The following is a 63438-nucleotide window of genomic DNA, read 5'->3' on the forward strand; positions in this document are numbered from 1 at the left end:
CTGTTTACATGCTCACTCTTTCCTGCTCTATGCCACATCCCTGCTGGTCTCCCTCCATCATACAGCCAGCCTGTAAACCAGTCTCACTGGTCGAGCTCTAACGAGACAGAGAGTCTCACTGGCCGAGCCCTAACAAGACAGACAGTCTCACTGGTCGAGCCCTAACAAGACAGAGAGTCTCACTGGCCGAGCTCTAATGAGACAGACAGTCTCACTGGCCGAGCCCTAATGAGACAGACAGTCTCACTGGCCGAGCCCTAACAAGACAGAGAGTCTCACTGGTCGAGCTCTAACAAGATAGAGAGTCTCACTGGCCAAGCCCTAATGAGACAGACAGTCTCACTGGCCGAGCTCTAACGAGACAGACAGTCTCACTGGCCGAGCCCTAACAAGACAGAGAGTCTCACTGGTCGAGCTCTAACAAGATAGAGAGTCTCACTGGCCGAGCCCTAACAAGACAGAGAGTCTCACTGGCTGAGCTCTAATGAGACAGGAAGCCTCACTGACCGAGCCCTAACGAGACAGAGCCTGACTGGCCGTACCCTAACGAGACAGTCTCATTGGCCGATCCAAAGGAGGCGGAGTCTCAGTGACCAGCCCAAAGTAGACGAAGCTACTCTGGCCAATTCTCCATGCTGCTTTAAGTACATAGACCTCTTAAGTCCACCATGGCTAACTGGCTGACCAAATCGGTTTTCACTATTGTGCAAAATGCCACGAAAATGTAAATATTACTATAAAAAAAACCTAATTTGTCTGGTTATTTAATAAACGTTTGTATAATTTATGAGCTTTCTAGCTCAGCGATTCCCAGCCTCGGGCCTGGGGAGCAGCTGTGCATGCAGTTCCATTCACAATTGCCTACCCAGAATGTTAACAAGCTGCTCATTTTTCTTAATTAGGTGCTTTTCATGTTTAGAGGGATTACTTATTCTCTTAAGCCACATTTTATGTCAGAAATCACAATGCATGCCACAAAGAATAAAATTTCCATGTTCACATTGTGTTAGGTTCCAAATAACTGCAGAAACAGGTAACCAAATTCACTGATCAAATTGAAGACTGAGGTTAATCAACAGGCTCCTATTTGATGAGAGTATAGACCAGTGGTGTCAAACTCGTGCCATGGAGGGCCGTGTGTATGCAGGTTTTCATTCCAACCAATTAATGCTGCCTTAATTGAGTCCAATTACTCATTCAGCCATATGCGTTTAACTGCATTGAAGCACAGAATATAAGAAAATTTTTATTTAGACAATGCGGGTCACCATAGACGTCGGGTCACTATTGTGCACAAACCTGCATCCCTAATTCAGCAAATAATTTAACTAATTATATAATCAAGATCTGAGGCTGGAATGAAAACCTGCATACACACAGCCCTCCATGGCACGAGTTTGACACCACTGGTATAGACACTTGGCTACACCTAACCATTCCTGTAGATAATGAGTAAGACAAAGACAACATAATGAGCCAAACCTGCATTGTGTTAATTTTAAGGAAACAAGCGTGAATCCGCAGTGGCTGCAACTACACACGTGCATGCATCCATGCACACACCCTCACACAAACACATGACCTCTTCTTTGGATCATGACCAACCTTTCCACAAAATCTTGTGCAAATCTGTGAATCCGTTCGGGAGTTATGCACCTTTTTGTGATAGGCCACGACCATCGCCACGCCTCCTCTTGGTCAATCGGCCTGAAAGTTGCTCAGCTGTACCTTCAGAAAACGAAAACTGTGGCCGCTACGGGGTGGGACACTTTTTGTGGACCGGCCAACCAACCGACCGACTGACAGACAGAGTTATAGAGCTGCCGGTCACAGCTAATAAAAATGATGAACTTGAACTCATGTTCAACAACCTCATGAGGAGCTTATTGATTCCTCTCAGTCTTTAATTTGATCAGTTACAGTTGAGGCCAAAAGTTTACATACAGTGCCTTTGGACGGTATTCAGACCCCTTCACGTTTTCCACATTTTCTTATGTTACAGCCTTGTTATGAAATGGATTAAATTCATTTTTATCCTCATCAATCTATACACAGTGCCCCATAATGACAAAGCGAAAACATGTTTGGAAATTTTTGCAAATTTATTAAAAATTAAAAACGGAAATATCACATTTACATAAGTATTCAGACCTTTTGCTATGACGCTCAAAATTGAGCTCAGGTGCATCCTGTTTCTATTGATCATACTTGAGATGTTTCTACAACTTGATTGGAGTCCACCTGTGGTAAATTCAATTGATTGAAGCCACTATGTGGAGACATGAGTTCACAATAAAGCCAGTAGTGACGCTCTGGCCTCCACTTCATTCTGGTATGGCCTGACCCAAAATGTCCAACATAGCGCCATTTTTATATACAGAATCTGGTATACTGCCTGAATGGGGTACTCCTGTTGACACACACACACATTCACACCTTCCCCCCATACAATTGTTTTGGTTCAGTATCATAAAACATTTAGGAGGAAGTAGCTGTAAAAACTTTTATTTTTAAATGTTCTACCTCGGTGGTTACCGGAAGTCATTGTGCACATTGTGGCTTGCTGGCTGCTTTCGTACCGGTTCCAATTGCAGCTCGTTTCTCACTGCTGGAAGCTCGTCCAAATTTCTCCGGTTTGCGGAGAAGGGAGGTGGTGCTGAACGTTTTCCTTCTTTTCGTTCATTTACAAAACCTGCTACTTGCTAGAAGGTGGAAAAATGGTTCTAGATTTGGACCTGTTTCGCACGGATAAAGGTGGTGATCCTGAAAAAGTGAAGGAAACACAGGCGAAGAGATTCAAAGATGTGTCACTGGTGGATAAACTGGTGCAAGCAGATGCAGAATGGAGAAAATGTGAGTATCGTACGTGCATGAATTGTATGTAACCTTCACTATCGTCAGTACGAGGGGCCGTTTTGGCTTATTAAACATTAATATTTGCTTATCAGTCTTGTATGAAGTGACACCGGAGACATACCACAGACCAAGTGTAACAGTTTACCGGTTTCGTTTTTGCGAGATGAAATATCGATGAGTAACCATATGCCGAACTGAGAGGAGTAAGCTAGCTAAATGTAGGGCTCATGTTAGGTACATGGCCGTCGTGTTCACGTTTGGAAAAACACATTTAAGAACGATCATTACCAGCCATTGTCAGAAGTTTTGAGACGGAAAATTTTCACATTTTTATGGCATTAGCTGCTGTTAGCCTAGAAGAAATTGGGAGGTGGGCTGTTATTTAGCAGGAAGTACAGGCGCACACGCGGCCGTCTGATGCAATCCTGTTGCAAAGCAGCGAGCAGTGACGTATTAAGAGTGCTGTCGATCGCACCTGCAGTGGGGTGGACACCGCAGTGTGCATCCTGAGTCCTGAAGTGCCCGGCTCCCAGACATCGCTAACATGTCTTCTTGTTAAAGTTCGATCAAGTCAGTTTCTAATATTCAATATATCTCATATAAAGAAACGGTTTTAGTGCGTTTTCAAAGCGGATACTGTGTGTATATACATGCCCCCGCCAAGGTCTAACTATATATATATATATACACACACACACACACACACACACACACAAATGGAAAAACCAGCAAAAAGTGTCTTTATGTGTTGGATGACCACGAGCCACCAGAACATCTTCAGTGCGCCTTAGCATAGATCCTACCAGTCCCTATAACTGTACTGGAGGGATGAAACACCATTCTTCCACAAGGAAGGTATTCCCTCGTTTGTTGTTTTGATGATGGTGGTGGAGAGCGCTGTCTAATTTCTGTCACTGAAATGTTTTAGGTCAACGAAGAGGATCTCCAATTCAGCTGATGTGTGGAAATTAAATTCAGCCACATTACAATCAATTTTAGGATATGTAGACATGTATTGATCCAAATTGAATTTGATTCAATTTTATTTTGAGGACTTATGTTTTGTCAGAAGGCCTGGATTTACTCTCATATCTTCTAACTTCCAAATGTATATTTTTTTCTGCTCAAGTGTAAGTCAGCATGAAAAAATAGGATATATGACACAGATTTCACCTTTCAGTCTAACACGTCATTGAATATTGGTAAATTTATATATATATATATATATATATATGTCAATGGCATCTGCAATGAACTGAATGAACAATGCCCGACTGCTAGTGCAAATGAACTGCATCTTCATTTAGCTGTGATGTATGACCTTATTGCAGACCCTCTAAACCAGAGCAGTAAACATGATGTTCCCAGGTTAATGCCAGCTTTTTCCTATATCTGATAAAAAGAAGAATACAGACCTTCCTCTGATCAGGGTCTGTAAAATGCGTTGTCTCAGCAAGCAGGTGCACGTTTATTTTCTGAAATTTTCAGGGCTATTATTTCAGAGAACCTAGAGTAATATCGACAGAATAGTTTAACAAGCATGGCAGTTGCTATGTCGAGCTGTCATTTTGTGTGTACACGAGTAATGCTGTTTGATATGTTCTTTTTGATTGACGGGTTGCAGGTCGTTTTGTGGCCGACAACTTGAATAAAGCTAAGAACCTGTGCAGCAAGACCATTGGAGAAAAGATGAAGGTAAGGGGGTAACGATGCAATCGATTGGCCACTGGAGCTACCACCGGTGAGGATGAAATCAAGATAAAATTAGCTTCGCTTTATTAGCAGGAGAAATAATCTTTTGCTGTTGGTAGAATTGGTGTTTGTAAAGCTGATCCGTTTGGTGAAAAAAATAGAGGTGTGTAGAGGAATAAGATTGCACAGCAACAAATTCTCGACAGAACCTATATATATATATATATATACACACATTTATATACATATATACATATGTGTGTGTGTGTGTGTGTGTTGATTTTGTAAAGTGATTTTTTTATTACTGTGAATACATTGTTGATTTTGTTAGGTGAAAACAAAAACAGATGTTGTTTGTTCTGGGCCAGAGAAGAATTTTCAGGCACCTTTCTTCATCGTTAATGACGTTCTTGGGTGTAACCTTTAGGTATTTAAACTGTGTTACTGTTTTATTAAATGTCTAATATCTTGATTCTGTGTTATTTTATTTCATCTGTACTCTCTTGGTGTAGAGCACTTTATGCGGCAGGCAAGGAAAGCAGTATCAGTAAATCAGTATTTTCTCGATGTCTGACTGGTCTGGTGTGTTTGTGCTCCTTGCTGTAGAAGAAGGAGCCAGTGGGGGATGATGACTCCGTCCCAGAACAGGCCCAGAACCTGGAGGAGCTGACGGCAGAGATTCTCTCGGTACGCCAGCGTGCGCGTGTGTGCGCGTGTGTGCGCGCGTGTGTGCGCGTGTGTGCACGTGTGTGCGCGCGCACATGTGTATGTGTTCATGTGACTCCATGTGCAGTGTGTTTAAGGTTAAATTAAACGATTCATTAGCTGTGACTTCATGTGCAGTGTGTTTAAGGTTAAATTAAATGATTCATTAGCTCTGACTCCATGTGCAGTGTGTTTAAGGATAGATTAAATGATTCATTGGCTCTGACTCCATGTGCAGTGTGTTTAAGAATAGATTAACAGGCTAATGTGGTGATGCTGTTTCGGTCTGCAGGGCCTGACAGTGACTCAGATTAAGCAGGTTCGGCTGCTGGTGGACGAGGCCGTGCAGAAAGGGGACAGTCTGCGGCTGAAGCTGGAGGAACAGAGGTTCGAGTACCTGCGCGAGATCGGCAACCTGCTACACCCCAGCGTGCCAATCAGCAACGACGAGGTGGGCTGTCAGCCAGCAACGGTTGCTGTAGTGCTGGGTATCTGCAGCATAAACGCATTAATGGGTCCCCATGTTACTATAGTGCTGTATATCTGCAGTAAAAACACACTAATGGGCTTCATATGGAATCTGGACGGTCAGCTCTAGCGCCACCTAGATGATGGGAGGCTCTCGGGCAGGCTGGGGAATGTGCTTATACCTCTACACTATCCAGACGGCCCGTCACCCCGCTTCTTGTCAGGGCAACCGTGTCTGCTCTGGTTCTGCGGTGTTTGTTTTCAGTTTTTTTTTTTTCTCCTTTTCCGCTGGGCCCGGCAGGACGAGGATAACCTGGTCGAGCGCACGTGGGGCGACTGCGCGGTGCAGAAGAAGTACTCCCACGTGGACCTGGTGGTGATGGTGGACGGGTACGAGGGCGAGAAGGGAGCCGTGGTGGCGGGGAGCCGGGGGTACTTCCTCAAGGTAGGGTCACACCCCTCACCAGATAAACGCACCCCGATTCGCCTTCCTCAAGGCAGGGTCACGCCCCTCACCAGATAAACGCACCCCGATTCGCCATCCTCAAGGTAGGGTCACACCCCTCACCAGATAAAATCAAAGGAAGAACGTTACAGACTTGAGCATGGTAGGTGTTCACTTGCAATGTTTTTAGTGACTGAACTTCACAAGGGGGTGTGGTCTCCCAACTGGAAGTTGTTTTTTATTTATTTTATTTTTTTGCTCGCTGATACTTTGGCACGTTGCTCAAACAACAATATGTCAGTTCTTTTGTATTACCAATTTAATGTGTAATCTTGCGGTTGTTCTTGGCATCATTGTTGTTTGCAGTTTTAGTTTGATTGCTTGAGGATGTTTTGTTCAATGACCAGACATCAAAGCATCTGAAAACTCTTCTGTGAAGAAATGATTGCAGAAAACTTCCTGAGAGTTTGTCTGCTTCAGCAGCACACAGTGCGACCAGCCAATAACATGTGAAGCGTGGGCTCTTTTGAAGCCTTTGGGGTTTGGTTATAAATGACCTCTGAACTTTGACCTCTGTGGTGTGCGCAGGGGCCGCTGGTTTTCCTGGAGCAGGCGCTGATCCAGTACGCCCTGCAGACGCTGTACACGAAGAAGTACACGCCGCTGTACACGCCCTTCTTCATGAGGAAGGAGGTGATGCAGGAGGTCGCTCAGCTCAGCCAGTTCGACGAAGAGCTTTACAAGGTGCGGGGCACGCCCTCAGGAAGGGGGGTCACCCCTCCCCTCTTTCCCCAGAACCCAAACCCCACCTCCCTACCTCACCCTCCCCTCTTTCCCCAGCACCCAAACCCCCCCGCCCTCACCCTCCCCTCTTTCCACCAAACCCCACCTCCCTACCTCACCCTCCCTTCTCTTCCAGACTAGGACTGCTTTGGTAACGGTAGATGACCTGACATGGTGCAGCCAGCCTAGCCCAACTTAACCTCAGCGTGTGTGTGTGTCCATGCGTGTGTCCACGGGTGTGTGTGTTAATCCAGGTTATTGGGAAGGGCAGTGAACGTTCAGATGACTCTTCGCTGGATGAGAAGTACCTGATCGCCACCTCGGAGCAGCCAATCGCTGCCTTCCTGCGAGAGGAGTGGCTGAAGCCGGAGGACCTCCCCCTGCGCTACGCCGGGCTCTCCACCTGCTTCCGACAGGAAGTGGGCTCACACGGCCGCGATACCCGCGGCATCTTCCGCGTGCACCAGTTTGAGAAGGTCTGTCTCTCTCTGTCTCTCCCTCTCCCTCTCTCTCCCTCTCTCCCTCAGGGGCGACATAGCTCAGGAGGTAAGACCGATTGTCTGGCAGTCAGAGGGTTGTCGGTTCAAACCCCACCCTGGGCGTGTCGAAGTGTCCTTGAGCAAGACACCTAACCCCTAACCCCTAACTGCTCTGGTGAATGAGAGGCATCAATTGTAAAGCGCTTTGGATAAAAGCGCTATATAAATGCAGTCCATTTACCATTTACCTCCCTCTCCCAATCTCTCTCTCCCTCTCTCTGCCTGTCTCTCTCCCCTTCCCTCTCTCTCTTTCTCCCCCTCTCCTCTCTCTCTCTCAGTTTGAGAGCGGCCATGTTAGATGGTTGAATATGCAGAGGTAAAGCAGTGCGGTTGTGTTTGGATACTGTCAGTCCTAAAGGAAATAAAAAGGGCCATAAAATCAATAGCATTGTTTGTTTGCTAATTCTAAGTTACTCAGAAGCTGCAGAGCTCATTGATTTAGGTTGATTTATTACATTAAGAAAACAGTTAGCTGAAAATAAAGGGTTAATAATAAAGTCAATTCTTTATTATTCTTGTCACTTGTGTCACTATAAATCTGTGTGTGTATGTATGTGCGTATTTGTATGTGTGTGTATGTGTGCGTGCGTGCCTGTGTTACCTGTGTACAGGTCCTACACAGTAAGCCGCACCTTTTTTCCTTTGCTTGCAGATCGAGCAGTTTGTGTTCTCCTCTCCTCATGACAACAAGTCCTGGGAGATGTTCGACGAGATGATCGGAACAGCGGAAGAGTTTTATCAGTCTCTCGGGATTCCCTACCGCATCGTCAACATCGTCTCAGGTTAGCGCCCCCTGCTGCCGACTCTCTCGCCCCGCGCCTCGCGCACCTTCCGTTCCCCGCGTGCGAGTCCCTCGTAGCGGTCTGGACCAGTCACGGGAGAGAATCCGTCGCCCCGGTAACGGGGAAGCAGTTTGTTAGGGTCCCTCTGCGGCGCAGCTACTGTGAGGCTCTCAGGTGTTACCGATGGCTTACAGGTGGAGGACAGGTGTTACTGGCACGGCACCAGGGAAAATTTGGTATTAGATTTAAGGTGCTATCCAGTAAAATCTAATTTGTTAAATTACAGTGGGGCACTGTGGAACACCCCTTTGGAGTGCACAGATGGAATTAAAGAGGCCTATGTGAGCCCTTAAGAGTCTGTCCTCCTCCTCCTCACTGCACATGTGCTCAAATGGGACATTAACATACTCTACATGGCGAAAAGTATGTGGACACCTGACATCCAACATCTCATCCAAAATTATGGGCATTCAAGTGGAGTTGGTCCACCCATTGCTGCTATAACAACCTCCACTCTTCTGGGAGGCTTCTGAGATGTGGGAGCATTGCTGCAGGGATTTGCTTCCGTTCAGCCAGAAGAACATTAGTGAGGTCGGGGAGTGTTTGGGCAGTTAGGCCTGGCTCATTGTTGGCTTTCCAATTAACCCCAATGGTGTTGGATGGGGTGGAGATCAGGGCTCTGTGCTGGCCAGTCAAGTTCTTTCACACCGATCTCTACAAAACCATTTCCATAGGGACCTCGCTGTGTGCCTGGGGGCATTGTCATGCAGGAAAGAGGAAAGAGCCTTCCCCAGACTTTTGGGGAAGCAAAGAATCATCTAGAATGTAGTTGCATGCTGCAGCATTAAGATTCGCCTTCACTGGAACTAAGGGGCCTAGCCCAAACCGTGAATAACAGCCCCAGACCAATGGGTGTCCAGATACTTTTGGCCATGTAGTGTAATTGTTGTGTTGGATCTGGCATTTTGAGGGTGGGTTTCCTGTTCCTCTGCGTGTGCACTTCCTGTGTTAAGCGCCCCGACTTCCTCCCAGGGGCTCTGAACCATGCAGCCAGTAAGAAGCTGGACCTGGAGGCCTGGTTCCCCGGCTCCTCGGCTTTCCGGGAGCTGGTGTCCTGCTCCAACTGCACGGACTACCAGGCCCGGCGTCTGCGCATCCGCTACGGCCAGACCAAGAAGATGATGGACAAGGTACGCCGAGCGCGGGCATCGTTATGAGCTCCACCAGGAGGGAAGTGGATCAACTTTTTCCAACGGCTTTTTATTTACTCTGTCTACACGTTCCTCTTTCTCACCCCTCTATAATATATGTATAATAACAGTAAAAGTAAACTTTGTAGAGCACTTTTCTTATATGGCGCACACAGCACTTTACGCTGTAAAAGTATGGATAAAATAAAGAAATTCAATGGGGAAAAAAGAAAATTAACGTGGAGTAAAACTATAATGCTGTTAACGTAGTTACGTAAGTATATCAAATTGGCATTTTGGAAAAATTACATTTATGTATGCTAAAGCCAACTGTTGTGATAAACTATTATGTGAGATGTATGTAGAATTACATGGTGTGTAAATCCCTCAAGTTGTATGCTTTCTCATCAGTTTGTGTGCAATGAGACGTCCTCTGTATTGACTGAGTCACAGCTCTAAATCAGGTTTAGCCCTGAAAAAGATTTTTTGGAACGTTCTGGAACTTCATCGCTTTCAGTCACCAGCAGTGATTGTTACATCAGCATTAGAATGTTCAGTTAAGAACATTCTAATCATATGTTTTTGATCTTACACCTTAAAGGGGTGTTTCACTTTGGTATAACAAGTCATTTTGTGGAGCTTGCCCCGTTGTATTTGCATGGCTGGATACTAGCAACATCAGCTGCCCTTGCCCCAGTTAGTTTGTGCTGTAAAACTATTTACTTCAGCAAGGTCCCAAATATGAATGGGAGTGAACTGGGAGCTGGACAACCAAGTGGAACGGCGATGCCGTTAACAGTCAACAGGGACAGTTGATGTTGCCTGTATTCGTGCTATGCAAATGCAATGAGGTTAGCCCCACAAAAGGATCTGTGCTATACCAAAGTGAAGTGACCTTTTTAAAGGGCTGAGTGGGTTTGTGTCCCTGGCAGCCCTGCAGGTGACCAGTGGGAGTGCAGGTTGTGCTGACTGAGTGTTGAAAGCTGGTGGTTTTACATGAGGAGCCTGTAGGGCCGGGTCGCCAGCAGAGGGCGCCGTGGTGCAAGGTGCATATTAACACATCTCTGATTAATCGTGCGATTTAATGGAAAAAGCAGCTTGGTCAGTGAAGTGAACTTGACGGTCACAGTCCCTCAGCAGAGCTCTGTTTGGCCGTATACTTTAAGATGGACCAATCGGCAAATTCCTCTGGGCTGAGGGGAACGGTAGACTCGCTAGGCTACCGCCGAACAACGTGACGAATGTGCTAATCTCTGCATACCATTCAGATTTCTGTCTTTGCCATTTTGGCCATAAAAATGATGTCATCAGAACAATGCTTCTACCCCACCATCGTCACCCCTCACTGGAGCCCCCTGGGAACAGTGTGCTCCTGGCCACACACCCTGGACAGGCCGGACTTCCGTTGCCAGGCGATGAAGTGGGGTGAATGCGGTTAATGTCCTGTTCGCTAAGATCTGCGTGTGTCCCCCCTCTGTCTCTCTCCTTCCTCGTCCTCTGCAGGCCGAGTTTGTGCACATGCTCAACGCCACCATGTGTGCCACCACTCGCGTCATCTGCGCCATCTTGGAGAACTACCAGACGGAGGAGGGCGTGGTCATCCCCGAGAAGCTGCGGGACTTCATGCCCCCCGGTGAGTCCTGGGGCCCCGCCGAACGGGCAGCGTAGCGCTTGGGGAGCTGGGCTTGTAACTCTGGGGCTGCTGTCCCGTTGAGCAAAGTAATTAACGTAAGGGCTTTAAATGGGGGAGAGGCAAAATGGCTTCAGTGACACTGTCCAGGTGTGTAAGGAAACGGCGTAATCACTGTCGCGCTTGAGAAGAGCGTCTGCTGAATGCCGTAATGTTCCGTCATGTAATGCTAAGGCTTGTGTTTGCTCTTGCTTCACTGAATAACGCCCCCCCCCCCACTCACCCACCCAGGGCTGAAGGAGCTGATCCCTTTCGTGAAGCCCGCCCCCATAGACCAGGAGCTGTCCAAGAAGCAGAAGAAACAACAGGAAGGAGGGAAGAAGAAGAAGGATGGCGATCGCACTGTCCAGCACGGAGTGGAGAGCATGTCGATCAACAATTCCTAGAGTCGCCGAATCACCAAATCAGCCCCCCCCACTCATTCTGTCCCCCTGCCCCCTCAGAGCTACTCTGTCATCAGACTTTACCTACAATCCCCCACCAAATCCTAGCCCAATGCTGCACTGTGCTTGGAATCCATTGCACAGCACCTCCCTGCTCTCAGTGCTGGTTGGACCGGCCTTTCACTGGGAAAAGAGAGGAAGAGAAAGGCCTGCTGGGAGATGTGGTTTTAAGGGCCATGGTAAAATTGGTTACTCTCTGGTCTGTTAGTCATTCATGGGAAAGGATCCCCCCCATGCTCTCAGCACATCCAGATCCCCTTATCCTGTGAGCCTGGTAAGGAGCGGTGTTCCTTGGACAGAATTTGGGAAGTCCAATGTTAATGTTAACCTCAATCTAAGGTTTGTGCTTTAAACCTTGGCAGCATCAAGCGGAGTACGTAAGTCCCTGCAAGTTAAAGATGCTAATAGACCAGAAGTGACAAACAGAATGGTAACTCGATTATGTGCATCGATGGCCTTATTTAAGTGCAGTAACGCGCCTCTGTGTGGGAATTAGCCAAGGACCCCCCCAGTTCTGCAGTTATTCTTGTTGTAAAACTTTACGTCAAATAGGTGAAAACAGGTGAAATCATGAAATTAGGAACAGAAATGCCAGCAGTCCCACATGATGCTATCCATCCCTCTCCTCTCTCTCCCTCCATCCCTCTCCTCTGTCCATAAAATCATCTGCTTCTCTTTAAGTTGTTGTTTGTGACTGTTTTGGCGCATACTTGTAATTAAATATAGCCGAATCACTTTGAAGGGCAGTAATGTTAATCATAATAAAATGTTCCAAGCTTAATGTTTCTTCTGGTTATTGTGATGTATAATTTTGGTGTTCTGAAACTAAAAATGGTATGATGTTTTTTTTCATTACCTTAATCAAAGGTAAATCAACTCCTAATTTCCAAGTATAACTATGTAGATTTTATAATTAAAGGCATGCTATGCAGGATTTTTTAGCTTTGCTGTGGTCCTGTTTACAGTCAAAGAAGTCTCCTCCTCAGTCTTCTACCCCTCCCACTCACTGCGAGTTGGCTACCCGACTAAGTCACTGATGCACAAATTCATTAGGAACTACCGGTAAGTGTCTCCCATCAATTATTCAGGACCCTGAGCTCGACATGTACAATTGAACAATTTGAAAACTGGGCATTCCAGTCAAAACCCGAACATCTGGCAACCCTAGCTGGATCGCTAGAGGTATGGTTACTTACAGGTCCAACAGAAAGCAAGCCAATTCCACATCGCTTTTCATACAAATTGGCGAAGTTAAGTTGATGCCCCAGAGGAAAAACAATTCCAAAAGTTAACTCTAGTCCTTGAGCAAGCCTTGTTGGCTTGTCATTTTGCTTTGCTGTATCTGGGCCATTCCAGTGGCTAGCTAGTTAGCTAGCTAGCAACAAACACACCACTCAGATCTGATCCCAAACCACAGGCTCTGCAGCCACACCTACCCCTCCGCACACAGAAAAGAGTCCCGAACACATTTTAGAATAACAAATACAGGTAAATGTGCATGAATTTGGCGAAAGTATGTGACAGATTGAGAGTGCATCATAGTGCATCAAGGCGGTTAGTTTTAAAATCCACAGCATTCCCCGTAACACCTCCTCCACAAGACCTCCCCCATAGTGCTTCCCCCAAAGCGCCTCCCCTTCTGCAGGCCCCCATTGCTGGCTTCATCACATTCAAAGGGAATAATTGAGATCCCACATGAAACCACATTGTCTGGATGTTCTGTGCACAGTTACAAACACAGTGGAAAGTGACGTAGACTAACTGGAGCGTTGCCATACAAGCACCTACTGACATGTCAGAAGATGTTCAGCAGGAACTGAGAGGCCTGCTGTGTGAGATCCTGTGTGAGATCCTGTGTGAAATACAGAGAAATAAATGCCCGCTGTATCGGCTCCTCCCTGACATCCAGCCAATGCAACAATCAGCATTGCAAAGGATGAGTCAGTGCTGAGGCCTAATGTTTTTGTCCTTCACTTGTTTCAGACAATTACACTTCCAAAATAATGAGGTTTGTACATTTTTGTTACTCTTAAGTTCATATAGATGGGGTTTGTCATATGAAAGTGGGGTTATCTGACATACGGTGAACAAGACCAGGAAACCTAGTATATGGCTGGACCTAACACACATGATCCGGCCGACCAATGGTGTAACTTCATCACTTAGTCCCTCAGTCACTCAGTCACAGACATTTGCTTTTGTAGGGCTGGCCCCACTGTTGCGGTCCAGCCAAAAAGGAGACGTACAGATGTACTTACAGTGCACAGTCACTAGGTGGCATTGTAAATGCAATCATATACAGAGACTGTTCTTAATTATTGCGCCCAATCACCAGTTCAGGTCTCACAAGCCCGGAGATTTGCTTTTAATTCCATTCCAGCTGCTCTTTGTGAGCTATACCTCGGGCCTTATTTACAAACACGTTCTCTCGTTCCAGCTTAAACGTTATCTGAAGATCATTTCCCAAATTGCGCTTATGCTTGACTAATAAAAATTACTGAGACCGGAAGAATGTCGCTTACATGGGATGAATGCGACCAACAACGGGCATTTTACATTACATTACATTTATCTGGCGGACGCTTTTATCGGACCTGTGTTTTGTAGTTGTTCCCATCACCTTCGGTATGCACTTATTGTAGGTTGCTTTGGATAAGGTACAATACTCATTATGTAACAGTTATTCATAGCCATGAACACGTTAAGTCCTGTTTACACAGTAAGCATAGGCTAGGTTAGAGAGTAATGTTAAATCAAACTAGGAGGCATGACAACAAGCTGCAACATCAAGATAATGATACAAGTGCAATATAAGTGCTGTATGGAGGTACATGTAACATGAAAGTGGTACAGGAGGTACATGTGCAAAGTTTTTTTTTTTTTTCCAGGGATTTAATTCCGGCATCTGGCACATAGACATGCATATTTAACTAGATAGGCTGGCACGCCTTCAACTAACCTAAGCTTGTGAAGTCCTGGAAGAAAGCCTGTACTGCGCATATTGAGAGTAAAACATTGAAGCTCCCATTAAAATGAGTGGGGAATATCAGACTTTTGAAGTCAAAATAAGACGTTCTCGATAGTATTTTGAAACTCGGTTGACGACCGTTACGTTTCATATGAAAAGCAGATTGATAATTAAGCAGATTAATATGCCTTATGCAATACAACAGGCACATTTTAATAAATATTTTCCCAAGACTTCTGGACTAAAACAGCCATTGTGTCAGAAACTGCTGTACAGAATAAAATTTATGATCACAAAAAATGGACCGATGAGGTTTTCTTTTCCTGAGGCTGGTTATTAAATCACCTTGGATTTCTACATTGAGGCAAGGAACATCAGGGTCTACCAGAAAAACAACTGTGGACCTGGTCACTCTTCGGAGGAGAATTCAAAACCTCCTCCAAGACGGTGTGATGTTAGACTGGCGCAGAAACAAAGACCTGGCGAGAGAGAAATGGGGGGTGGATCACTGGAAAGAACTGATCATATAGTCCACCCCCCTAGGAGGGGCACCCTCTCCTCACCCCATGCCCGAGCACACGTATTGGTGTTGTTGTTTTTTTAATGCTAACTTGTCTTAAAATAATTAGTGTCCTTGTCATTGTTGTTATGGATATATATATTCTTGATTTGTAGAACAGAGGTTTCCTTTCGAGTGTTTCTTATTTTGTAATCTTTGTAAATGTCTATGTTTAAATATGTTTTTCGGTCCTTTTTGATTTTTAAAAAGAATATGTTTTAAATGTGTAAAATGTTAAAACCATTAAAGATACATGTTTGGGTTTGGTTGTTAAAGTCATATCCCCAGTGAAAATGATGACTATGTACCCTATTTACCAATATACAACGGTTAATGCATAGGCTACCACCTGTAGCCAGCTGGGGACACCCAAGTGGGGCCCCATGCCATTGTGTGGTTTGCATGGTGGCAAGATCTGCCTCTTGGAGCTGTGGATGATGGGATCATGGCTGACACCTCATTAAATTGCAAATAAATGCCTTTTCTAAGATGACATGAATGTCTTATGAGGGCTGAGGTGGTGATGTATTGGTTATATTTGTATTTCACTCTACCTACTTCTGTCAGTTCAGTGTTTCTAGCCTTGCACCCCTATGAAATGAGTTCTGTTGGCTGCAGATAAATTGATAAAAGTTTATGTAATGATCCAAAAGACTACTTTCAGCTTTCGATGTTCCAGTGTTTGAAATGTTAATGGAATTTTTATTTTTATAATAGCATGATCTTAATGGCTCAATTTTTTGTGTCTCCTAATGTATTCATAACACACTCAAATCCAGGTTATTATGAATTGCTGGAATTTACTTTAGAGCTTAAGCCAAACAATGGCCTGCTATTTGCCATAACTATTGATGAGGAGAATTTATGTTACCAAATGTCATTGAAAATATTTGTTTTGACTCAATGGTCTCAAAGGGTATCCCATGTCTCCTTGGAAAATGGTACCAGTATTTTTCCTTCTTTGATTGTTAGGGAGAATCTTGAGGATTTCAGACATGTATAATTTGTTAGATTATAATTTGCGTTGGTGACGAGACAGGTTGTGAAAGAAAAATTTGCAAACTGTCCCTTAATACCTAAATTCCCCCCTATATCCAATATATGATTATTTATAGGCTGATTGATTTTACCAATAGCCACATGATTTTAAGTTATACACATGACATTACATAATCATATATTCAAGATTGGTTTTACAAATGAAATGCATTTATCTTGTACGTCTATATATAATATTTTGGTCATAAAGTACATAGCCATACCACGGTTATTATATGCTACTAGACCTGCAAAAATGTTTTGATAGGTTTGATCATATAGATTCACTCTGTATACTAATATTCTGGACAAAATTACTGAGTACAGCCATTTAACTATTGACCCTTATGTAATATGCATTACTGATTGTGACACTTCCCAGCTGTGTCTGCCAGTGCTGCTTGTTCTGCTGTGTTTCTTAATGCGTATCTGGTGGTTAGAGCAGAAGGTCATTGGCGTGATTGGGAGCACCTTTGGCCATTGCTCTTTTTGGGTTGACACAACGCTGCTTCACCATACTTTTCACACATCTAATCACCTACATTGCTGATGATGATGGAGGAAGAGTCAATGGTACTTGGCTCTGTTTGGGTACGTCCTTGCTTTGTCCACAGTCAGTACCTGGTTGATGTACAAGAGGGACTGTGACTTAGTCAAGGAAGAACCAATGGATATGGCTGTCTGGCAGGCTCCCTGAAAGCAGTGAGCAAGGCTCCAGCCAGAGTTGGTTGACCCTTAATCTCTACCCACCCACAAAAGGTCAGAGCACAACAACAAAATCCTCTCAGCACATCCCTGATGTGTGCTACAATGGGGTCGCACACTAGCCTATCTTAGGGGAGCAGTGTGAAAGATACAACCTCTGCCCCAAGGTGGATTCCTGGTGGAGGTCCTCCAAGTGTGGCCATGCCAAGCTGTTCTTGTGCCTGAATTACTTGTAACAGTGCTTTGGTGCTTACTGCCAGATGTTTAAAAAAAAGTAAGAATGCTGATTTTATGAAACTGAAATTGTTCACATGAAGGTTAAGAAGCAACATGTCTGCTTACCCTTTTACTGTTTAATATTTTAACTATTTTTATTGTTTTACCTGTTCATGGTAAGAGTTATGCTGTCTTAAAGAGTTAGCCTTGAATACAAATGTATTTAATTGCATATAATGTTCATGGAAGTTGTTATTATCACTTTTTCCAGGGGTTTTACAATTATTTTAATATTCTACTTGTTTCCAAACAGCTAAATTCATTGCACATATATACATATATATATATATATATATATATATATATATATATATACATAAAGCTGAATTTAAAATGTTTTTTAAATGTAATAAAAATAATACATATATAAAGGCAGACTTTTATAATTAACAGGGAAAACCAAATTGTACAAAAACTGAGAATGTGAACCTTTTATTTTGACTTCCAACATAAACATATTCACCAAACTCTGCATACTGAGTGTCTGGTGAAAGAGTTGGTGATATTTTGCCATATTCCTAATTTTTTGGTCTGTTTACTTTGTTACTATGGGCTAAATATACATTTACAATGTCTGCATGCAGTATTATTTTATTGTACTGAATTTATTGTTAAATAATTTACAACCACACCAGTTAAAACCTTGTTGCCTTCTATTGTCACATAGAATTCATTTTAAAAAGCATAGGATGGTTGTGAAATATATGTAAATGAACACATACAAAGCATAATTAGCATATCTAAATGCATATTTAGTTTTAACTATATTAGTAATACAGAATTCTCAGTTGAGTGTAAACAATAAACTGGCAAAACATCATGGTGATATTATACAAAATCATATTAGAGCACCATAACATGGAATGCAAGCATAGAACTACCCTAACTGGGAAACTCAAAAGGCTGGTTGAGATGCGTAATTTCATAAATGCAGGGTCCTTTGGAGGGGAAAAACTACATTCTGAAAGTCTACATTGAATATTTTAAAAAACCAGTTCATCATATTGGTGTGCTACCAGTTAATTGCAGGATTGTTCTGCCCGCCTCTTACCAGTTCTTACCATTTAAACACCAATGAAAAGAGTCCCTTGTATGGCAGCACCAATCAGAAGAGGACTCCGAGGGATCGCACCAGTCAGAAGAACCCTCCATGGCGTAGCACCAATCAGGATGCGGGATAGAGGTGTTAGGTCTTGTCTAGCTGTTCAGATTGAGAGAACTCAAGATGTCCTCCTCAGGTAGGCGCTCACATTGAGGAAAACATTCCTATGACTGTGTGACATTTTAAAGAATTCTTTTATTGCCGATACCTTGGCATCTTTGCTGACCAATTTGGACATTTATTTCCTTGCCGTTGTATATATAGAAAGCCCTGGTTTTTAGGCCCACTGGCAGGTTTATTGGTAGCTAGCTAACTAGCTAGCTAATCTGAAGAGCGCAAACGTGAGCTAGCGTTAGCTAACTGCTTTAATCCCTTTCCGTGAAAACGCTACCTTAGCATAGCGCACTAACGCTACCTGCTAACAGGCAGCTAACGCTATGTCTCGCAACTTTAGCTGCTGTGCCACATCTTACAGCTGTTTCTGTTTTACTGTAACTGCTTTAGTTGTCGTTAATGTGCTATTTAGTTAGTTAGCTAGTAGTTGCTGCCTAACTCACGGTACCGAGGACAAGGGTACGTTTTACACGGTGTTGAGATCCAAGGGCCGCTGTAGTACTACCAGCACGTTCACTAGCTAGCGCTATTTCTATACCCTGTTAGCCCATCATAGCGCTCGCAAAACTCAAGGATCCAACAAATGTTGATGGTTGGTAAAATGACGTGTTCTGATCTTTAGCTCGCGTTTTATGTGGATTTGCGCCAGATCTAACGCTCCTCCACGTAGCCGGGATTGCCAGGAAGCACTTTAGTTTGTGGGAGCCAGCATTTCGTTGTGTTTAATAGCGTTAGCTGATACAGCTAGCATTTAGCTAGCTATGCTAATTCCCTAACCTGCTCAGCTGAGCTCAAATTCACAGAATCTGTAGAAAATGGTTTCTAGCTAGTGAGCTAAAAAACGACATTACTAACCTACATTAGATAACTTGTTTACTCGCCAGCTATGCTCTACATGTTATATTTTGAGGGAATAACTTTTAAAAGTGTGTTGATGCTAACGCTTATTGAGAATGACAAAAAAGTTGCAATTAGCTTGCTATCTATTCCATGGTTGTAGTTCTGAAATGAAGAACAGGTAGCCAGGTGGCTAACTTAAGATGCTTTACAGTCACCGAATTTACCACAATAATTGGCACAGCATCTATTATGCTAGAGAAATATAATGGTTTTCTTCGCGGATTTAGATATAAATTAGTTATAGCTTATTGGGGAACAACCGAACGGTAACGGATAAGTTGCTTGTTTCCCTAGCTACTGACAGCCGAAGTAAACTTCCCCTCGACCTCTGTCTTGCATGTAAATTAGGCTTGAGTGGTCTGAAGTAGCTACACACACGCACACACACACACACACAAACACACACATATATACATACATATACATATATGAAAGTAGTAGAGGGTCTGTTTTTTAATGCCCTGTTTTGTTTAGAATTCATGTTTTTGTAGGAGACAGAGGAATACGGAGAATTAATATTAAAAGAAGTGATATTAAAAGAAGTGATTGGAGTAACAGGGATGAGTCTGCTGCTTCTGCCCTTAATGCACAACAAGGGCCTACATGCACCACCCTAACCTGAAAGCTTGGTGGTCCCAAGCTAATGAAACTAGTCACATGCTCATGTAGTTATGTGGGCGGGGTTATTTTTGAGGGGCTTAGCTTCTGGAAGCAGAAACTCCATTAACTTCTTACATTGACAGTCTAACATGAAGTGCTGTTTGGGCATTTTACAGCCGTTAGTTGGGCATGAAACTCTTCTGATTTATAAATCACCTCAAAAAATGTGCAATAGTGCTGGAAATTTTTGGGTAAATTGAAAAAAAAATGCAAGCGTACGTAACTTAATTTTGGAAGGCCTGTCCTGAAGACCATTGCATTAGGAATCACAGATATCCATTTTCTGCAGGTTCACCATTTTGTGAAGTTCAAGTTAGGTTAGTCCAGTTGTCAAGGCATTCCAGAAACCTCAGCTCCGCCCATCTTTCTGCTCCGTAGGCTCTGGCCCGCACTATCACTGTCGTGACAGGCGCTGAGGCTCATGGTTACTGTAGTATTGTACTGTGAAATGTCAAACTATCAAAAAGCGTGATATCTCCTAACCTAAACGAAGCTGAAATCTATGTAACCGGGGGCCATAACATCAATTTGTTAATGATCCCCAGGCTCCAGGGATTCTCTGTTGCTGTTTTATGACGTTTGTATATGTCTCCTAATGGATATAATGCAAATAGATTTTCTTTTAAGACAAATATACTTTCATGTATTGGAAAAACAAAAATCTGCTTGGTATGGGAGCACTCAAATGGGCAAGCACATGAAGCTTGAGGTTTTGTTATCCTTTTTTTAAAAGCATCTGCATCGAGAAACGCTTCTGGACCCCTTGGCCCCGCCCACGTTTCCGCTCTTTTGCTTCACCAGGTGTGATGTCACATCCTGTAGCAGGCGCATGTATGTTAATTCACCTCTGATCTCTATTGCTGTTTTATCCTCGCAAGCTTGCTAAGGTGATCTCTGCTCACTATTTTGTCCTTGTTTGTTTTTATTTGGCCTAAAGGCATGCTGACAATATCCCACTGAACAAATAAACAAGCACGGAACTGTCCAGACCCACGGTGCAACTCACTTCCGCAGACACATTTTAGCTGGCACCACCTGCGCATGCATCCTACTAAACGAAGCACATGCGTCCCACAAATGTCCCTCAAAGGTCGTGAGTGCGTGAGTGAGTGACCATAATTTGCCATGCGTAGCCCATGGCGCCAGTTCCTGTGCGCCGTGGGAAAAATGGCATTTCATCCATTTCAACATTATCTTTTCAAAACATGCAAAGTGAATTGTTTTAACTCGTATTAGTAGTGATTCCTATGTTGATTGCTGTTTCACTCATTTTTTATTTATTTCAAGAGCTTTGCACTGCAATGCTGTGGGGACAAACCTGCTGTTTTCTTGGCTATATGGAAAAAAAGGTGCTTAGAAGGAGTCGACTTAGCAGGTATACATTACATTACATTTATTTGGCAGATGCTTTTACCCAAAGTGACGTACAATAAGTGCATCCGATATGTTCTGGCAAGCCTGACCATCATCAGTTTCAGATTCTTCATCGCTGCTTTTCTCTGACAGTAGGTTTTCTAAAACAGAAGTATTCTTCTCCGAATCTGTTTCTTAATTTTTTTGATAGTTCTCCCCAGACAGTCAGCTGTCTAGCATTGCCCGACGCCACAAGGATCTTGAGGGTCGCTGAACCCGAAGCTCTTACTCGGGTGTCATTGTGATAAGCCCCTCAGGTACATTAAACAGCGGAAGTGTCTGGGTGGTGAAGGGAAGCATGTAGTCTTACCCAGTGTTACTGGAATGGGATTCATTTCGTGTTATCTCGGTTATCTGACTCCAAAATAATGTTTTAACCTTTCCTCCGTTCTACCAGTTGTGCATAGACGGACGAGGCTGCTGTCCGCCAGTAGTGTGGCTCTATAGGGATCGCTGTCTACCTTGGTAGACGCGGACGTCCATCTGGCTTGTGAAGCCTGCGTAAATGCAATTATGTGTCCTGCTGTGACACTAGTGTACGGTCGACTACGGGGTACAGAAATCTTGTGTTCTATGTTTGTGTTAAGACCTGAAAACTGCTGGGACTGCAGTGGTTAGAGTCAAAGTGGAATGCCGGTTTTAAAATGAATGTAGTTATGTGTACAGTGTTTTCAAACATATACAGTATACGATGGTGCGAAATATGTGCGTAGTTGAATGGCTAATACGCATATAATGCATTGGAGGCTGTGCTGACAGGTCTCCCCTAGCCATTGCACTTTCCCCCTTATATACCCAAAGTTTAAAGAAAAACGCCCAAGTCATCAAGTGAACACACAATCATGACAAAACAGTACATCAGCAACCCTAATCGTGCTGTCTCTGTAAGCACACCACACCGTATTGACCTGACCCATGGACGTCTTTAGTCAGCACCCCACCAGCAAAGACACCAACTTGTTCCCCGTGACATTAGCTTTCCATCAATGCCAAACATGATTACACTGTATTATGGAGGACCTAAGGTTTACATGATGCCGATCCAGTAGGATGCTGAGCCAGTAAACAGTCTGTTTTCCTTTGGGGGGGTCTGATGAGGGTCACGCTTCTGGAAATGTAGCTGTCAGAGGTTGCGTTTAACTTTAGCAGTGTTTCCCATACATTGGGAATTTATATAGGCGGCCCTCCCAAATAGATTTCCCCCCACCCAAAATAATTTTTTTGCATTTAGTTTTTTATTTCTGTAAGTGACGGCCACTAATTCCCGACCCCTCGTCCGCCGTATGTAGTTTACCACAATGCAGATATTTTTCTAAATGAAAACGCACGTGAGCAACAAAAATTCACTTTACTGTAGCACAGAATTATAGATTTTCAAGAGGATAATCTGCAGCTCCAGTTGTTATTTTGTGCACGAGATTGTTCCAGGAGTTTGTTGTTGCTGTTGATAGCTTGGTTGTCTCATCTGGTTATGGTGTTCGCTGGAAGGCGGTGGACGACTGAACGCGTTTGCGTTCCAAATTCAGTGTTCTTTTTCCCTGAAGACCGTTTTGCATTCCACGCCATTCAAAGGCGAGTTCAGACGTAAGATCCGTGACACAGTGAGTGAGTACCCCGCGTCTCTTCACCAAACTCGACTGATTTGCAGCATTCTGAAGCTGACCCATTCGCATCAAAGCGATGAGCTGTTGCTTACGGTTACGGTAGCAACAGCTCTGTCCACTTCCTCGTTCACAGTCACTTGTTTGCAATACTCATCTAACAGATGTCAAGGTCAGTGTAGGGAAAATGGATGAAAGTGGAGGCAGTAGTGCGATGCTCGCTGTAGCAGCAGTCCTGCTAATGAAAGCAAGGCTTAAGAGCTTAACATCCAGCGCTGGGAGGGAGTCATTTGTGCTTCAGCACCTGGTACATGGAGCGTACGCACGGTTGTGCGAGGACCTGGATTTACCATCGTTTCTTAATTTTTCCCATCTTTCCCCCGAGCAGTGTGCTCACTGAAGAGCTGGTGTCGCCGTTGATTGGGAATGAGGCTCAGACTACTGTAGACACTGTGCTCTAATTACCCCAGTGAATTTTTAAAAATGCATGTTGTCACCAGTGCAAACATCCCCCCACCCCACCTTTTACCTCTAATCAGTGAAATTAAGCCTTGGCCTCCAAACGTCTCTCTCTGTTCTCCTTTACCATGTAGTGTCTATAGGGTACGTTCTATCCAACCACGTACAAATGCTTTTTTTAAAAGCTTCCCCACACTGGCTTCCACTGTCTTTTAGAATTGATTTTAAAATCTGAGGCTCGGACTAGCCCTACGGTGCATGCTGATGTCATGAATGCACACGTCACCACCTTTCCTTAGATCCTCATCTGCAGTCCTACTCGCTGTCCCTCCCTGCCACACATTTTAAAATAGGGCATTTGAAATAATTGGCCATAACGGGAATGTGACTGAATTGTCTTTAGTCATGTTTAACAAAGCATTTTGAACTTGCTTTATAACCTTATGTTCTGTTTTAATGGCATTACTTCCTTACTCCATGTTTATCACTCAGGGGTGATTCGATTGAGGCTTTTAAATTCATAAAGGGGATCAACAAAGTGAACAACGAGATTCTTCAGGTTCTGTTAGAAGGACGAGGGCACAAACGGAAATGAGCAAAAGGAAAATTCCATACAGACATTAGGAAGAATTATTTCACACAGAAAGTAGTCTGTGTGTGGAATAGCCTGCCAGGCCACATTGTCGAGGCAGAAACTGGGGATTTTCAAGACCAGGCTTGATACAGTGTTAGATACTATCTAGTCTGTAGGTAATTGGAGGACTATTTTAGTTGGGAAAATGGCACGTATTGTTGGGCTGAATGGCCTGTTCTCGTCATTATGTTATGTTATATTGTACTTACTCTGTTTTATTTCTTTATTTATCTATACTTATTATGGTGTAAAGTCCATGCAAGACAAAAAAAAGTCAACTGTTCAACTGTTTAAGTTCTCCTATAATTTTTTTCTTGATCTTATTTTAACGCATTTCACTATTAGTTCAGTTCCACTTTCTATGTCTGGAAATCCCTGGTTTGGACAAACAGAAGTGCGGTTTTCCCTGACTGTGCGTAGGCCGTTATAAATCTCACACGTTGAGTGGTGCCCTTTCCACAGAGCCCCGTGTGGGTGCTGACGCTGATGTGTGTCAGTACTGACGCTGATGTGTGCGGGTACTGATGCTGATATTTGTGCGGGTATTGATGCTGATGTGTGCAGGTAGTGACACTCATGTGTGTCAGTACTCACGCTGATGTGTGTCGGTACTGACGCTGATGTGTGCGGGTACTCACACTGATGTGTGTCGGTACTGATGCTGATGTGTGCGGGTACTCACGCTGATGTGCGTCGGTACTGATGCTGATGTGTGTGGGTACTGACGCTGATGTGTGCGGGTACTGACGCTGATGTGTGTGTCTGTGCTGTAGGTTTCAGGTGAGGCCTCTTTCTGCAGGCCCAAAGTGAATGACGCTGTCCTGCCGCTCCTCTGACGGAACAGCATCCCGCTTGCCTCTCACCATGTCCTCCTCTTCCTGCTCCTCCTCCGGGGAGACCAGCCCTGAGGACACACCCCGTGGAGGCGGTACTATCCGGGTCTACCTCCCCAATAAGCAGCGTACTGTGGTAAGAGTCCCCCTTAACCAGCATGCTGTGGTAAGAGTCCCCCTTAACCAGCATGCTGTGGTAAGAGTCCCCAATAACCAGCATGCTGTGGTAAGAGTCCCCAATAACCAGCATGCTGTGGTAAGAGTCCCCCTTAACCAGCATGCTGGGTCAGGAGTCCCCATTAACCAGCATGCTGGGGTAAGAGTCCCCCATAACCAGCATGCTGTGGTAAGAGTCCCCAATAACCAGCATGCTGGGGAAAGAGTCCCCCATAACCAGCATGCTGGGGCAAGAGTCCCCAATAGGCCGCAGAATTTGTGTCGTCATTCCCTTCAAGCTCGTTAGCATTTTTGAGACTTCCGGTTCAAAAAATAGACACATGTCCCCATTATTGTCCCTATGAGACAAATGAATGCCGATTTCCAAATTCCTTTGAAATAAATTATGACATTTGGACGTTTTTTTGTATATGAAAAAATAATGCTTTTTAACCATTTTTTATAATCTAAAAAAATTCTGTGTCATTTTTGAAAGCCAATTGCTAACGGCTAAGTGGTTAGCCACCCAAGATGACCCGTCGCACAATTACAACATCACACACAGAGCTGTTTGGATACACGCTCGAAAACCGTTTTCTTCCCGTTGTTTCCCGTTAGTGTAATAAATTATACATTTTTCTATTTTTTACAGTTGTATATATCGTTGTAAACATCTTAATATAACTAGGCTCCTTCACTTCACAAGCGTTGCCAGGGAACCGCAAGAGCTATGACGTAAATAACATCCGCAAAAAAAATTGTTTCGGTTGAAAAACGACATCAGAATTCAGCGGATCCAGTGCCATTTAAGAGAGAAATATGTCCGGATAAAAACGTTCAAGTTTCAAATGCGGGGGGCGACATAGCTCAGGAGGTAAGAGCGGTTGTCTGGCAGTCGGAGGGTTGCTAGTTCAATCCCCGCCCTGGGTGTGTCGAAGTGTCCCTGAGCAAGACACCTAACCCCTAACTGCTCTGGTGAATGAGATGCATCAATTGTAAAGCGCTTTGGATAAAAGCGCTATATAAATGCAGTCCATTTAAATGCCAACTTAAATCAGACTGTGACAGGGACGGTTATGTGAAAATCCATTCATTTTTTCCATAGAGAAATTTCACTTTGAACCGGAATTCCATACATGGGCAAGGTTTTTGCTCTGCGTTACGTCAGACTTCTGAGGCCTATAACCAGCATGCTGTGGTCAGAGTCCCCAATAACCAGTATGCTGTGCTCAGAACTGCCAATAACCAGCTTTCTGTGTTCAGAACGGCCAATAAGCAGCATACTTTAAGCAGAATCATGTACAAATAAAAACATCATGTAATTTATAAAAGAGGTACAAAATAATAATTAATAGATATTTATTTTGTTGCTTATTTATTCCATACAGCACTCCATAAAATCTCAAAGACAATAAGCTGCTGAAACAACGATAGCCTAAATTAATATAATTTTTTCACATTTGGTCCTCCATCGCGCTGCAAAGGAATTGTGTATTTGAGAGTCATCGTGATATTGTGTCAAGAATTTCTGTCTCGTACAGAAAAATCCTGGCCGTACTGAATCGTGCAATGAATGACGTAATGTATTGGAGCAGGAGTTTTTATCCTGGCGTGTCAGATGTGAGTGGATTGTTTCGTGTGTGCAGGTGAACGTGCGGCCAGGGCAGACTGTTCATGACAGCCTGGACAAAGCGCTCAAAGTGCGGGGGCTGACCCAGGAGTGCTGTGCCGTTTTCCGTCTTCTGGAAGGGTGAGTTCAGTCGGCTCAATTCATAAAATTCATTTAATTTGAAATCATGAACTGAAAAATCCCGCCTCTTCCATACTGTCTTGTGAAATATAAGGGTGATGATAAACCGACGTCACTGGGACACCTGTGCCTTTCTGACTGACCTTTATTGATGTTTTTATTTTTTTTATTTTTTTTATTTTTGTTTTTATTGTGTGTCTGTTCATGAAATGCTGTACTTGGATGAAACGCAGGGGACAGTTTACAGTGATAAAGCAGGGACAGGAAGTGGCACAGATAATAGCTTACAGCTGTAAAGCCGGGGACCGGAAGTGACACAGATAATAGCTTATAACTGTAAAGCAGGGACAATTAGTACGTCTGTCAAAATGGATAAAACTGTGCTTCCCTAACATCAATTTACCTCGTAATTTAACGTTTGGACCTTTTTGGACGAGTGACAAATCTCCCTTGGACTCAAGCGAACCTCTAACTCATTACACTGGCTTGCTGGGGTAACTAAAAATAAAGCATTTAAACTATTGCTTTTGGTTCTGAAACATTTTTGCGGGAAACTCATTTATATTTCTGAAATCCAAATAAAATACACCCACACTTTTACATAGTTCCGCTTCCGGCATTTTTTTAACCAAGCTTAATGTTATCTGCCTTTCTTACGGCGTGATAGACCGAGTGTATAACGTTAGCGCAGACGCCTCGGAAATGAAGCAGCAGCATCTGCGTTGTGATTTGGTCCGGCAAGTATCGCTACCGATTGTATAGAAACCGCCGCGAGATAATGACTTCATCACAGCACCTTGGCCTATATTGATTTTCTTTAAGTCAAAACGGTTCACGTTCACCGCTGCGCCTGTTAACTGATAACTACTTCTTAACTAGGCTACTGTAGCTACCCTGCAATGTCGCATTTCTAAATTGATGTTAGCTAGCCCTATAGATAGTGTCACATCACAGTGTCAAATAACAAAAATTTCCTCACGTAAGACATTTAAAGGCATGTATGAAACTGCTGGTTAATACATAAAGAAAGGATATTCCTCCAGAAAGGATATGTTTATACTTGTCAAGTTCATTTTACAAGTTCTTGTAGATTTGGAACTTACTGTACATATTGTACATACATACATACTCACATATATGCATATTATTCCCATGGGGAAATTTCCCTAGCAGCATGTAACATTTATAAACAGTTATACCAAGAAACATACAATCATTAACACTGCAGACAAAGGCCTATTAAATATTGAATCATAAAAACCTATCCACACACATTTGCCCCATTAATTGCTGTATGCTTGTCCACGCAGGGCCAAGTTGCTTGAAACAATTTAGGAAACATTGGGTAGCATAGAATACAGCTTGTTTAATTTGTGTGAGCTGAGAGCGCCAGTATTATTTCTTGTAACTTGGTGCAATTTTTATATCAATATTTAACGGCAGGCCTAGATTTTAATGAATGACTGATAGACAGTGCTTTGTAGGCTGTGTGTGAGTGACGGCATTTTTGTGCATTCAAAACGTTTTTTTAGATAATCAGATAATAGCTCACAGCGGTAAAGCAGGGACAGAAAGTAGCACAGGGACAGGAAGTAGCACAGGCAATAGTTAAGGGTCAGTCGTGTGTTCTGGTGTGAATGATCATCTCTCCATTTCCTATCAGCCACGTCATGGTTATGTTGAGTCATTTTCTTTTGTTTGTTGTGGTGTGAAAATAATAAAAAAGCATGATTAGAAAAAGCTTGTGGATGTTGTGCAGTAGAGTTTGTTCTTTCAGTGGTTTCCTCCTCACTCTCTCTCTCTCTCTCCCTCCCTCCCTCAGGCGTAAAAAGCTAACGGAATGGAACACAGACATCACTCCGCTGGTCGGCGAGGAGCTTCTTGTGGAAGTGCTGGACGACGTCCCCCTGACCATGCACAACTTTGTGAGTCCGTCGAAAAGGTTCTGCTTGGAAAAACATGGCGGCCTGGAACATGGCTGCTTTTACAGTTTTGCTGTTAAATTTATGTAAAAAACAGGTGCATCTTAAGCACAGCACTAGAGAGACTATGTATTACATGGCATCCATTGATACTCAGATAGGTAAAAGACTTAAGGTGTGGTAAACAATGTTTGCAGCCGCCCCTAGATGGTGCAAATGTATTACTCCTCTAAATTAAGTACAATTTCTGGCAAAGTGCATTTTTCAGAATTCACCCGGAAGGCAGGTAGTGTGCAATGTTTCTCACCGTTCACCTGGATAAAAGCAGCGCCCCCTCCTGGTGAACATTTTTAAAAGTGTAAGCATGCAATGCAGCATTAAACTATGCTGGAGTCTTCATGCAGGGCTCAACATAATTTACAGAACTTAAGTAAAATGCCAAAATACTGCTAGTGCTGAGAAAGGTAAGTTGTTGTTAATTTGTTTTACGTGCTATACCCATATCTTAGGTTCGCAAGACTTTCTTCAAGCTGGCCTACTGTGACTTTTGCCACAAGTTTCTCTTCCATGGCTTCCGATGCCAAACATGTGGATACAAGTTTCACCAGCACTGTAGCAGCAAAGTGCCCACTGTGTGTGTAGATATGGACACCATGACCAAACTGTGAGTATATTTACACAGTGACCAAACAGTGAGTATATTTACACTGTTAGCATATTTACACAGTGACCAAACAGTGAGTACATTTACACAGTGACCAAACTGTGAGTATATTTACACAGTGACCAAACAGTGAGTACATTTACACAGTGACCAAACTGTGAGTATATTTACACAGTCAGCAAACTGAGTATATTTACACTGTGACCAGACTGTCAGTATGTTTACACAGTGACCAAACTGTGTGCATTTACACCATGTTCAAATTGTGAGTGTATTTACACAGTGAGCACAGTGACCAAACCACAACAGTCAGATATGTTCATGAGGTGACCAAAGCCTGGGCCTGGGAGGTCTTTCTGTTTGGGTTTTCTCTAGTCACAGTCTTTCTGTTTGGTTCTTCTCTAGTCATGGTCTTTCTGTTTGGTTCTTCTGTAGACATGGTCTTTCTCTTTGGTTTTTCTCTAGTTATGGTCTTTCTCTTTGGTTTTCCTATACGTAGTTCCTACCTAGCAGGCTTGATGAAGTGTCTTCATGGCTGTCATGCCAGAACACAAACAGAAGCTAGCTGTAACTAGCGATAGCAAATGAAAGGGTCGTTATTTAGACGTTTGCCTAATTGCTTAATTGTTTTTTTTTCAAATGGTCCAGCCCTGCTGGTGTTGATTGACGGGAAGTCTTACCATTTTGAAAAGTTTCATTATGGAATGGAAAAAGGGCATTCGGAAGTTAAAACAGCATTCCAAAATAAGTCATTCGGAAAAGCGTTATTATAACATGAAAAAAAGCAATTTGGAAATACAACGTTATTATGAAATAGAATATAATCATGTTATTGCGAAAGGGACAATCTTGAGGTACCAATTATTAAATTATTTTAATTTTAGTTATTGACAAATTAATTCATTTATTTATATAATTCCATATTTATTTATTCCATTTTTGTACATTAAGTCCTCCACAGCTTCTGAAGTCTTGTTTTTCCATTTTGTGATGGTTATGAATAAGTTCTGAAACCCCTGTAAATTTTTGTAAGTTTTTTATTTTCGTCTGCAGGTGTTTGCACAATCCAGTAGTGGACGATTACCCCCAGATTTCCATTCTGTTGCCTGACAGCTCGATATCCCCGAGTGACATGAGCTTCACCCCAGATCCCTCTGGGTAAGGGCATTGGTCTGTTTTGACTTCTGTTTTGAGCATGGTGCTGGTGCTGTCAGTTAGCCTGGTGTTAGTGTTTCAGTGGTGCGGATGCAGAATATTTCTCTTGAGGTTTTCTTCCTTGCTTTGGTTTCAGCAACGCAGCTCTCACACTCACTTAGCCACTCAGTAGCACACACTCACTCATTCATTGGGATGCACTCGCTCATTCACTAGTACACACTCACTCATTAATCTGTACTCATTCACTTTGCCCAGTATAGAGCACACTGACCGTGGCAGGCAGGAAGTGAGGAAACGTCCTGTGTGGGAGCTGGTTTTATAGGGGCCCGTTTGGGAGGCTCAGTGATGTGTGACCTCCACAGTGGGTTTTAACCCTTTAAGGTGTAAGATCACAGATATGCGATTGGAATGTTTTAAACTGAACATTGTAATTCTTACCAGCTGCAACAATCACTGCTGCTAATTGAAAACAATGGAGTTCTAGAACACTGACATTCCACAAACTTGCTCTTCAAAGGGTTAGCACTGTCTGTGTTAGACTGTGATGGGTGACCACTGCTCTTGGTTTTGATGCTGTCTGTTAGACTGGTGCCCTGTGGTGAGCTGTTCCTTGCCCCCCTCCACAGAATGGGGCTGCTGTCCCCCGCCTCTGCATTTATGTTCCCTATGCCTGGGGCTGACGGGTCCTCCCTCCAGAGAGGGCGCTCCACCTCCACCCCCAACGTCCACATGGTCAGTACTGTAGGGCCTACAGGGACCAGCATAATCGAGGTGAGATCCTTGATCCTTCAATATACTGGAATTTAGCTAATGTATATGCTAATGTAGCTAGCAGTTGATGTACATGTGTAAATGTGTATTTGACTGTGGCTAGGTAGCGAATGCATGTTTGACAAAGCTCTGGGCAAAAACTAAAAATGATGGTTTTAAATGAGGTCAGTATTCTGGAATGGCCCAACCAAACACTAGACTTGAATCCCATTGAAAATCTGTGGTCTGGCCTGAAAACTGCTCTCCACTTAACACTCTCTATCGAAATTGGCAGAGTTGGAGAAAATTTGCATGGAGGAATTGGCAAAATTTCCAAAATCAAAGTGTGCGAAAAAATAACATACACCCAAGAAGAAGACTCGGAGCTGTAATTGCTGCCAACATTATTTGCAAAGTCTTGACCCTTGGGGTTAATTATTCTTGCAAATTAACGTTTTATATTTGGAAAATGCTGTTATTTGAATAAAAAATATTTTTTCTCCATAAATGTCTTGTGTTGGCAAAGGGGAAAGTATTTTAATAGATGAATGTGAAAAACGCAAAATTTGAAAAAATTCAGTGGGTGAATCATTCTGAAGGCACTGTAGCTAATGTGAGCCTAGCTGGGCTGAACGGCTGTTTTTGTCATGTGAGCCTAGCTGGGCCGAATGGCTGTTTTTGTCATGTGAGCCTAGCTGGGCCGAATGGCTGTTTTTGTCATGTGAGCCTAGCTGGGCCGAATGGCTGTTTTTGTCATGTGAGCCTAGCTGGGCCGAATGGCTGTTTTTGTCATGTGAGCCTAGCTGGGCCGAATGGCTGTTTTTGTCATGTGAGCCTAGCTGGGCCGAATGGCTGTTTTTGTCATGTGAGCCTAGCTGGGCCGAATGGCTGTTTTTGTCATGTGTTCGCTGTTTCTGATGTTCTCTTTTTCCTCTCTTTTAGGAAGCATTAAAAATGAACAGCACAATTGGTGAGCTGACAGTCATTTCCATGTTACATGAGTGATTTAGATCAACAATGTACTGATGTCATTGATCATGCACATGAGGTCTGTCATATATTGTACTAAAACTGTAGTGTAGTTCCACCCAAGGTTAAGGAGTGTATGTTAGGGCTGCATGATGCATCGTTTTTTTTAATCATTATTGCAATATGAATTTCCATGGTCGCAAAGGGCTGCAATGTCAGAATTATAAATATTGGTATAACGTGGAAAGCCTTGTCGACATTCTACATATGACAATTAAATATATAAAATGCTAGGGAAAAAAAACGTACATGTATAATTCCATTTTAATCCAATGGTTCACTTCTGAAACTTACGCAGTTAAATCAGAGACTGAGGCCTCCTGTAACGAGTCTGTCCGATTGTCTGTAGGTCTGGACTCCTCCCCCAAACCCTCGACCAGCCCCCCGTCCATGGGCTCCCCAGGTAGGAGGGCCCCGAAGTCCCCCTCGGAACACCGAGAGCGCAAGCCCTCCTCATCGGACGACAAGAAGAAAGTGGTGAGCGACATCCCCTCCCAGAGCCCGACGTGCAGATCTGCGCAGCTCAGAGCCTCTGGGAAATCTTTAGGGTTTACAGCGAGTAGCGCTGGTAACGCATCAGGCAGGCGCAGGTACTGAACGCATCTGAACGCATCAGGCAGGCGCTGTTACTGAACGTATCAGGCAGGCGCTGGTACTGAACGCATCAGGCAGGCGCTGTTACTGAACGCATCTGAACGCATCAGGCAGGCGCCGGTACTGAACGCATCAGGCAGGCGCCGGTACTGAACGCATCAGGCAGGCGCTGGTACTGAACGCATCTGAACGCATCAGGCAGGCGCCGGTACTGAACGCATCTGAACGCATCAGGCAGGCGCCGGTACTGAACGCATCTGAACGCATCAGGCAGGCGCTGTTACTGAACGCGCTGGTACTGAACGCGCCAGGCAGGCAGGCGATGTCCAGGTGCTACAGGCAGACCTATGCCTGAACGTCAGATTGCCGTGGACGCGTAGCCCTGTTTTGTCCGGTGTAGGCAGAATTATAAAAACAGTAACTTCATTTTGAGGTAATAAAAACACGACGAAGACAGACGGCGGTAAAATGTGAGTGTTTGAGAAGGAAGGCTTTGCCTGTGCGGAGCGTGCTCACACGGGACCCCCCCCCTCCCTGTTTCAGCACCGCAGCGGGTACAGAGACTCCAGTTACTACTGGGAGGTGCAGTCCCACGAGGTGACCATGCTGAAGCGCATCGGCGCCGGGTCCTTCGGGACCGTCTACAAGGGGAAGTGGCACGGGGACGTGGCGGTGAAGATCCTCAAAGTGACCGACCCCACGCCGGAGCAGCTGCAGGCCTTCAAAAACGAAATGCAGGTCCTGCGGTGAGTCCCCAGCATGCATTGCGCTCGGGCTGTGTCGCGCAGCGATTAACCTCAGTTCATACGTTTACCTTATGAGCTTATGTTACATATGGGACGTGTGATTAAATGGCTGAGCGGTGTGTAGTCGCAGCCCTGGTGGGGGTGGGGGGGGGGGGGTCATGGGGGGTGTTTGTTCCAGTCAGCTATTGTGGCTTGGTTTCCTAAACAGCTGTAGACACCAGTGCCAGTTAATCTCTACTGGACCACAGCAGAACATTATTGTGTAAGGATACAGTTGTGGCAAATATTTGGGGTAAATAAAACATAGTTTTCTGTTATGAATTATTTAAGTGAAATGTTTTCATTTCCCAAAAGCCTCAAAAGACTGGAAATGAATTTAGTCAGCCCTAACGCTAACATCTGACTGCTCTCCATCAAGGGGTATCAGCACAGATCTTTGACAACTGCTACATCTCAGTATGTTTACTTTACTTCAAACAACATGTACTCACCACTGGGCAGATTGCTTAAGATTCAAACCTTCTCTCAAAATTCATACTTTTCAGAGTAGTGAAAACCGTATAAATGTTTGCGCTTTGAAGGATCACTGTTCATGGGAAAGCTGACCAGTGCACACATACTCTGATCGTGGTAATCAAGGGCAGCAGTTTGCATAAACTCGTAAAATGGATTAGCCCTAGTTGCTCTCTCCAGATTGGCTCAAAATGATTTGATCATTGTATTTATTTAATGGAATCTGTGACTCTCTGTGGCTCAGTGTGACTCTCTGTGACTCTTTTTGACTCAGTGTGACTCTCTGTGCCTGTGTGACTCTTACTCTGCGTGACTCTCTGTGACTCTCTATGACTCTTTGCAGGAAGACTCGTCATGTGAACATCCTGCTGTTTATGGGCTTCATGACCAAACCCAACTTTGCCATCATCACTCAGTGGTGTGAGGGCAACAGTCTGTACCGCCACCTGCATGTCACCGAGACCAAGTTCGACACCATGCGGCGCATCGAAGTGGCCCGACAAACCGCGCAGGGCATGGAGTACGCTGAGAGACGCACTTCCTGTCGAGATCATACATCCATACAACCCCACATGTCCACTTCCTGTAGAGATCATACATGCATACAACCCCACATGTCCACTTCCTGTAGAGATCATACATCCATACAACCCCACATGTCCACTTCCTGTCGAGATCATACATCCATACAACCCCACATGTCCACTTCCTGTAGAGATCATACATGCATACAACCCCACATGTCCACTTCCTGTAGAGATCATACATGCATACAACAACAAACACATCTACTTCCTGTAGAGATCATACACTTATACAACACCACACATCCTCTTCCTGTAGAGGTCATACACGCATACAACCCCACATGTCCACTTCCTGTAGAGATCCTGCACTGCATAAAGCACCACTTTTTTTTCTTCCTTTTGCAGCTATCTTCATGCTAAGAATATCATACACAGGGACCTGAAATCCAACAGTATCCTTGTTTACCCCCATCGTAGATGCCCCTTTCATCTCTGATCACTTGCTGATAAAGTAATCTGTTACATTTGAGGTGGTAAGAGCTCAACATGCGGATACAGTGAAGTGTGAGAGGAAGCACGTACACCCTCTTTCAGTTCCATGCTTTTACATAGTAGGACCTAACTAAGCCTCTAGTCACTGTGTGTCGTTCAGAGGGGAGGTAAGGGACTTCTTCAGCAGCAAGGCTTTGTAGTAGAACCTTGAGCGAACAAGCATTAGCCATTTTGGCATCATACACTGGCCCGCTGGTCCCTGCAGAGTACATCTGAGCCTGCCCCATAATGTCTGATTTGAAACTTTTCTCTATAATGTGTACTAGGTCTTAATTTTATGTATTAGTACAGGTTAGAGGATTTATAATATTTAAAATATGCGTTACTGTGGTTTCCCGTCCTGTAGAATCCACCCACCCGCTCTTCTGTAAGGTGGTCAGTTTTTGGTTCGATGTGTCCAGACGTGTATAGTGTGGGACGGGATGGCTGTGGCCGGCTGCTCTCATCTCCGCTCTGCTCCTGAACTCTGAGCTCAGACATCTTCCTCCACGAGGGCTGGACAGTGAAGATCGGGGACTTCGGCCTGGCCACAGTGAAGTCCCGCTGGAGCGGGTCCCAGCAGGTGGAGCAGCCTAGTGGCTCCATCCTGTGGATGGTAAGGCCTGTAAAGGTCACGGTGTCGGATTCACACGGGCCCAAATAAGCACAGCACTGACACACCACTGAGATTCAGTCAGCACTGACACAGCGCTGGGATTCATTCAGCACTGACACAGCGCTGGGATTCAGTCAGCACTGACACAGCGCTGGGATACAGTCAGCACTAACACACCACTGGGATTCAGTCAGCACTGACACACCACTGGGTTTCCATCACCACTGACACACCACTGTGATAGTCAGCACTGACACCACTGGGTTTCTATCATCACTGACACACCACTGGGATACAGTCAGCACTGACTTACGACTGGGTTTCAGTCAGCACTGACACAGCACTGGCATTCAGTCAGCACTGACACACCACTTGGATACAGTCAGCACTGACACACCACTGGGATTCAGTCAGCACTGACACAGCACAGCACAGAGGCTTTACCCCCGAATGACAGACCGCAGGAGGTGGGTATTAGTGTCTTGTGTTGCTTAGCAGGGCTGTCCAATGTAAACGTATGCTGTGTGCTGTTCCTGCAGGCTCCAGAAGTGATCCGCATGCAGGACAGTAACCCCTACACCTTCCAGTCGGACGTGTACGGGTACGGGGTGGTGCTGTTCGAGCTGATGTCCGGCACGCTGCCTTACTCTAACATAAACAACCGGGATCAGGTGAGCCATCCTGCCTTCAGCTGCTGATTGTGGCTACGGTGCAGGTTCAGGTGTGATGGAGCCGCGTCATTCACTGCCCTGCAGGCTAGCACCAAGGGTTTGAGCTGGAGCAGGCAGCCAGTGGGGTTTAAACCTGCTATGAGCTGCAGCAGGCAGCCGGTGGGGTTTAAACCTGCTATGAGCTGCAGCAGGCAGCCAGTGGGGTTTAAACCTGCTATGAGCTGCAGCAGGCAGCCAGTGGGGTTTAAACCTGCTATGAGCTGCAGCAGGCAGCCAGTGGGGTTTAAACCTGCTATGAGCTGCAGCAGGCAGCCGGTGGGGTTTAAACCTGCTATGAGCTGCAGCAGGCAGCCAGTGGGGTTTAAACCTGCTGTGAGCTGCAGCAGGCAGCCAGTGGGGTTTAAACCTGCTATGAGTCCTGACTCCAGGACGGAACGGAGGATAGTCTGCGATGGGCTACCATGTTGACTGCTGCATAAAAGTCCAGTAGGTGCTTCAGCGATGAACAAGTGGGCAGTCTCGATGCAGAGAGGATGGCAGTCTCAGTGCAGACAGGAGGACCTTCTCGGTGGAGAGAGGAGGCCAGTCTCAGTGCAAAGAGGAGGACCGTCTCAGTGCAGAGAGGAGGGCAGTCTCAGTGCGGAGTGAGGGGGCAGTTTCAATACTGAGAGGAGGGCAGTCTCAGTGCAGACAGGAGGGCAGTCTCAGTGCACAGTGAGGGGGCAGTTTCAGTGCAGAGAGGAGGACAGTTTCAGTGCAGAGACCAGCCCTGAACCCGGACAGGAAGGGGTGCAGATGGTTATTCTGTGAGAGGAAGTGAGAGAGATGATTGGATGCTCCACGTTCCAGGGTTTTGGAGAAGAAGGGGGGCAGCGAGGCTGGATGATTATTCTGGATGAGAAAGGCTTCTTCAGCCAGGGTACAGGGATGCTGACTTCACTGGCACCTACTTGTTCTGGGAATCATGCAAAGGATCCTCATTCACATGTTTAGCTAGAAATAGGTTTCTACAGGGTTTCTACACTGTTTCTACGGTATTAACCAGGTCCTCCATTGAACTGCTGTACTTGTGATTTTGATTTGTGTCCCCTAGAGTTCTGGATGTTCTATTTCCCGTAAGTAAATAACGGGTCATTCTTTTCACAGATACTCTTCATGGTAGGGCGGGGCTATTTGTCACCTGACCTCAGTAAGCTGTACAATAACTCTCCCAAAGCCATGAAGAGACTCATCGTAGACTGTCTGAAGTTTAAACGAGACGAAAGGCCCCTATTTCCACAGGTAAGAGTGCTCTCACCTGAGGTCCTCTCTGTCAGCTTATTTGTCGGTCTCTGGAACTTGTACGTCTTTGCAGCTGTCATTCATTCAAGTCATCTGAATGAACCCCTTCCATCATATTTCACACCGTCGAGAGATGTATTTTAAATTAAAGTTGTATTGTCAATATGACGGAAGGTATCAATTAAAAAGACTTTGTTGGAGTATTCTTTTGCCTTTAAGAACCTCAACTGAGAAAATCCAGTAGTCTTAATGTTCTGCACTCTGAATACAGAACACAAGTGACATCGACAGTTAAAACTCACCACTTATCAAAAATCAATTATCAATTAATTAACCAAATTCCTTGATAGGCAGAGCAACTTGTTGGATCAACTTTTATAAAAATGCACAACTCACAACCATATTGAAATGAATAAATTTACCAAGTTACAACAGGTATTCAACGTCAATGTAGAGATGAAAGTTCAACTATCTATAACAACAAATGTGCAGATGCAAACCAGTTACATTCACAAAAGGAATGAAAGAAGACCCCAGACCATAGCTTTGTCTCGCCAAAGGTAATTCCAAGAAAACCAAGACCACAGTTCAGAAACTAACAGACAGCAGAATATTCCAAAAAGACCAGGGATATAATGTAAAATGCCAGATGAGCTATAAGACCCTTGGAAGACCAGGTACCGTAACCCCCAGACCCAGACGCAGGACTCGGATGGCAGCATAATAAACGTAAAAACAGGCCCACATTTTATGTAGTTGAAAGAGGGGGAGGGACACTCCCTCTCTTCCTGGCCTAATTGATGAATGAGCATGGGAGGATGCTTGGCCTGACTGGGAGATACCAAGTTAAACTGTGGAAGGAGGGGGGTCAGACAAGGCTTGGCTTTCCTAAAAGCTGACAAATATAGTGACTCATGTTGCTAGAAACAGGGCAACATGATATCAGAATCAAAAGATTTATGGTTTTGGCCTCTTTCTAATGAGACCAAACAATATGTTAGAGGTAATTCGGCTCCGCTCCATTTTACTTCTGCTTTTAGCAACATAGGTGATGGTTGTAGGTAATAATTGTAAAGCCATACTATGCGGGATTTTTTAGCTTTGCTGTGGTCCTGTTTACCATCAAAGAAGTCTTCTCCATCTCAAACCCTGCCCACTTACCCCAAGTAGGCCACCCGACTAAGTCACTGACACACAAATTAATTAGGAACTACCGGTAAGTGTCTCCCATCAATTACTCAGGACCATGAGCTGGACATGTACAATTGAACATTTTCAAAACTAGACGTTCCGTTCAAAAACCGGATGTGTGGCAACCCTAGGTGGATAGCTAGAGATAAGGTTATTTACTGGTGCAACAGAAAGCAAGCTTTTCATCCAAATTGGCAAAGTTAAGCTGATGCCCCAGAGGAAAAATAATTCCAAAGTTTAGTTCTTGATCGAGCCCTGTCGGCTTGTCCTTTTGCTTTGTTGTATCTGGGCCACTGCAGTGGCTAGCTAGTTAGTTAGCTAGCAGCAAACACTCCATTGATCTGATCCGAAACCACAGGCTCTGTAGCCATGCCCACCCCTCCCCACACACAAAAGAGCACCACACCCAGAAACGTCCCAATCACATTTTAGAATAACAAATACAGGTAAAGGTGCATGAATTTGGCAAAAGTGCATAAAGACAGTGTGAGAGTGTATCATCGATATACTTTATCATGGTTATTTCATATTTTCATGGTAAAAATCCTGCATAGTCTGCCTTTAAGTACAGCAAGTATTGTAATCTCTAAGTAACACCAAAATATTATCCATGTGACAAAGCCAGTCGTACCACTCCGCTTGAAACAGGGGCTGCCTCCAAAAATGTGAATTCCAATCTGGCAGGCCTCAACAACCAGTTACACAGACATTAAGACTTTCAACTGATCATTTCAGTTGCAAGTCACAGATTGGTGTTTGAATTTAAAATAAAAAAGGAAACCATGATCCTTATGGTATTCTGTGACCACGCCCTGACCCCATAAATGGCTTTGTGTTCTGGTGTCTCTTCTGAGGTAGTTAAACTCTCCAGGATAGGAGATGCCATGATAGCCTAGATTTGTATGTGCAGATAAGGGCCTCAGCAAGGATTTTTATTGCCTAAGGCTTAATTGCCTTTTGCCTGTAGAGGGGAGAGAGAGAAACAGCCAGCGGTCTGTGTTCATATCCACTCCTGTTCATTAACCTGGGTCTGTGGTCATATCCACTCCTGTTCAGTACCTGGGTCTGTGGTCATATCCACTCCTGTTCAGTACCTGGTTCTGTGGTAATGTAAATGTAGAGGTTAAATGTAGAGGTTTCAGTCCACTGTGGCACTGTAGGTGAGTCACAGGTATTTGCCATTTGAAAGCTGTGAAAGTGCTGAGACGTGCTGCTTTTCCTCTCCAGATTCTGGTGGGCATTGAGCAGGTTCAGGACCTCCTGCCCAAAATCGAGAGGAGCGCCTCAGAGCCTGCACTGCACAGGGCTGTGCACGTGGAGGACCTCAACCCCTTCCTCTTGCACACCACTCAGCTACTGCCACTGTGAACCCCACCCCACCCCCCCACCCCGGCCGCTGATCTCCCTGGGGCCCACCGGCCGCTGCTCACCCTGGGGCCCACCGGCCTCTGCTCACCCCTCCCACCCCCGGCCTGGGACCCCCCGCCCCTCAATTCGTCCAACGATTCTGATGCTCCTTCAACCACAATGATGTCAATCGCCACCTTCATGTAAATCTCTACTATCAGACTGCTGATTAACATCACAGAAAAGAATGTTGATTTGAAAAAAGCTGTAGTGTGATTCTGATTTGGCTTTAGAATGCTTTCTGAGGGAAAGAGAAAGCAGGTCGATGTTGGGTATGAACCCTCTGTCCAGCAGCTTGTGTTGGGAACAACATGAAATGATGGAACGCAGTGACTGTTGTGCCATGGTCACGCACGCTAACGTGCTGCATTACAGTCACATCGGGTTCACGGTCGCGCATGCTAACGTGCTGCATTATGCAGTCACATCGGGCTCACGATCGTGCATGCTAACGTGCTGTGTGTGGCGTTACACAGTCACTGTGGGCTCATGGTTGCGCATGCTAACGTGCTGCGTGTAGCGTTACGCAGTCACTTCGGGCTCACGGTTGGTTTGAACTGCAGCGCTCTGCTTCACTATTCTCATTTTAACGATCAAAGACCCGTCAGTCAAGGGTTATGAAACGGCTGACTTTTTTTTGTGTTGGTTCAGGAATATATATCATTTTAAATGTAGAAAAAAGTAGCTTTGTAAAGGGGCTGGGTACCCCTTTTCTAGATTTTCTTATTCCAATTATATCATTACCAGATTAAGTTAATTTGTTTTAGGTAATAGGGCCTTTCCATAGCAGTAGGGTGGTAATTAGAGACTGATTCCCTTTATTTATTGATGATACTGGCATGACTCTGCAAACTGTCTGCTATGTTTCTTGTTATGAATCATGAGTCCCCAGCTCTCAGACTTAACCACTACCTGGGACCAGTCGCAAAATGTCCGTCTCCCATGAGAAAGTGCTGAATGGGCATATTTTTCACGGACAGTTGTAGAACGGATGTGGTGTTCTGTCACTTATCCTGATGCACGTCGGATTTGCTTATTTTTGGAGCATGTACGTCCCATACCACGGCCGGCAGACTTTCGGTGAGGTGGAGCCCAACACTGGGAACCTCTCACTGAAACACGTGACTGAAACACGTCACACTGACCACACGGCACAGGAACCCAACCGTAACCGTCTCATCACATTTCCACACGCGGCCCACAGAAATCAGCATACTTCATCACATACTAGAGGACTCTGCTGAAATTGCTGTACCTCTCACTGTTGCATGTCTTCACTGCATCGGTTCTCGGCACAAACCAAAATGCAGGCTTTTTCATTTGTTTGGTGTCACATTACATTCTACGTGGATTACTTAAAATGAAATGAAAAGGTGAAATCGCCCATGAAATTTACTGTGGAGGCATTTTGTCCGGGGCCGAAATGGTTTTGTAGTGGATTTTTTTTTACTTGGTGCTGACAGTGATTCTTTTACCTGGACCTTACCTGGAAAAGTCTGCAGGATTTCATGCCATTTGGTGAATTAATACATCATCCATGAGAGTCATATCTTCCAATTTTCCAATTCTCTGGCTACTTAACAGGTTAGAACCTGACCAAGACAGTGAAATTAAACATGATAGATAATGTAAATTTCCATTTTGTACACAAAGGATTACACACTGTGGTGTCAGGTATCTGGGGGGTGTTTGCAATTAATAATCTGTTGTGTACAGTTACCTTTTTTAAAGACATGTACAAAAATTTGTTTCTATTTTTGTGTGATGGTTTAAAAAAAAACAAAATTATTTTAAAATAAATTTTAGTTTTTTTAGTCTTGTAATATATAATGCAGGGTTTTGTTCTTACAATAAAATGCTGGAATACTGAGACCACATCCGTTTTCCTGGTGTATCATTTGAGAAGCCACACATGCCTTTTAAACCAATTTTTATACCTAATATTCTCCTTTTCCTCAAGAAGAATACTCAGTTGTACTGGTAGTCCAGTTTGGGAGAATTGCATTTTATTACAGTCCTTTGGCAGACGCTCTTGTCCAGAGTGATGTAGAGGAGTGAAGGTCTTACTCTCAGGAACACACAAATATGGTATTGCGAAGAAGGCACGGAGGAGTAGTGTAATATTGCTGAGTGTTAAATTTAATCTTAAATGACAATTTGTATAGTTACAAAAGAAGGGATGATGAGAGAGAACCCGACTTTACACAGCTATACCTGTAACATTACCAAAAGGAAATCCAGAGAAAGTAAGATAAAGAGGAAAGGTTAAAGGGGTCAAGGATGGTTAGTAGTACAATCTGTAGAAGTGAGTCTTCTGTCTGTGTCAGAAGATGGGCAGGGTTTCTGCTGTTCTGACTGCAGTGGGAAGATGGGCAGGGTTTCTGCTGTTCTGACTGCAGTGGGAAGATGGGCAGGGTTTCTGCTGTCCTGCCTGCAGTGGGAGGTTGGGCAGGGTTTCTGCTGTCCTGACTGCAGTGGGAAGATGGGCAGGGTTTCTGCTGTCCTGACTGCAGTGGGAAGATGGGCAGGGTTTCTGCTGTTCTGACTGCAGTGGGAAAATGGGCAGGGGTTCTGCTGTTGTGAATGCAGTGGATGATGGGCAGGGTTTCTGCTGTTGTGAATGCAGTGGAAGATGGGCAGGGTTTGGGCTGTCCTGACTGCAGTGGGAAGATGGGCAGGGTTTCTGCTGTTCTGTTGGCAGTGAGAGGTTGGGCAGGGTTTCTGCTGTCCTGACTGCAGTGGAAAGTTGGGCAGGGTTTCTGCTGTTCTGACTGCAGTGGGAAGATGGGCAGGGTTTCTGCTGTCCTGACTGCAGTGGGAGGTTGGGCAGGGTTTCTGCTGTTGTGAATGCAGTGGGGAGGTTTGGCAGGGTTTTTGCTGTCCTGACTGCAGTGGGAAGTTGGGCAGGGTTTCTGCTGTTCTGACTGCAGTGGGGAGATGGGCAGGGTTTCTGCTGTCCTGACTGCAGTGGAAAGTTGGGCAGGGTTTCTGCTGTCCTGACTGCAGTGGGAAGATGGGCAGGGTTTCTGCTGTCCTGACTTCAGTGGGAGGTTGGGCAGGGTTTCTGCTGTCCTGACTGCAGTGGGAAGATGGGCAGGGTTTCTGCTGTCCTGACTGCAGTGGGAGGTTGGGCAGGGTTTCTGCTGTTGTGAATGCAGTGGGGAGGTTTGGCAGGGTTTTTGCTGTCCTGACTGCAGTGGGAAGATGGGCAGGGTTTCTGCTGTCCTGACTGCAGTGGGAAGATGGGCAGGGTTTCTGCTGTCCTGACTGCAGTGGGAAGATGGGCAGGGTTTCTGCTGTCCTGACTGCAGTGGGAAGATGGGCAGGGTTTCTGCTGTCCTGACTGCAGTGGGAAGATGGGCAGGGTTTCTGCTGTCCTGACTGCAGTGGGAAGCTCATTCTGCCTCCGAGGGGACAGAACAGATGGGTGAAGTGACCTGAAAATGGAGGGCAGAGGTGCCAGTCGCCATGAGAATGCGGAGTATAGGTGCCTGGTAGGTGTGTTGGGTCTCGCGAGCTGTTGAAGACGTAATAATAATAATAATCATCATAATTATACATTTTATTTATATAGCGCCTTTCCAGAGCCCAAGGTTGCTTAAAGGTAAAAGGTTAAAAAACAGCAAGTACAGTACACACAGAAGGCAAAACGTATACATAGGACAATAATACAGAACATAAGGCAGCAGAAGATAACATACAAACGACAAACGTACAAAGCAAGGCAATAGAGAAGCTATGGGTAACCTATGCTGAAGAGGTGGGTCTTGAGTTGGGATTAATAATAATATTAAATTAAATAATGCTAATAATACAGTAACAACAGAGATATGATCGACTAAACACAAATTTCCAAACTTTTTTTGATGAGTTTAGTTGAGTTTGGATAGTTGGGAATTATTCACAATAAGTAGAATTTCTGGTTGGTTGCTATTTAACTGAAGGAAGTTGGCGGTCATTCGGTGCTTTAAGTCTTAGAGGCAAGTGAGCAGTGATGGAGGAGGGAGATTAGAAGGAGAGGTGCTGACATAAATTTGTGGAAACTAAGACCATGGCTTCGAATGATCTCACCAAGACGTAGCATGTAGGTCAGAAAAAGCAGTGGTCCTAGTACTGAGCTGTGGGGCACTCCCTGTATGACAGGGGCTGGGGGCGATTTGAAGGCACGTAGGTTAACAAAGTCCTTTCTATCAGTCAGGTAAGACTTGAACCAGTCCAGGACAGTGCCAGGAATGGAAAGGCAATGCTGCATACGATCCAGCAACAGTGACTGACTGACCGTGTCAAATGCTGCACTTTGGTCTAAAAGGACCAATATGCTGACTGCACCTACATCGGTAGCTATGAGCAGATCGATAATGACCTTCCCCAGGGCAGTTTCTGGGCTGTGCTTCAAGCGGAAGGCAGCTGTCCCTGAACTGAGAGCTGGGTCGAGTAGGTGGTGAGGATGGGGTTCTCCAGATCTACCATCCTGCAGGTTCGGGCAGCCCTTCTTCAGATGTACAGGAGAACAGACACAAAAAGCACCAAAGCAGCCACTGCTGCCGTTTCTGATCCTGCAGCCCCCCAGATGAGTTACGCAGTCGCTCTGCAGACGCTCAGCTGAGCTGCGCAGTCGCTCTGCAGACCTTCAGCTGAGCTGCAGTCATTGTTTGTTAAATGTGTCATGGGAGGGGTTTCATAAACTCTGGGCTGTGATGTCCCAGAAGAAGCTTGAGGAACCATAGACTGTGATTGGTTTATTCCCTTATGTCCCAGAAGAGGCTTGAGGAACCATACACTGTGATTGGCTTACTCCCTTATGTCCCAGAAGAAGCTTGAGGAACCATACACTGTGATTGGTTTATTCCCATATGTCATGCGAAGGGCTTATGAACTGTGAGCTGTGGTTGGTTTATTCTTTCATTTCCTGGATGGGGTGCTGTGATTGGTTTATTCTTTTATGTCCTGGGAGGGGCTTGAGGAACTGTGGGCTGTGATTGGTTTATTCTCTTATGTCCCGGGAGGGGCTTGAGGAACTGTCGAAGCTGCTTCTTCCGATCATTGACACATCCTGTCACCAATAAAAAAAGAATGCATTTCACGCTTTATGATTTTATATATAGATACAAAAACCTTAATGCTGCATTCACTGCTGCTGTGTTACTGTATGTTTGCATTTTATAAATAGCTGGTCTGTGAAGTCTCGCAATCAAGTAACGTGTTCTGCAGAAATTTCTCACATTTCTAATATGAAAATTGGAGGAATGATTTCCTGTCATTTTTATTGGGAAGTCTGCATCTCTCGATACATCTCACAAAACAATGTGTGTGTGTGTGTGAGTGAGTGTGTGTGCGTGACTGTATGAGTGAGTATGCGTGTGTGTGTGTGAGTGAGAGTGTGTATGAGTGTGTATGAGTGTGAGTGTGTGTCTATGGGTGTGAGTGAATGTGTGAGTGAGAGTGTGTATGAGTGTGAGTGTGTGTGTATGCGTGAGAATGTATGTGTATGAGTGTATGTGTGTGTGTGTGTGTGTGTGAGTGAGTGTGTGTATGATTGTGTGTGAGTGTGTGTGAGTCTAGTTAAGTACCCAGGTGTGTATTTGCTGTATAGCAGGAGCTGTCCAGCGTTTCCAGGCTCATGTCCTCTTTGAAAACCGGGCCATCGTTCCACATGAGGTCAAATCCCCCCACCTGCTTCTCTCTGCCACTGAGTCTGGGACAGGGAGGAGGCTGTGAGCACAGAGTAACACAGCACAGAGAGCTGCATAGAGTACACAGCACAGAGCACAGCAAAGAGCACAGCATAGCACAGAGTAACACAACATACAGCGCTACATAGAGTACACAGCAGAGCGCAGCACAGAGCACAGCATAGCACAGAGTAACACAGCGCTACATAGAGTACACAGCACAGCACAGAGAGCAGCTAAGAGCACAGCACATCACAGAGTAACATGACAAAGAGCGCTGCACAGAGTATACAGCATAGAGTAACACAACACAGTGCTGCACAGAGTACACAGCACAGTAACACAGCACACAGCGCTACATAGAGTACACAGCACAGCATAGAGTAACACAGCGCTTTCATCTTTTGATTTCAAATCCAAATGCCCTAAGTCAGTGGTGTCAAACTCGTGCCATGGAGGGCCGTGTGTATGCAGGTTTTCATTCCAACCAATTAATGCTGCCTTAATTGAGTCCAATTACTCATTCAGCCATATGCGTTTAACTGCATTGAAGCACAGAATATAAGAAAATTTTTATTTAGACAATGCGGGTCACCATAGACGTCAGGTCACCATTGTGCACAAACCTGCATACCTAATTCAGCAAATAATTTAACTAATTATATAATCAAGATCTGAGGCTGGAATGAAAACCTGCATACACACGGCCCTCCATGGCACGAGTTTGACACCACTGCCCTAAGTGTTCAGCAAAAATAACCAATTTCACTACCGTTACCATACTTTTGGAGGGCACTGTAGCACAGAGTACAGTACTACAGAATAAAGTACAGAATACAGAATATAGCAGAAATGAGCACACAATAGAAGAGAATGCAGCACAGCAGCAGTATCTGACAAATACTGACATTCTCACCTGCCCTCCATGTCCACGATGTGCAGCGTGTCCTCCAGCAGCGCGTACTTCATTCTGTAATCCTCCTGGCTGCTAGCGCTTAGCGACGGCGAGGCATTCACCTCAATCAGCCACCTGTGTGATCAGCACCTCGATCAGCCACCTGAGTGATCAGTACCTCAATCAGTCTGCTGTGTGATCAGCACCTCGATCAACCACCTGTGTGATCAGCACCTCAATCAGTCTGCTGTGTGATCAGCACCTCGATCAACCACCTGTGTGATCAGCACCTCGATCAACCACCTATGATCAGCATCTCAATCAGCCACCTGTGTGATCAGCACCTCGATCAGCCACCTGTGTGATCAGCACCTCGATCAGCCACCTGTGTGATCAGCACCTCAATCAGTCTGCTGTGTGATCAGCACCTCGATCAACCACCTGTGTGATCAGCACCTCGGTCAACCACCTATGATCAGCATCTCAATCACCTGTGTGATCAGCATCTCAATCACCTGTTTGATCAGCACCTCAATCAGCCACCTGTGTAATCAGCATCCCTATCAGCCACCTGTGTGATCAGCACCTCGATCAGCCACCTGTGTGATCAGCACCTCAATCAGTCTGCTGTGTGATCAGCACCTCGATCAACCACCTGTTTGATCAGCACCTCAATCAGCCACCTGTGTAATCAGCATCCCTATCAGCCACCTGTGTGTTCAGCATCTCAATCAGTCACCTGTATAATCAGCAGCTCAATCAGTCACCTGTATAATCAGCACCTCAGGTGAGGACGATCACAATGTGTGTGGACTCTACAAACAGTTCTAATGTTACCCATGGGACCCTATGTGTTCCTGTGTGTCCCTGCAGTGTAGAGTGTGGTGATGTGCTAGAGGCACGTCTTACGGTTTTAACTCCCGGTCCAATAGGATGTCGTAACCGTAGAGCTCAAAGCAGTGCTTGTCATTGATGATAACTTTCTGCACACTCTGGAGGCTGCGGATGAAAATGGTGTCGATGTCCCTGAAAAGCTGCTCCACGGTCTCTGCACCGTGCCTGGCTGTCAGGTACCGCCGAAGCTGCTGCATCTGCCACTTACAGCCCTGCAGAGAGGTAGAGAGGGCAGGGGATTATCACTGAGAGAGGTAGAGAGGGCAGGGGGTTATCACTGAGAGAGGTAGAGAGGGCAGGGGGTTATAACTGAGAGAGGTGGAGAGGGCAGGGGGTTATAACTGAGAAAGGTAGAGAGGGCAGGGGGTTATAACTGAGGTAGAGAGGGCAGGGGATTATCACTGAGAGAGGTAGAGAGGGCAGGGGATTATCACTGAGAGAGGTAGAGAGGGCAGGGGGTTATAACTGAGAGGTGGAGAGGGCAGGAGGTTATAACTGAGGTAGAGAGGGCAGGGGATTATCACTGAGAGAGGTGGAGAGGGCAGGGGGTTATCACTGAGAGAGGTGGAGAGGGCAGGGGATTATCACTGAGAGAGGTGGAGGGGGCAGGGGGTTATAACTGAGAGGTACAGTGGGCAGGGTATTATCACTGAGAGAGGTGGAGAGGGCAGGGGGTTATAACTGAGAGGTGGAGAGGGCAGGGGGTTATAACAGAGGTGGAGAGGGCAGGGGGTTATAACTGAGAGGTAGAGAGGGCAGGGGATTATCACTGAGAGAGGTGGAGAGGGCAGGGGATTATCACTGAGAGGGGTAGAGAGGGCAGGGGGTTATAACTGAGGTAGAGAGGGCAGGGGATTATCACAGAGAGGTGGAGAGGGCAGGGGATTATCACTGAGAGAGGTAGAGAGGGCAGGGGGTTATAACTGAGAGGTGGAGAGGGCAGGGGGTTATAACTGAGAGGTAGAGAGGGCAGGGGATTATAACTGAGAGGTGGAGAGGGCAGGGGATTATCACTGAGAGGTAGAGAGGGCAGGGGATTATCACTGAGAGGTAGAGAGGGCAGGGGATTATCACTGAGAGGTAGAGAGGGCTGGAAATGATCACTGAAAGGTACAGAGGGCATGGGATTATCACTGAGAGAGGTAGAAAGGGCAGGGGATTATCACTGAGAGAGGTAGAGAGGGTAGGGGATTATCACTGAGAGAGGCAGAGAGGGCAGGGTATTATCACTGAGAGTGACAGTGGGCAGGGTATTATCACTGAGAGGTAGAGAGGACAGGGGATTATCTGCCTCCCCCGGTGGTGGAACAGGCTTCCCACTGCCCAGTCAGAACAGCAGAAACCCTGCCTATCTTCCACTGCACTAAGAACAGCAGAAACCCTGCCCATCTTCCCACTGCACTAAGAACAGCAGAAACCCTGCCCTTCTTCCCACTGCAGTCAGAACAGAAACCCTGCCCATCTTCCCACTGTAGTCAGAACAGCAGAAACCCTGCCCATCTTCCCATGCAGACTGAAGACCCACTTCTTCAAATTGCACAATTTCAATATCCGTGACCACCTTTCGATATCCTTTCTTTTCCCCTTTTTTCTCTGGATTTCCTTTTTGAGAATGTTATAGAGGGTATGCACATGACGTCACAGTAAGTGGAAGTCACAGCGGTTACACCCACTGAGTGACAGAACGACTACTGAGTGGCAGCGTTAGCGTTCAGCTTGAATGCTGCGAAAACACAAAAAACACATATAAAATGGGAAAGAGCTGTTGTGCGATTGACTGTACAAATAGATTCAACAAAAAATTGGAGCTTTTTACAGACTGCCTAAAGATAAAGAAAAAAGAAGAAAATGGATCGCTGCAATTTGCAGAAACAACTGGAATCCAGGCACTTGTTGAATGTCCATGGACCACTGGTTCTTTGGTAAGTTGTAAGGATCACTGTCGAGTCCAATTGCCTTTAATTTAAGCAGATAATCGTTTGTTTTACTCCCGGTTTTGCAGTTTCCTCTAATAAAGGCAGCCATGTCGCAGCATGTTTTGCCACTCAGTCCCGACTGAGGGGGCGTATTCCGGTGGGAAAGTGACGTCAATGCATACCCGCTATAGGCATAGCTGTATAAAGATTATCTCTCTCTAGTCATTTGTTTGGTTAACATCACACTTATTGATTATTAATGGGCCTCTGTGCCTTCTTGGTGATGCTGAATATTTGTGTTCCTGAGAGTAATGCTGGTGTTCTCCACTACTGGGGCGACATAGCTCAGGAGGTAAGAGCGGTTGTCTGACAGTCGGAGGGTTGCCGGTTCGATCCCCCGCCCTGGGCGTGTCGAAGTGACTTAAACCCTCCCACCCTGGGGCAGTGCTAGAGCTATGTTATGTATATGTATATGGCACTGCAGGGCGGCTGGCACGGTCAAAGTGTCCCCTAATTGCTCCCAACAAGCTGATTGGTACCTTGCATGGCAGCCTTTCACTGTTGGTGAATGTGTGTGAGGATGGGTGAATGAGAGGCATCAATTGTGAAGCGCTTTGGATAAAAGCGCTATATAAATGCAGTCCATTTACCATCCATTTACTGTACGTGACTCTGGATAAGAGTGTGATCATAAAAGGATCTAAGTGAAACGCTGTAACAGGCTTGTCAGATGAGTCTTTACTTTCTTTTACCTTTTCAGGGTCGTAGTCTGGTGCTGTTTTTTGCACTGCTACGTTGGTTAGATGCACGTCTTCATGTGGAGTTAAGGATTTAATGCGCTTTTCCTCCCCAAGCGCATCTATCAGCACTCAATGCTGACGCCTCTTCTTTTCCCGCCAGCTTACAGGCTCGCACAGACTTGAGCCGGGGGAAGACACTTCACGTGCAGCTCAGCTAAACAGCCAGATTAGCAGGTGCCTGATCAACCAGCAGGGGTCGCTGGTGAGCGATGAGACGCTGTCATCGCAGGTGACTTAAACCCTCCCACCCCGGGGCAATCCTAGAGCTAACTGTACATGGCCCTGCAGGGTGGCTGGCCACAGTCGGCACTGGCACAGCGGGGCTTGATACCAGGACATGGACCCCATTCATGCAACTATAACAGTGCCTTAAGAGTTCAAAATGACCAACTTTCACATCAAAGTGCCTGAAAAAACCACAAGTGCAATACAATATATATTAGTTTTTAATTTTGTCAGTTGTTTTGTTGATGTCCAGTCAGAACTGTGAAGAACTTTTCCATATTGCTCTACAGACTGCTCTCTTCTACAGTATGACCGGCAACGTCATCAGCAACAGACTGTTTGAAATATGCCGTCCAGTCAGTCAGACTTACCTTCTAAACCTTCATCAACAGCAGGATGTTCCTAACTGAAAATCTTCCCTGTGTGCTAACGGACTTTGGCTCAGACTCTGTTCTTCGATCCTCCTGTACGGCACTGGTATGACCATCACTTTCATTATGCATGTCTTCCTCATCATCTCTACGACTTGAGCCTTCGTCATCCTCACCTGCCGACTGTCATCTAAAGCTGACTCAAGATGTCCTGGTCCCTGAACTGTTCTGGCATCTAAAAACACACCAAAAACCATCATTGTGAAACAGGAAATGACTTTGCTAGTAGGTATCTGTTCACATATCTCTCAATTCTACATATAGAATACTACGATGGTATTCCATTCTTTGACTACTATCCCTACATTGGTAAAGCTATAAAAGGCTGTAAAAAAACTACTGAATTCTCTCTACTTACAGAACAGATAGTAGACACACACCCTGTACCCCTCCCTGTACCCCTCTCTCTACGTACAGAACAGCTAGTGAACACACACCCTGTACCCCTCTCTCTACCTACAGAACAGCTAGTGAACACACACCCTGTACCCCTCTCTCTACCTACAGAACAGCTAGTGAACACACACCCTGTACTCCTCTCTTATCCTAAAGAACAGTCAGTGAACGCACACCCTGTACCCCTCTCTCTACATACAGAACAGCTAGTGAACACACACCCTGTACCCCTCCCTGTATGCCTCTCTCTACCTACAGAACAGCTAGTGAACACACGCCCTGAACCCCTCTCTCTACTTACAGAACAGCTAGTGAACACACACCCTGTACCCCTCCCTCAACCTACAGAACAGCTAGTGAACACACGCCCTTGTACCCCTCTCTCTATCTACAGAACAGCTAGTGAACACACGCCCTTGTACCCCTCTCTCTATCTACAGAACAGCCAGTGAATGCATCCCTTACAACTTTTAATGGCCATTCCATCTGTCCTTGTAGTCAGTATTTCTGAAGCAGTCTGTAGTCTTTCTGTAGTCTCATAGTCTTGTTTTCCTACACATTTCTGAAGGGCACCATATTCTTACTTTGCCAGTTAGCCTCCTGTTTCCACTTGCCATGCTGTGGCTCAATCAGACCTGATATATCAGACATACTGGTGGACAGGTGCACTATGGGAAAGCCCATGGTAGGGGACACTGAGGGACAAGTGCACTATGGGAAAGCCCATGGTAGGGGACACTGAGGGACAGGTGCACTATGGGAAAGCCCATGGTAGGGGACACTGAGGGATAGGTGCACTATGGGAAAGCCCATGGTAGAGGACACTGAGGGACAGGTGCATTATGGGAAAGCCCATGGTAGAGGACACTGAGGGACAGGTGCACTATGGGAAAGCCCATGGTAAAGGACACGGAGGGACAGGTGCATTATGGGAAAGCCCATGGTAGAGGACACTGAGGGGCAGGTGCACTATGGGAAAGCCCATGGTAGGGGATACTAAGGGACAGGTGCGTTATGGGAAAGCCCATGGTAGAGGACACTGAGGGAAGGATACACTGATCATCCAGGCTGTTAAGGGAGAACCGCGTATTGGAGAATCTGGCGAATCCGTCTCTATACAGCCAAGCCTTCAGCGGAATATACTGAGAGACAGAGAGAGTATATGGAATCAGTTACATACACATCTTACACACACACACACACACACACTCATGCAGATTAACACAGAAGTAAGCACATGCAGGCATGCACACAAAAGTGCAAAAATACATTTACAAACAAAATATATTCCTTTGGCAGTTCAAGGTTGTTGTTTGGACTTTTTCTCTCCGCAGTTTTGTTCCTTCAAGTTCAAAAACCCTTCACCAATTTCCAAAAATACTTACTGATGTCACCAGCACATAGACTCTCAAGTCAAATTTTCTACCTGAAAAATAGGACCAAATAAAGGGTCAATGTTGCTGTAGATGTGGGAATATTTTTCCACTAAACTGATTTGGAATTAAAAGCATTTTGAGTGCAGCAATGCTGGGGAGGGACACACACCCCCAATGAGGTAGGGATTCTCAATGTAGCGCTGTGCCACGTAGCTCTCAACCTGGACCTCATCCTTCTGCTCCTCGGCGCGGCTACCGTCCTGCCCAGGAAGAGTAACCGTGATGTGCACACCAGCCACAATCTGCATGTAAATAACTGATGTGCACACCAGCCACAGTCTGAATGTAAATAACTGATGTGCACACCAGTCACAGTCTGCATGTAAATAACTGATGTGCACACCAGCCACAGTCTGAATGTAAATAACTGATGTGTACACCAGTCTAAAAGGACTGGCCTGTTGTTAGGATGCTGGTACCTTTTTCCAATCTATGATGTCCTTGAGTTTGCGGAACAGAAAGATGCCTTTCCCTTGTGACCGTGCCACCTGGGTTAGAGGAAGGACAGAAACACACATGACTATCTCTTAGAAGCAGTGTTTGCCAACCCTGTTTTATTAATTTTTTGCTCCTGCAGCTGTAGGCTGAATCTCTCTCTCTCTATGTATATTTCTCTCACTCACTCACTGCATCAAGACCAGCTAAAACTCTCTCTTTGGATTAAGCCCTACTGAATCTCTCTCTGGATTAAATCCTGCTGAACCTCTCTCTGGATTAAACCCTGCTGAATCTCTCTTTGGATTAAGCCCTACTGAATCTCTCTCTGGATTAAACCCTGCTAAATCTCTCTCTGGATTAAACCCTGCTGAATCTCTCTTTGGATTAAGCCCAGCAGAATCTCTCTCTGGATTAGGCCTTGCTGAATCTCTCTCTGGATTAAGCCCTGCTGAATCTCTCTCTGGATTAAGCCTTGATGAATCTCTCTTTGGATTAAGACCTGCTGAATCACTCTCTCTCTGGGTGACATTTTAGCCCACTGAGCATATCCCTGCAGGCCAACTGGCCATGGTCAGGATTCGATTCCAGAACATTAAATGAATCAGGGACTTCAACTGAAACACACACCACTATGCTCTGCATAACTCCGTAGAGGTTATTTAGGTAAGCCCGCTTGCACAAACCGAGAAACCCTACTGCCAAATGTCATCCATAGTGACTGTTTCTCACTGGCTTCATGATCCAGGTGCTGCCTGCGCTTTTTTTGAACTCCTCCACGAAGAGGTGGTACTCGCTGGGCAGCTCGAAGGTGCGGGGGAAGAAGTCGCATTTGGACGCTTCGAGCCGGCCAGCCTCCCGCTCCAGAATCTTCCGGTACCGCTTCAGGTTCTTCACCATCAGGTTCTTGCGGGTCAGCTGACCAGGAGACAAACAATACAACTGTCAAACCCTTTTCCAATATCAGCAACTCTAAACTATCACAACTGTCAAACCCTTTTCCAATATCAGCAACTCTGAACTATCACAACTGTCACACCCTGTTTTAACACCAAGTCGCTAAAATATTGCCCACTGGGATGGACCTGAGTGGTGACTCACCTCGTAGTGGTTGCGGAAATGGCATATCCGCACGTGTTCCTCCATGTAGGAGTGATCAAAATTCTCCCTCAGCCAGCTGACATCACACCAGTTAAAGTCCCATTCGCTGTCACTGGATGACAGACATCACACACACATGCGTACAAACACACACACAAACACAAACACATACACAATTGAATTACCTTTGAAATCAAAAGGCAAAAGCTTGAAACATCAAAGTCAAACATTAGAGAAACTCACTCTTTGACCTCGACCCAACCTGGTCTCTGTCTAAGCACATCCTGTATGGTGTTGGTCAGTCCACACTTGTATCGCACACAGCTTCTTCCTTCTCTGTGAACACAGAAACTTGGCTATACACCTTGGAACACTATTGTCACGATCAGTGGTGTCCCAACTTATCCAAAAAGGGCCAATGTGGGTTTTGCTTTAGCCCAGCACTAAGACGCCTGATTCTACTTATCAAGGTCTTACCAAGTTTGGTCCATTTTTGGAAATCCCTGTAAAAAAACATCAGCATTTTCCAAAGCAGTAGAAAGTAAAAAACAAAAACTATTTTAAATTGGCTAAACAGGGCACTTTATTATAAATATGATACCCATTCAATAAGATGCCTTCACACTTGGTCCCTTAAATATTGAATTAATCTTTTCATGCACTACCACACTGTAAATGGATTGTTTTTTTTCCAGGAAAGTCTAAAATGTTGTGTAAGGTTGGAGTATCAAAATTGTATTACTTTAATAACATTAACATAAAAACACGTGAAATGAGAGCTATATCTCTTTTTTCTTATATATCGACAACAAAAGCACTTTTTTACTCTATCGTTTAATGATTTATATAGGACAAATACTATTTCAAATGGGCACGATCATACTTTCACGTTTCAGAAATTAGGTGTTGTACATTTTAATGTCAGAACTTACCCCTCCCTCCTTTTTTGGTAGCTGTGAGGACCCTTATACGCCGTAGTCTGTGAAAGAACATTTTTTTACGTTATTTGAGCAACACTAGGCCTACTGCGCCATTTACCTACCGCGGGCAATATAGTTATAAAGTTTGCTCAGTTTGAAATATTCGATAAAACACAATTTGCTATAGCTGGAACAGCATCTGTCTAGACAGCTAAGTATATTTACTTGGTAACCTCATACATGCACTGGCTAGCCTACTAGACGGTAGTAGAATCTAGCTATCTCGCTAGCTCAAATGTGGAGAAACATACATAATTAATTTTCAACGTTTGCTAAACAACCTGCAGCATACCTTGTTCTTTGACATCACTTCGTTAGTTGCGCTCTGCCATTTGTTGCTTCGATATTTTAATGCAAACAAATGCGCTTTGCATTAACAAGTCAGCATATTCGCTTTCAAGTTACCCTGCAACATTATATACGGCACCGTGTCCCATGTTGTAGACGCGTCCCCATGACAACCGTGATGTTCCTCCTTTTGGGCTAGGCACGCAAATGTGTATAGTTTCCTGGCTCGTGTCGTAGCCGTATTCATTTATTACTGCTACACCTCTCTCACTGAGAAATGGTGCTGTAAAGAAGCCTACCCTCGTGTTTATTCACCTGCTGGGTTGTGTTTGTGAGGAGTGAGGACGCTTCACTTCCCTGTATGAAATAAACAACTGAACTCACTTTCATTGCAGACGCTTGTGCCAACATGAAACATCTATATAAAGTGCGGTAGAACTATCAGTAGCTGTCTGTTGAAGCCGAAGTAGCATCCATTATGCCCAAGCTGTGTCCTGTATCCCGATACACTACATCTGTATTTAAAATGTTAAAGAGAAACCCAGACAACATCACATTGCATTAGTTGCATTAATATAGCAGACATGCTTATCCAGCCAGTTCATCCACCTTATCCCAACAACATTCCTCAACGATACAGCATTTACCAATCAGATCCATTTTTTTTGCTTTGTTTACATCTTATAGCCTCGGCATATGTGTACTTTACAATTACTGAAAATTTGAGTGAAAAGCTCAAATTTTCAATAATAGTAATATTAAGCCTATTGGAAGTGGCAGGTAATTCGTTTTTTGGAACTGGAGATGTTCCCAGTACTGGCTGCATACATATGAGGAAGCAACTCGCATCCAATCAGATTAAAAATTGCAGTATTATTAAAGTAGGGGAAGGAATAGTTCTGATAGGCTTGGACACCTCTGTCCAACATCTACTTAGAGATGAGTTATGAGTCTGCTATCTTGACAGGTCCTTTAGATGGGGTAGGTACCAATTTCTAAAACTAGATTTGAACAATGTTTTAGGAACACCAATGCAGTGTTTGGAGTGAGAACTGATGAGGAATGCCTTCCTGTTTGATCTTCAGATCTCTATGAAATTAGATCTCTTAAATGATTTGCTTCTTCCTTATATTCCCTCACAAATGCTACATTCGCAGGGTGCAGGCCTCCTTGTTATTGCCTGCCCATGTTCGGGGTGCAGACACTATCACCTTATTTAAAGCTAGGCTCAAAACATATCTTTTTAGTCTCTCCTATATTTGAGGGGCAGGAGTGGGTGGCGGGCATAGCTATAGAGTCTCTGTGGACTGAGCGGTTAGTGCTGTCACTGGATCATCATTGGTAGTGCTGTGTTAAGCTGAACCGGTCATGGTCTGGTGATGACTGTCTCAAGCCTGCCCTCATGGCTGCGCTGGCCCCTGCCTCTGTTTCCCTTAGCTATGCTGCCATAGCCTTATTCTGCCGGGGTTTTCCTTATCGCACGCAGGCACCTCTGTCTGTTCTGCTCTGCTTGCTAATCTACCATTTGAACCCCCTAACAATGTTTTTTTTCGTCTTCCTCGGCTCTGGGCACCTTCCCAGAGCTCTAGCCAAAGTTTGCTGAGCACCCCCCCTGACCCGGAGCTCCAGACCACCTAGACCAGCTGGGCACCCCCGCCTTCTGCCACTGATGATTCAGCTGTAGCACCAAGCCTGTCCCCCTGTCTGACCCTGCCACCCCATTGGTGTTCCTGCCCATCTCTCTACATGACCGGAGTCACCTTTGCTTGGACTTAATTAATACTGGATTGGCTGTTTGTGTATTATAATTTATCTGTTTTCATGTAAGCCATTTCCATAACAAACCGGTGCCTGCCCGCTGCAGACGGGTTCCCCCTCTGAGTCCGGTTCTGCTCAAGGTTTCTTCCTGTTATCAGTCAGGGAGTTTTTCCTTGCCACTGTTGCCCTAGGCTTACTCTTTGGGGGCCGGTTCACTGTAAAGCGGCTTTGTGACGAAGCTCCTTTGTTAAAAGCGCTATACAAATAAAAATTGATTGATTGACTGATATGAAGTTTATCATGCAGCCCATTAGACAACCACCCTTGACTGACAATTTTGCTGGAATAAGATTAAATTTAACATTGATTAAAGTAAGCAATATTATTTACCAGTCAGCATGCAATATGAATTGGCCGAGCCTTTGCTGTTCTGCTTCTTCGTAGCTTTGCAATTTATCAGCCTACTTAAGGGCTATTTAACTGGGTTGTCCTACAGCTAACCTGCAATTAAGTCAATTAAACAAAGTATGCAACTCAATTTAAAACAGAAGATTACACATATTTCAGAAGAGAGCTTTGGGTTTGCAAGATAGACTATATGAATTTCAGAGAGGACCTCTTGGCCTCTTGTCCGAATTTATGCAGTACACTCAGGGCTTTTGAACAAAGAGCGTACATAGGAACTCGAGAGGGTAGGAGGGGCCAGGCGGTGAAGCCTAGAAAGTAATGGGAAACGGCCTCTACTGCAAAAGGGTCCAACTGCAGCACCTCAGACCTCTCTCCTCAGGCCCCTCAGACCTCTCTCCTCAGGCCCTCAGACCTCTCTCCTCAGGCCCCTCAGACCTCTCTCCTCAGGCCCCTCAGACCTCCCTCCTCAGGCCCCTCAGACCTCTCTCCTCAGGCCCTCAGACCTCTCTCCTCAGGCCCCTCAGACCTCTCTCCTCAGGCCCTCAGACCTCTCTCCTCAGACCTCTCCTCCCTCAGCTCTCTCCTCAGCCCCTCAGACCTCCCTCCTCAGGCCCCTCAGACCTCTCTCCTCAGGCCCTCAGACCTCTCTCCCCAGGCCCCTCAGACCTCTCTCATCAGGCCCTCAGACCTCTCTCCTCAGGCCCTCTCTCCTCAGACCCCTCAGACCTCTCTCCTCAGGCCCTTCAGACCTCTCTCCTCAGGCCCCTCAGACCTCCCTCCTCAGACCTCTCTCCTTAGGCCCCTCAGACCTCTCTCCTCAGGCCCCTCTCATGCAGGTATTATCGCCCCCCGCTTTTTAGTACTTTTATTATTTTCAGAAAATGGTATTATCGCCCCCCGCTTTCTAGTACTTTTATTATTTTCAGAAAACTATTTAACCAGTTATAGATATGCTAACCAGGTCGCAAATTACATCCAACAATCAAGTAAGCAGGCAACTTTCTCAAAAAATAGCTAGTTATCGAGCTAGCTCGTTGCATGTAATCTCGTTAGCTCTGAGCTGCAAACCATTATTGGGTAAATCGGATTCAATCGGTATTACTGCGTGCAAATTGTTCTGATTGATATTTCTGCTAAAGCTGAACAACAGCTTTCTGGAAAAGGAAGTGACGTACTTCATTCTTCGGGATCCTACTACTAACCCCATTGACTCACAGAACTACGGGCCTCAGGGGGCAACATAGCCCAGGAGGTAAGAGCGGTTGTCTGGCAGTCGGAGGGTTGCCGGTTCGATCCCCGCCCTGGGTGTGTCAAAGTGTCCCTGAGTAAGACACCCAACCCCTAACTGCTCTGGTGAATGAGAGGCATTAATTGTAAAGCACTTTGGATAAAAGCGCTATATAAATGCAGTCCATTCACCATTTACTTAAAAGTGGGGGCGATAATATGTGCCTGAGGGGCCTGAGGTGCTGCAATTGGACCCTTTTGTGGCATTCAAGTCCAAGTGAAGTCACGAATCATTGGTGTTAAAGTCAAAGTTGAGTTGCAAGTCATTTGTGATATTGTCAAGTCGAGTCTAAAGTCATCAAATTTGTGACTGGAGTCCGAGTCATATGACTCAAGTCCACATCGGTGCAGAAAAAGCATTTGTTTATGTAATGCAGTAAAAATATAAAAATACATTAAGCTGTAATTTATGTTAATTTATAATGTTAATGGGTTAACTATTATCTGACTAAGTTTCGGTTTAAAAAAAATAAATAAATGACATTTTTTTTGCCTGTTCAGAAAGCCACCATTTTCACAGAATGACCCAAACAGTGCATCCACACATTTATTGAATAAGTGCAAATCCTTTATTGGAATGAAAGCAAGTCGCAAAAACACAAAACGCACAGGTTAAAGGATAACGCTACGTCATTTAAACCAATTCTAACACTCATGTGATTAAGAACATTGCTTGCTTGCTAGGTAGCTAGCGGGGCTACTGCGGCTAGCCGTCCCACTTGCAGTTCCTGCCTTTAAGGGTTGGTGAAGTGTCTTCATGGCTGTCTGCCAGAACCAGAGACTGTAAAAAAATAGGGCCAGAACACAAACAGAAGCTAGCTTTAACTAGTAGTGACTAGCAAATGAAAGTTCCTTTATTTAAATCCAACACTCAAAGGTTTGTTTGATTGTTTTTCATAACTACTATCATTAGCACGTTAACTAGCTAACGCTAGCTAGGAACATCGCTGATGAAGAACCTACTGTTTGGTAGCTAGCAGGCCTAGCCTACTGCCGCTAGCCACTCCAATCAGTTCACACAGGGGCTGTCTCCTTCGAATGCTGATAGAAGCTAGAAAGCTAGATTTAACTAGCTAATTAGCACATGTCCGTGCAGTTATTTTGATCAAGCGTTTACTTAACTACTCTTTATTTGTTATTCATGTGTCATCAGCTAGTTCAGAACAACTCCGATGATGAACTAATTGCTTACCTAACTACCTAACTAACAAACCAGCGGAGCAAATTCCATCCCAATCTCAGGTCCTGCCAGCAGGATTATCGCCGCACTATCCGAAGCTAGTTTCGTGTCATGCACAGAAACCATCTGCATCATATAGTCAGTAGATCCATTACCTTGCTCCTCCTATTCGAATATTATGTTATAGCATTGAAACGAGATAGGTTCCACCATAGCGCCTACATAGGAATCTACATGGCAGTGGTCTCAAACATTGGTCCTGGAGAGCTACAGGGTCTGCTGGTTTTCATAGTGATCTGCACTTCATGAATCAATTAGAGCAGTTGATTACACAGTTAACTCAACTCACCTGGTGTCTTGGGTCTCAACTGTGTGCTGATTTTAAGGTGAAAACAAAAACCAGCAGACCCTGTAGCTTTCCAGGACCAGGGTTGAAGGCCACTACTCGATGGATTCCACCAGCGCTGCTCGGAACAAGAGCAAGTAATCAATTGCAAAAGATTACTCAATCACTTGGGCAGGTGCAGCCGCGCTCGTGTTGATTGACAGGCGGTCTTGCCATTTTGAAAAGTGGCATTATAAAAAGAAAAACGGAGTTCGGAAATACGACTAACAACATTCATTACTCCAGGTATTCAGGTGTGGTGAATGTCCAGAATATTAAGCAACCTAGAGTCCTCATTCATATTGATATGCTTTTAGTTACATTAACATTTCTGTATTCGGCTTTCCTCAGCGTGCAAACAAATGCAAAGATAAAAATTTGGCTTTAATTGTGCCTTCTCCATCTTTTTTGTTTAAATTTTAATTATTACAAATTCTGCATTTACAGCAGTAGGTTTTTTCATTTACCATCAGCTTGTTTTACATTTATAGGAAGCCTCACATTTACCAGGGGTTTTACATTTACTTTGTGTTTATAGGAAAGGCTATGCTGCTCTTTTCATGTAGATGTTCATGAGTTTTAAATAATTATTTCTCTCTCCCCAGCTCTGCAATCAACCTAGACAACTAGATGCATCAATCAATCGACACCAAGTAAGACCACGGTTGTGTACTTTTCACTGGTTGGATGCCGCTGTGCTCAAGACTTCTGTTTTTATTTTTTATTTTTTGGGCTATGTGGAGGTTGTTGCTTGTGCTTGGTGAGAGTTGTTGACAAGAAGTGAATATTATATTTAAGTTTGGATCTCCGGTGTTTAATTCCTGTGAGGAATTTTTGTGGTGATTTTGATATCAATTTCTTCTGGTTTGCGGCTGTGTTGCTGCTGTGTTGTTCAGAAGCGATTGCTACTGACTGGACATTGGTGCTGTCTTTGTATTTTCTGGAGTGATTATGTAGCGATCTAATGATATTGTGATGGTGTGAATTAATTGTAGGTGTATAGATCTTAGCTGTGTTGTTGCCGAAGCCCTGGTACTGACTTGAGAGTTGGTAGCATTTGAGAGAGTAGTTTAGGTCAAGCTAGAAGCAACCCTGCTACTGCTGCACGGTTGGTGTTGGTGGTGGGTTGTAGGTGCGTCTGCCAGAAGACATCAAAAGTAAGGAGCTGGTTGTGTACCTTCACTGGTGGAATGCCGCTGTGCTGATGTGCAATGTTGTTGGTTTTTTTTTTTTTTTTTTTTTTTTTTTTTTTGCGTGTGCTACACTGGTGAGAATTGTTGTTGAGGAGTGAAGATTATATTTTTAATTAGGCTCTGTAGTGTTTGTTTCTGTTACTTTGAGGAAAGTGAGTTATGTCTAAAGAGAAAATGAGGCTACCTGTATTTTGGCTAAATGTGAAATGGAGACTTTGGGATTTTGATGTAATTTTCATCAATTTAATTGGTGGCTGTTGCTAATAGTGGATGAGTGAAGTTTATATTTTAAATTAGGGCAGCAAAATGTGTAGATTATTTTGGTGTTGTCATTGTTTTTCTGGACTGATTATGCTGTGATAATATGATGTTGTAGAGGTCTTAGCTGTGTGTTGCTGAAAGCTCTGGTGCTGATTTGAGAGTTAGTGGCATTTGAGAGTAATTTAGGTGAGAAGCTAGAAGCAATGCTGCTGCACGGTTGGTGCTGGTGGTGCATCTGCCAGAAGACATCAAAGGTACGGAGCTGGTTATGTACATTCACTGGTGGAATGCTGAAGTGCTGTTTTTTTTTTGTTTTTTTTTTTGAGATTGTTGCTTGTGCTACACTAGGTGAGAATTGTTGAGGAGTGAAGATTATATTTTTAATTAGGCTCTGTAGTGTTTGTTTCTGTTACTTTGAGGAAAAGCTACTTGCTGTGAGTTATGTCTAAAGAGAAAACGAGGCTACCTGTATTTTGGCTAAATGTGAAATGGAGATTTTTTTGGAGTGATTTTGATGTAGTTTTCATTTACATTACATTACAGGCATTTGGCAGATGCTCTTATCCAGAGCGATATACAACGAAGTGTATAACCATAACCAGGAACATTTTCTGCTGGTTTTAGCTGCTGTGCTTTTAAAAGTACATTTTAGAGTGATTCACTTTCAATGTGTTGATGCTGTGTGTAGATTCATATTGTGCAGATATTTTCTGTAATTAGTGGCTGTTGCTAATAGTGGATGAGTGAAGATTATATTTTAAATTAGGGCAAAATGTGTAGATTATTTTGATTTCCATTTTGGTGTTGTCATTGTTTTTTCTGGACTGATTATGCTGTGATATGATGTTGTAGAGATCTTAGCAGTGTGTTGCTGAAAGCTCTGGTGCTGATTTGAGAGTTAGTGGCATTTGAGAGAGAGTTTAGGTGAGAAGCTAGAAGGAATGCTGCTGCTGCTGCACTTTTGGTGGTGGGTTGTAGGTTGCCAGAAGACGTCAAAGGTACGGGCATGTTTATTTTAATTCAAAGTTTGTTTTTGCTGCTGGTTTTTGCAAATTTTTTTTTTTTTTTTTTTTTCTCCCAATAATGATGCTGCAGTGATGGAGAAATGTGATGCCAGTTATGTCTGTTTCATGGTC

General features: G+C 44.7%; 3 protein-coding genes across 7 annotated transcripts; 2 read left to right on the forward strand and 1 right to left on the reverse strand.

Annotated features, from left to right (window-relative positions):
* The first annotated feature begins 2319 nt into the window (after positions 1-2319).
* Positions 2320-12374, forward strand: sars1 (seryl-tRNA synthetase 1). The gene is made up of 11 exons (XM_064299659.1): positions 2320-2853; positions 4481-4551; positions 5155-5235; positions 5546-5704; positions 6023-6166; positions 6755-6910; positions 7204-7425; positions 8141-8270; positions 9303-9460; positions 10964-11093; positions 11382-12374. The coding sequence occupies exons 1-11, from the start codon at positions 2718-2720 to the stop codon at positions 11534-11536; spliced, it is 1542 nt and encodes a 513-aa protein (XP_064155729.1). The 5' UTR covers positions 2320-2717; the 3' UTR covers positions 11537-12374.
* Positions 12375-18263: 5889 nt separating this feature from the next.
* On the forward strand, positions 18264-42238 carry araf (A-Raf proto-oncogene, serine/threonine kinase). Of its 4 annotated transcripts, none has more exons than XM_064299655.1 (16): positions 18266-18377; positions 24796-24991; positions 26658-26761; positions 28584-28686; positions 29193-29347; positions 30401-30505; positions 31132-31276; positions 32198-32225; positions 32634-32761; positions 33422-33624; positions 34481-34657; positions 35070-35116; positions 35693-35811; positions 36351-36482; positions 37629-37763; positions 40182-42238. In XM_064299655.1, exons 2-16 carry the CDS (start codon positions 24833-24835, stop codon positions 40320-40322), a joined length of 1881 nt encoding a protein of 626 aa, XP_064155725.1. In that variant the 5' UTR covers positions 18266-18377; positions 24796-24832; the 3' UTR covers positions 40323-42238. The 4 variants fall into 4 exon arrangements, with proteins under 4 accessions (XP_064155728.1, XP_064155725.1, XP_064155726.1 ...); XM_064299656.1 differs by lacking the exon at positions 18266-18377 and adding an exon at positions 21203-21290; XM_064299657.1 differs by lacking the exon at positions 18266-18377 and adding an exon at positions 21480-21585.
* A 1667-nt stretch (positions 42239-43905) lies between these two features.
* On the reverse strand, positions 43906-56104 carry ttll9 (tubulin tyrosine ligase-like family, member 9). 2 transcript variants are annotated; one of them, XM_064299660.1, is made up of 14 exons: positions 55835-56104; positions 55495-55541; positions 54806-54898; positions 54563-54674; positions 54194-54379; positions 53446-53514; positions 53136-53226; positions 52976-53016; positions 52645-52732; positions 50491-50549; positions 47838-48034; positions 46950-47063; positions 45932-46056; positions 43906-45414 (listed from the first exon to the last, which is right to left on the reverse strand). In XM_064299660.1, the coding sequence occupies exons 1-14, from the start codon at positions 55847-55849 to the stop codon at positions 45302-45304; spliced, it is 1350 nt and encodes a 449-aa protein (XP_064155730.1). In that variant the 5' UTR covers positions 55850-56104; the 3' UTR covers positions 43906-45301. The 2 variants fall into 2 exon arrangements, with proteins under 2 accessions (XP_064155730.1, XP_064155731.1); XM_064299661.1 differs by lacking the exon at positions 43906-45414 and having other exon boundaries at positions 45931-46056; positions 46942-47063.
* Between the last annotated feature and the right edge of the window lie 7334 nt (positions 56105-63438).

This window comes from Anguilla rostrata, chromosome 11 (assembly GCF_018555375.3).
Source record: "Anguilla rostrata isolate EN2019 chromosome 11, ASM1855537v3, whole genome shotgun sequence".
Taxonomy (NCBI): domain Eukaryota; kingdom Metazoa; phylum Chordata; class Actinopteri; order Anguilliformes; family Anguillidae; genus Anguilla; species Anguilla rostrata.

Coding starts and splice junctions, on each gene's coding strand:
- ttll9 (XM_064299660.1), bottom strand. Junction 54,675..54,805: donor GGTTGGGTCGAGGTCAAAGA/GTGAGTTTCTCT, acceptor TCTGTCATCCAG/TGACAGCGAATGGGACTTTA. Junction 53,017..53,135: donor GAATCCCTACCTCATTGGGG/GTGTGTGTCCCT, acceptor CCTATTTTTCAG/GTAGAAAATTTGACTTGAGA.
- sars1 (XM_064299659.1), top strand. CDS start 2,718: ATGGTTCTAGATTTGGACCTGTTTCGCACGGATAAAGGTGGTGATCCT. Junction 4,552..5,154: donor CCATTGGAGAAAAGATGAAG/GTAAGGGGGTAA, acceptor TCCTTGCTGTAG/AAGAAGGAGCCAGTGGGGGA. Junction 5,236..5,545: donor TGACGGCAGAGATTCTCTCG/GTACGCCAGCGT, acceptor TTCGGTCTGCAG/GGCCTGACAGTGACTCAGAT.
- araf (XM_064299655.1), top strand. CDS start 24,833: ATGACGCTGTCCTGCCGCTCCTCTGACGGAACAGCATCCCGCTTGCCT. Junction 30,506..31,131: donor TTCACCCCAGATCCCTCTGG/GTAAGGGCATTG, acceptor CCCCCTCCACAG/AATGGGGCTGCTGTCCCCCG. Junction 37,764..40,181: donor AAAGGCCCCTATTTCCACAG/GTAAGAGTGCTC, acceptor TTTCCTCTCCAG/ATTCTGGTGGGCATTGAGCA.